Source organism: Sesamum indicum, linkage group LG11, assembly GCF_000512975.1.
Source record: "Sesamum indicum cultivar Zhongzhi No. 13 linkage group LG11, S_indicum_v1.0, whole genome shotgun sequence".
Taxonomy (NCBI): domain Eukaryota; kingdom Viridiplantae; phylum Streptophyta; class Magnoliopsida; order Lamiales; family Pedaliaceae; genus Sesamum; species Sesamum indicum.
The window spans coordinates 4,129,908-4,194,418 of record NC_026155.1 but is presented as its reverse complement, the minus strand read 5'-3'; the positions used below and the strand labels follow the sequence as shown (position 1 = coordinate 4,194,418).

Genomic DNA, 64,511 nt, shown 5'->3' with positions numbered 1-64,511 from the left:
TAACAATAACTATAAGTTAGTATGAAAGATAAACAAACTTTCTTTAATAAAAATGTGTAAAACAGCCAGAACTTGAACGTTCTCATTAACCAAAAGTAGACCTAAAGCCCTTGCATTCGTATGGAAATTTTCTAAGCGTAATAATAACTAAATGTTATTATGAAAGACAATCAAACTTTCTTGAATAAAAACACGTAAAACCTCAAAAATTGAACTATCACAAAATTCCACGAAACTTGAATCAAAAGTAGGCCAAAACACTTGCATTTGTATGGTAAATTTTCTAAATTTTATAATAACTACAAGTTAGTATGAAAGGGAAACAAACTTTCTTGAATAAAACTGCATAAAATAGCTAAAATTTGAACGTTCTAAAAATTCCACGAAACTTTAACCAAAATTAGGCCTAACCCTTGCATTTTTATGGTAAATTTTCTAAGCGTAATAATAACAACAAGTTGGTACAAAAGGAAACAAACTCATTTTAATATAAATGCGTAAAACAGCTAAAATTAGAACTTTCTCAAAATTCCACGAAACTTGAACCAAAAGTAGGCCTAAACCCTTGCATTTCTATGGTAAATTTTCTAAACGTAACAATAACTACAAGTTAGTATGAAAGGGAAATAAACTTTCTTTAATAAAACCGCGTAAAACAACTAAATTTTGAACGTTCTAAAAATATTACGAAACTTGAACCAAAAGTAGGCCTAAAGCCTTGCATTTGTATGGAAATTTTTCTACCTGTAATAGTAATGATATGTTAGTATGAAAGAAAAATAAACTTTCTTTAATAAAATTGCGTCAAACAGCTAAAATTTGAACGTTTTTAGAATTCCACGAAACTTCAACCAAATGTAGCCCTAAACCATTGCATTTCTAAGGTAAATTTTCTAACCGTTATAATAACTACAAGATAGTATGAAAGGGAAACAACTTTCATTAATAAATACGCGTAAAACAGCTGAAATTTGATCGATCTCAGAATTTCACGAAACTTGAACCAAAAGTAGGACTAAAACCCTTGCATTTGTATGGTAAATTTTCTAAGTGTAATAACAGCTACAAATTAGTATGAAAGGGAAATAAACTTTCTTTAATGAACCGCATAAAGTAGCTAAAACTTGAACGTCGTAACAATTTCTCGAAACTTGAACCAAAATTAGGTCTAAAACCTTGCATTAGTATGGTAAATTTTCTAAGCGTAATAATAGCGACAATTTAGTATGAAAGGAAGACAAATTTTCTTTAACAGAACTGCGTAAAAGAACTAAAATTTGAACGTACTCATAATTCCACGAAACTTGAATCAAAAGTATGCCTAAACCTTTGTATTTGTATGGTAAATTTTCTAAACGTAATAATAACTAAAAGTTAGTATGAAAATGAAACAAACTTTCTTTAATTAAACCTCGTAAAATAGCTAAAATTGGAACGTTTTCAGAATTTTATGAAATATGAACGAAAAGCAGGCCTAAAACTTGCTTTTGTAAGGTAAATTTTCAACGCATGATAACAACAACAATTGAGTATGAAAGGGAAACAAACTTTCTTTAATAAAAATCGTATAAAACAACTAAAATTTGAACTATGTCAGAATTTCACGAAATTTGAACCAAAAGTAGACCTAAACCCCTATATTTGTATGGTAAATTTTTTAAGGGTAACAATAACTATAAGTTAGTATGAAAGATAAACAAACTTTCTTTAATAAAAATTCGTAAAACAGGCAGAACTTGAATGTTCTCATTAACCAAAAGTAGACCTAAACCCCTTGCATTCGTATGGAAATTTTCTAAGCGTAATAATAACTAAATGTTATTATAAAAGGCAATCAAACTTTCTTGACTAAAAACACATAAAACATCAAAAATTGAACTATCACAAAATTCCACGAAACATGAATCAAAAGTAGGCCTAAACACTTGCATTTGTATGGTAAATTTTCTAAATATTATAATAACTACAAGTTAGTATAAAAGGGAAACACACTTTATTTAATAAAACTGCATAAAATAGCTAAAATTTGAACGTCCTCAAAATTCCACGAAACTTTAACCAAAAGTAGGCCTAACCCTTGCATTTTTTTGGTAAATTTTCTAAGCGTAATAATAACAACAAGTTAGTACAAAAGGAAACAAACTCATTTTAATATAAATGCGTAAAACAGCTAAAATTTGAACTTTTTCAGAATTCCACGAAACTTGAACCAAAAGTAGGCCTAAACCCTTGCATTTGTATGGTAAATTTTCTAAACGTAACAATAATTACAAGTTATTATGAAAGGGAAATAAACTTTCTTTAATAAAACCGCGTAAAACAACTAAATTTTGAACGTTCTAAAAATTCCACGAAACTTGAACCAAAAGTAGGCCTAAAGCCTTGCATTTGTATGGAAATTTTTCTGCCTGTAATATTAATGATATGTTAGTATGAAAAAAAAATAAACTTTCTTTAATAAAAATTGCGTCAAACAGCTAAAATTTGAATGTTTTTAGAATTCCACGAAACTTGAACCAAATGTAGCCCTGAACCATTGCATTTCTATAGTAAATTTTCTAAGCGTAATAATAACTACAACATAGTATGAAAGGGAAACAAACTTTCATTAATAAATACGCGTAACACAGCTGAAATTTGATCGATCTCAGAATTTCACGAAACTTGAACCAAATGTAGCCCTAAACCATTGCATTTCTATGGTAAATTTTCTAAGCGTAATAATAACTACAAGATAGTATGAAAGGGAAACAAACTTTCATTAATAAATACGCGTAAAACAGCTGAAATTTGATCGATCTCAGAATTTCACGAAACTTGAACCAAAAGTAGGCCTAAAACCCTTGAATTTGTATGGTAAATTTTCTAAGTGTAATAACAGCTACAAATTAGTATGAGAGGGAAACAAACTTTCTTTAATGAACCGCATAAAATAGCTAAAACTTGAACGTCGTAACAATTTCTCGAAACTTGGACCAAAATTAGGTCTAAACCCTTGCATTAGTATGGTAAATTTTCCAAGCATAATAATAGCGACAAGTTAGTATGAAAGGAAGACAAATTTTCTTTAAAAGAACTGCGTAAAACAACTAAAATTTGAACGTACTCAGAATTCCACGAAACTTGAATCAAAAGTAGGCCTAAACCTTTGTATTTGAATGGTAAATTTTCTAAGCGTAATAATAACTAAGAGTTAGTATGAAAATGAAACAAAGTTTCTTTAATTAAACCGCGTAAAATAGCTAAAACTGGAACGTTTTCAGAATTTTTCGAAATATGAACCAATAGCAGGCCTAAACCTTGCTTTTGTATGGTAAATTTTTAACGCATGATAACAACAACAGTTGAGTATGAAAGAGAAACAAACTTTCTTTAATAAAAACCGCGTAAAACAGCTAAAATTTCAACTATCTCAGAATTTCACGAAATTTGAACCAAAAGTAGACCTAAACCCATATATTTGTATGGTAAATTTTTTACGGGTAATAATAACTATAAGTTAGTATGAAAGATAAACAAACTTTCTTTAATAAAATACGTAAAACAGCCAGAATTTGAACGTTCTCATGAACCAAAAGTAGACCTAAACCCATTGCATTCGTATGGATATTTTCTAAGCGTAATAATAACTAAATGTTATTATGAAAGGCAATCATTACTTTCTTGAATAAAAACATGTAAAACATCAAAAGTTGAACTATCACAAAATTCCATGAAACATGAATCTAAAGTACGCCTAAACACTTGCATTTCTATGGTAAATTTTCTAAATATTATAATAATTTATGCATTCTGTCCCAACAATGAACTCTTTCTTGATTTATTAAACATTCTTTTAAGGTGTGATTTTTTTTGGACAAAATGTGTAAAACACCCCTATATTTTAAGAAATCAGCTAAAAATATTCTTTCTATTTTAAAAATAGGCTAAACCCCTCCTGTGTTTTGTAAAACTCAGCTCAATTGCTCCCTCTCCGTTAAATCCAACTAACGGTGTTAATTATTTGCAAAATGATTGTTATACCCCTACTTAACATATGTCATTTCTTATTTTAATGAACGTTGGATCTTTTCTGATCGAATATTGATCGTTAGATCTAATCGATTAATCTCAATCGTTAGATTTTTAAAAAATAAAAGGTCTAAATTCAATAAATTATTTACCTTGTATTATATATACATAATTTAAAATTAAAAAAATATATTATTATTATATAAAAAAAACTAACTACCTCGCCCCACCTCCTTACCCCCCACCATCTCCGTCGTGGTAGCACGAATTCTTAAAACCATCGTATCTCCGCAAGTGCTTTACCAAAATGAGTGAGGCTGGTCTAGTTAGAATTTAAAGAGACGAGTCTAATGATTGTGGTCTGAGACTCAGATTTGATCGAATGGTGATGAATCGACGGCAAACATGTTCAACAATCGTGGCTTGAGCCCAATCTTTTCGATTGATGAAAACTCAAACTAAAGGTATAAAAATGTTCTTCTTGAAGAGAGGATTCAAATCGTCGGAAACTCGTCTGGACGGAGCCGAAAACTTAGAAACAAGTTTTCGGCGAAAAAGGGGCGAAAATCTCGTTCAATTTTTTCTTTTTTTTTTAATTAATTTAATTATATCAATTAAAATATATTATAATTAATTAAGAAGATTTTAAATAATTATAATAATTAAATATTTTAGCTAATTAAGAATAATTATGATAATAATTATTATAATTAAATATATATTTTAATTGATTAAAAATAATTTTATATTTAACAATTAATAATTATAAAATTATTTGGGTTTAAATATAATTTAAATTATAAAAAAATATAAAAAAATAAAAGTAAAAATAGCATTTTAGTAAAAAAAAATCTAAGAAAATGTCAAAAATAATTAAAAAATATCGCCACATGCACAAAGAGCGCGTGTAATGCACCTTCCGTTAATTACTAATGAAATGGGTGTTTGTTGCTGAGTTTTACAAAATATAGGGAGGGCTTTTAGCCTATTTTTAAATCAAAAAGAAATTTTTAGCCGACGTTTTATAACATAGGGGGTTTTATACCCTTACTTAATATATATTATATTTTATTTTAATAACCGTTGGATTTTTTTTAATCAAATATTGATCGTTAGATCTAATCAATTAATCTCAACCTTTAAATTTAAAAAAATGAAAAGTTTAGATTCAACAAATTATTTAAGTTATATTATATATAAATAATTTAAAAATAAAAAAATATATTATTATTATATATATGAAAAAAAAAAAAACTACCCACCCCACCCCCAATCCCACCACTATCTCCGTTGCGTTAGAATTGACGGCAACTTCTTCAAATTATCGGATCTCTACAAAAACTTAAATAAGTGAAGTGACATCAATCTCGTTAGAATCGTTTTGAAGAGAGGAGTCTGATAGTAGTGGTTTGCGGTCGAGATTTGACTTAACAAAAACGAATCGACAGTAAACATGTTCGGTAGTCGTGGCTTGAGTCCAGTTTCTCCAATTGACGAAAATTCAAATTGAAGGTATAAAAATATTCCTCTTGAAAAAAGGATCCGAATGGTACTACTGGCGGCCAGAAACTCGTATGGATGGCGCTGAAAATTTAGAGACAAGTTTCCTGCGCCGCAAACTCCTAACTTTTTTCTTTTTTTTTAAGTTTTTAATTAATTTTAATTATATAAATTAAAATATATTTTAGTTACTTAAGAATATTTTAAATTTAGCTAATTAAAAGTAATTATAATAATAATTATTGTAATTAAAAATATATATTTTAAATAATTGAAAATAATATAATTTAATTTAATATTTATATATTAAATAAATTAAATATAATTTAATATTGCAGTTTAAATTATAAAAAAATACAAAAACAAAACAAAAGACAAAAAAAGGCATTTTGGTAAAAGACACCTAAGAAAAGTGCAAGTAAAACAATTAAAAAATAACTCCACATCCACAAATAGCACATGTAATGCACCTTCCGTTAATTACTAAAGGAAATGGTGTTTGTTCTTGAACTTTACAAAGCTTTTAGCGTATTTTTAAAATAGAAATGAATTTTTAAACGACTTTTTGAAACAAATGGAGGTTTTATGCATTTTGGCCCAACAATAAACTCTTTCTTGATTTATTAAACATTTTTTAAGGTACATATTTTTCTAAAAACACTTGCAATAAGCACATTTACTAGTATAATAAATGTATGAAAATAGAAGACTACTTGGACAATCTTCATTGTGAACTTTCATCCCGTAGATGAAACAACATGTCCCTTTACGATCACCACCTGCTCACGCATTAGTTCTCTCTATTTCTCCCTTGAGATCCAAAATACATTCGAGCTCAAAGTACATGTGTGAGCAATTTCAAACAAGCCCTAAAGCAGATGATAAGCGATATTGCAAAATGTATGTAACGTCAGAAATCTGCATAGTGCAAGAGTGGACAGAAAGTTTAGCATAACTTCCAAACTGGACATCGGAACATCGCATAGCGAATGTACAACACATAAGTCACAAGAAGAGCCAAAAGTAGTACATAGCTGACACAATTCTCTCCAACGAGGAACAATTTGCAATCTATGTTTACGAATGGTTAAATGTTTCACAGACTCAACGAATGGTTTTACACTTTTCTGAATTTACATAATGGATGAAATGGTGGCGAAATGGATAACAGTGGGTCAAAGTAATGCAAGAACCTTTTCCTATCCCTGCACCATAGAACTAACAGCCAAGAATGAATTGCCTGACAAAAGCCAAGTCAGAGGAAGTTACCTGGCTTCTTGGTAAGATAGGTCGGCAAAGCCAGCCTATAACTGAACACGAGCATATCACTCGCAAACATCATGGAGGGGCAGTGGCGACTTATCACCCACCACAAAGGAGTAGCTTCTCATTTTCTGAAGGAAGGCCCCTGTGGGGCGGTGCTCACCAGTGAGGTCCGGTTATCCTCACTAAAGTGGTCATTTTCCAGGTCTCTTCTAGTGGAGTCTGCATAATACAATGCCAGACCATTGCCGTGGCTGAATCCATTTGGGAGATTCTGTTTCTTATGTGTTCCTTGAATCGTAGATGCCCCATTACCTTGTTGATTAGATATATTATTACGGTTGTAAGACAAATGTGCAGAAGCAGGAGACGAAGATTGTGTGTGAGTAATTTCCCCAGATTTCGGTTGCTCCCCGGATGTAGAGTTTTTGCCAGAACCATCAAGCTTTTTCGTATTAAGGAAACGGCCACCAGAGCCTCTTGCTCTTCTTATAGCATGTTGGTGCCGAGATTCATGCAGATAAGGCTGCATTGTCCAATTCACAAAGAACATAAGCAGGATATCTGAAGGAAAAGCTAAAGTAATGCCGATAAAATCTTCATGGATACTTATTGTAGGCTTCAGGAAGGTAAAGAGTCACAGTAGTCCTAGCAGTCACATGAATGTAACAAATAAGGAACTAAGCCAATAAATTAGGTACAGAACGGACAAAAAGAAGCCAATTCCAACCAGCAGCTGTTCACAAGAAAGAGCAACCACAGTTTAATCCGACAATCCACACAAGAAACTTTATCCATCGATGAAAAGCAAAACGTGTTCAGCTTCTATGCATTCACCTACGGTTGACTTTCTTACTAACATTCTAAGAATCTTCAGTATAACATATGAAAACAAAATGATGGTAGATAGAGAGGGAAAATTATATATAAGCATTCAACACTTATGTCAACATATAATGTGACTTGTACAAAAACCACGAGTTAACATCATGTCCCATTTTTCAGATACTTGTTAACTAGATTTCAACTGGCACACTCCAGGAACAGAGCCCAGGATTATAATTTAAACTAAGGCATCCACTATGCCTTGTGACAGAAAGAATTAGTTGAAACTTTTGTCCAAGAATTGTTACTTCCAAATGTTTCAATTTTCCAATTTAGAAGAGGGATATGAGGTGCACCAGCTATTTCACTCCACAAAAGGGTGATTATGCAAACAAAACGTAAAATATGGGAGAGGTATATGCTTCAAAGATATGGAGATGCCCATAGAATTCAGGGGAGACATTCTATTACCTTCCGGTTTTTTACCAATTTCTTGTCCAATTCAGCTCTTGCTCGCATTTGTCTTCGCCTTAAAATTCCACGGTACTGTTTTGCATTCACATAAACAGGTTCTTCTTCCATTTCCAGTGGCAAAGGCATTCTTGCTGGATGGTATCCAAGCAAGTGGTGTACCTGGAACCAACCCAGAAATATTTTAAAGTGTACATCCAAACAAAAGTGAGAATACTTCCCAAGACGCCGAATAAAGCCACCAAGTAAAACACAGTATGTTTGAGGATACAACATAGCTGTAATAATAGTCTAAGCCAATTTAACAATGATCCGGAAACTGAATTTCTTCCTATTCTAAACATTCAAAAGACACATGGATCAATTGAAGTGTTTCTAAAAGTAGACATCCCATGTGAGTAGATGGCATGATGGTGTGAATTCAGCAGAAATGCATAAAGCTTATCTGCAAACTGAATAAGACCATGGCTCAGAGAGGATTAAGTTAGAGGCACCCCTCAAGTGTGAAGTTGAGACATGTCAAACTGAGGAGTCAGGAAGCATCATCTTTTCTCTAAGTGCAAATAAAGAAACCCCCCACCCCTTTCTGGACCAGAAAATGGAAAAAGAATGGGAAAGTCAATCGAATTTAACTTGAACACAGATGAGAAGAAAACGAGATTCTGAAAAAACAGACAGAAAATATATGATGATGAAACAAGATTTGGATGGATTTCCTGAGCAAGGGAAGTGGAGACACACATGGACTTGGGGTCTAACTAGCTGCCTCCCAATTGCAGCTTACAATCTTTGGTAGTAGTTATAGCTTAAACGAAACAACAGCTTATGGAATTTGTTTTAAGTCCTCATTCATACAGCTTTAGATGTTCATACAAATAATATAATATATAAAGTGGAAATATTTGTTCCAAACGCAATGATCTTTGCCATTTCATCAATTGAGGCGAAAATTATCAGTCTCTTCATTGATTGACTCAGCCCATAGCAATTGCAAGCCATGAGAAACATACTATTTGTTCTAACTATAATAATCTTGTCTACAAATGCATAAATAGACACACAAGAAATATGCACATTATGTTTAGATATGCAGTTATGCATGCATGTGATCACGAGCGCATATGTGCTGATGACAACTTTTGTACATTAGAGAAGATAGATATATAGTTAGTGCCATAAAACGGCACATTCGAATATGCACACCGAAATATGACAGATTTTCTCTCTTCAGTCTGTATTCCAAATAAAACGCACATTCGCATTCCAATGATCTTAAGAGATAGATTTCAGGCGTTTATTTTCTTTCCCCATTCTGGAGGGTCAGAGCCAGAATTTGTTCTTACTGTTGCTCCATAAGTCAACCTTCCCCCATACTGTGGGTCTTCATATGGATAAGGCGTCAACATCTGTAAATAGAGAAGTAAATAATTAATGGAATCTCATCTAATCAAACATACAGATAGAGAATCCACAAAGTTTATCATTGCAACTGTAACGTTCAGATACTCGATCAGCAAATCAACAGCATTTTCATATAACCTAGCCACGCACCAAACCGGGAGAGGGGCGCACGGTTGGGTGGCAGCTCAGACACAGAACAAGCGAGAGAGAGAGTCTTACAATTGAATGACCCACAAGTTCCATTTGTGAATTTGCATCAAGGTGTTGCTTTTCTTGCCCATTATTGCTTCCATTTAATCCTGGAAAAGAATAAATAGATCTTAATTAGTTGAAACATGAATGCATATAGACATAGAACACAGATGATTAGAGAGGTTTTGTACATTGGCCCGGGAGACACATTCGAAAAGTATGTTAAAGAGTTACTTAAAGGAAATGCAATTAGTAAACAAAATTTTCAAGCAGATGCAGGCACCAATTAGCAAGTCCTTATGCAAGAGCAATAAGTCCCACCACAGAGGAGGGTTTATTGTGCATTGAACGGAATATCTTGTCTTTGGTTCGCAATCCTATAAAGCAAGCAACTTTACGTAGCTCTGATAGAAACAAGATTTATGTCAATTGAATATGCAATCAATCGAGTAGTTCTTTTTTATTACCACAACTCACATCATAAGGTCAAGAAATTATTTAAAACTTGAAGGATGAAAATCATATTACACTGAGTATGAGGGAGAATGCTCGGCAGTAATAAAAAAAAAAGTTGAAAAATTGCGGACACCATAGGACCATTTTCAGCTTTCCTATATATTTATCATTTCCCTCTAAACCAATGTCACAAATATGAACATAAATACAATTAACCATCATTTCAGGCCCTCGAAACGCCAAAATGGAGCATGAAATATAGCATGACCAGCAAAGATTGCAACAAGAAGATAACTAACGTTTTTTCATCAGTAGTAAAGTATGTATCTAGAATTTACACGTAGCATAAAAAAGTGAAATGTGTGGTGAAGCACAGAAGGCTACCAGATCGAAGGGCTGCATTGATTTCTGGATCCTTGGAGGCCCCTTCACCAGTGCCTTGAGGTTGCAGAGTTGCAGGGCCTACGGGTCCATCTTCCTGCTGCCCTCCAGAAGGCATGCCATTGTGTCCAAGACCCTGCCACCAGGGTTGACTGTAGAATGTCGAGTTTGGGATACTACGGAGACCTGTCTCCAACTGTTGATCACTACTTTTAGCAAGTGCAGGCATTATTGGTGACTCTCCCCCAAACAACTAATGACCTAATCATAATCTGACAAGACCGAACAATTCCTTAGAAACCAAACTCTACATAAGAAGTAAGAAAATCTATGAAGTCAAGGAAAATATTTGCGCATTATAAAGAATCAAGCTACTTTAAATATGTTAAAGCTTCTAAAGGAAGCAATTTTATCCTACACTGTACAAATAATATCAAAGGATACAGTCTTCTCTGTCACAAACCAAAACACAGTAAAACAAAATAGCTAAACAGCAGCTGTAGCACTGAAAATCAGCAGAATACATTCATACCTTGCATGGACATTCAGCAAGAGATAATGGAACTTCAACTGTAAGTAAATCTATAGTAGAACCCTAATAGCTTCCAGTAGAACAATTGAAGTCATCTCCCTTTTAAGTTCCCAGTACAAGTAGAAGAATAAAAAAGTAGATCATCAGAGCTCAACCCTCTATCCAATTTCCCTATTTTAGTATCAAGATATATACATACTGAATGATTCACAAAACCCATACAACCATCAAATTGTTAAGACTTCCAACCATACAAATTTTTGCAATAACCAAAATATTCAGTATTTACTAACTGAAACACTAAGATAGACAACAGAACTCCTTCCATATCCAAAAGTGACATCAATTACAATTCCTCTTCTTATTCCAATTCTATAACATCCCTCAGTTCAAATAAATTTGGAAAAGAATTTCATGATTAACCATAACAAACTTATTCAAATCCAATACCTAGTCCACAATAATCCCAGAACTCAAAAAAAAATAATAATATCTCTAGATACAAAAGGATCGATAGTTAATCACTTTTAACTTTTAAATTTAACTTCTCCCCTTTTCTTCCCTTAAATGAAGAACGAATTCTGAAAATCAAATATTAAACAGACAACAATAAATCTGATTGAGAGACCGAATAACTCCAGCAAATACATAAAAGAAACCGAGAAAAGAAAAAAAAAGTTACCCTTAATCCTATACGATGTGGAAAAAGCTCTGACTGAAACCCAAACCTATCAGAAGATCATTTATTTATTTACTCTTGTGCAAAGCTCGAAAACCGATTGGCCGATCAAGAAACAAAATCAAATCATGGAATATCTATCAAATATACTTATATATATACAGAATAAAAATTAAATTTAGAGAGATAATATTTTTTTTCTTGGATATTTTTCGATTTGTGAAAATTAATTTAGAAACTGTTGTCCCAAATTTTCAATTTTCATGCCAATGTCGCGAGTAAAACATTTTAGAGCTTGTTTGATTGTGTTTTTTTCAATGAGATTTTTTCTACTTTTTACTATTTGGGTAGGTGGAAATTTGTTTGGTCAAGCCATTTTTAGTGAAAATGCATATCTATTTTAATTCTCAATTTCTTGAAATTATAGGTGAGCTTGTCATAGTTGTCTTTTCTTGTTAGCATGTACTTGCTTGTTTCCCATCAATTAAAATTGTTTTCTCTCCCAACCATTCCTTTCAATGGAACCTCAAACAAAACCAGCTCTCCTCCTCCTTCCTCTTCCCCGGAAACTCGCCCGTCGATCCATCCTTTTTTTACGACCGTCGAGTCCTGTGGTTGGAACAATGACATCATTTGTCGGAAGAGAAAGCGCGGCGCTCGAAATAAAGTGAGCTCGATGCGGACAAATTTTTTGGCTCATCATGATATGATTTTTGTCCCATTACTACTGTCACAAAGAAGATGAAAGCAGCTGCCTAAGTTGCAAAACCATGTTTTTCGTCCAAAATTTCTGTTTTGATTTAAGATATGTGTTATTCTTAACTGGACTATGAAGTGTGGAAACTGGTTTGGGTAAGAGTAATATATATATGTATGTATATGTATATATATCTTATAAATTCTCAAACATCATATGAAAGCTCACCCATAAATCCTTCAACTATTTTTTTTTTAGTGAATAATAATTATATTAAAATATTTGGTTTAGAAATTATATTTAGTTTAAATTGGGTTTCGGTCGAACAAGATTTATTTATAATGAATATATTACACTTATATGATTTGGTTATAGTTTAAATAGACTCATCCATAAATTACATCAATATTTGCAAATTGCAATTTAACTAATTTAATGTGGCTAAATCTAATTAGAATAAACAATTTAATTGGTTCTAGTTTAACGTCTAGATCATTAGCATACTCGATGTTAAGGATATTTATTCAATAAATTAAATCAAATTAAATTTTGATAAATCAAAATGTGATAGGTCAAAATGATATATAAAATACTAAACCAAATTAATCGATTTAGTTTTAGTATTTACTGAATTTCTTTTGCTAATACGAATGGTTTGTATTAATAATTGAAAAAATAATAAAAGTATTAAAAATGATAAAAAAAAATTTGCAAAGTAAACATACAAAAATAGTTACATTAAGATAATTGACAAATACATATATACATAAAAAAAATACAAAGTTATGAGTTATGATTATGATTTATCCAATACTGAATAAAAGTAGAGGAAAATAGAGCACTCAATCTGGTTGATTTACTCTGTGTATACCGGCTGATGTTTTTTGGTTGATTACTTGAAGACATAGCTGTTTTCGGTTTCTAATTCCATCTAATAGGTGATTGAATTGCAATTTTGTATTCTGCATAACTAGATAAAGATGTTTTCCATCTTGAAATTCTTGTGAATAAATGCTATATAGTCTACATTTGTTGTTGCTTGTTTTCGATTATTTGCTGATTACTCTATTAATACTTTAGATGTTTTAGTAACATACATTGTGACTTTAACATGGTAGATGAGTCGAAAGCGGAAGGAGGCATGTGGTACGTCTTTGGAGCCAAAGTCACGGGCTGACGATGCTTGGTGGGATATGCCACAGGTGTCTTTGCTCATTGAATTGATGTGCTTGGTGGGATATGCCACAGGTGTCTTTGCTCATTGAATTGATGTATGAGCATTACAAGAAAGGACACCTTATCTCATCAACATTTAGTGAGCAAATTTGGCATGAAATCGTGGTTGAATTGTACGAACGTAATAAAACACAATACACTGTGGCTCAACTTAAAGGTAAGGCTAACAGGCTTCGAATGCTTTGGCGTAAGTTTTATGATTTGGTATACAAACGGACTGATTTTGGTTGGGACCCAACAACGTGCACTGTGACTGCCAGTGAGGATCGTTGGGCTGAATGGATCCCAGTAATTGTATTACATGTCTCATTTTATTTTCTTACATATATTCTTTTTTTTTTGGTAAATGTAAATTTCATTAATAAAGAGTAATGGTACAGTACAACATTTGGTCAACAAATTTCTTACATATATTCATCATTTCTTGTCATACGTCAATTAAGTGCGACTGATTACGTAGGCTAATCCGAGAGAGTCTGGCTTGAAAAAGAAGGGTCTTCCTCATTTCGATTTATGTACTGAGATGTTCTCATCTTCTGTAGCCACCGGCAGTAATGCCCGCTCCTCTGCCATGCCTCCTGTCTCCAACAATGACGATGATGAAGTTGGTGTAAGCTATCCTGCAATGGATAGTAGTAATCCACTCTCATCCGGGACCGAGAACATTCAAAGAGCAACAAGAGGCGTGCAGCGAATAGGGGGGCAAAATGATCAGTGGAATCGAATTGATGCCTGCATTGATGCCATAACCACTTGCAGTGAAGCCAAAACTCGGAAGCTGGCCAAAATTTCCAATGATGATATTGAAGAGTGCATGGCTGCGCTGTGTAAAATGGAGGGACTACTGCAGGATTTATTCTTTGCAGCAAGATCAATTTGTGTTGAAGGTGAGGCGTCAAATGTTTGATTTTCAACTCACCTTAGTTTAATCCTTCCAATGGGTGATTTTTAATATAACCCTTATTAAGCATTTTATTTTGTTACAAAGAAATTATTTAAAACTTTTAAGCTCTCATTTTAAATTTGCAATTTGTTTCCCCCACATTCAAATTTAGAAAAATATAATATTTTTAATAGAAAATTTATCATTGAATAATTATTTAAAATATAATTGATAAATAATATATAAGTATAATTATTTTGGCTTTAATAAACTCGAATTCTTTAAATAAAAGAGCACTTGAATAAATAATTTAGAGAATAAAAGTTTAAATGAAAATATTGGAGAAATATTTAAATAAAACAATTTTGAAGTTAGAACATAAATAACAAAATGAATATGTTAATTAAAATGTTGAAAGATAGGGTGTGGTTTCGAAAGCTTTTTAGTTAAAAGAATTTTACTCTATTTTTATCTATTTTTTTTCTCCGACTTTATTCAAGTGTTTTATTATTTTAAAATTACAAAAAATTCATTATATTCATAAAAGTTATGCTTACATTTAAGTAATTTCCTAATTATAAATAATTCTAATTAAAAAGGGTTATATTTTCTAAAAAAATTAATTATATGGAAGGGACAAAATTGCAATTGAAAATAAAAAGTGAGAAATTTAAATTATTTTTTATAAAAAAATTAAAAAAACATATAGAAAAATCACTCATAAAAATGACTAATTTAAATTGAATTAAAAAAAATTTTATCACTAAACTTATATATGATGAAATAAAGTGAATTTTAAACACCCCCTACCCCCTACCCCAACATCATCCTCAGTGTCTTCCGTTAAAGAAAATTACAGTTGTGTGGCACGTCGTTCTTATGTCTTCTAATTTTTGTTGGGTGGACTCGTGTGCTCTTATGATTTTATTTTCTCCCTCCTCGTTTTTAGCATTGGAATAATAAGGTTTGCTATGTTCCTCCTAATGTACTCCCACAACTTTTGATTGGGGTTTCTTATTCAATTATAATGAGAGGAGTATAGGACATTTTTGGTGAGGTTTTTATTTTAAGCAAGTCCATGGAGACCACAGAGAAGGAAGCCCAAGAGAACGCGACCCATGGAGATATCACAAGGCCCATCTATATGTTGATGAGTAATATTACTTTGTAATAGTATAGGGCCATCTTAGCCAAACCACAGACTCACTGCGGGCTCAGTGAGTCTCATAGGTTGGGCTCGTGATCATCCAACAGGTATGCTAGGTTTTATTGCATGCGAAGCATTTATTTAAATACTTTAAATATTTGATATTTATGCATGCAATATTTTATATGTGATGAGGTCTCGGTCAAACAACTCATAATTAACTCTCACTTGGTTGGACCAAGTTGAAGGGTTAGGGGACCAAAATGGACTTGGATCAAAATGGTTTAATCTGTCTAAGGTTTCCATCAATAATAATATGGTGAGAAAGCTGCCACTACCTAAGTATGGTCTCACGAGTCGTGGCAAATTTGGACTAGAGGCAAGCTGCACCATTATTGTGAACAAAGGAACACGCTCAATATTTTTCTATCTCACGAGTTGTGGGGGGCAACAATTAAGGTGTGATTTGATCGATGGGTTGAGCCCAATACTAAATAAATATTAAGCCCATAAATAGACTTGGATCAAAATGGCATTTCGATCTGTCCATGCCTTCCATCCATAGCAATATCACGAGGAAGCTACCGCTATCCAAATTTGGTCTCACGAGTCGTGGCACATTAGGAATAGTAGACAATCTATATTATTGTAATGAACAAAGGAAAACGCTCGTTGTTTCCCTGTCTCACGAGTCAGTGCAAGGGTTTAGCCCTACTTTTCGTTTAAGTTTCGTGGAATTCTGAGATAGTTCAAATTTTAGCTATTTTACGTGGTTTTACTAAAGAAAGTTTGATTCCCTTTTATACTAACTTGTAGTTATATTAAGCATAGAAAATTTACAATATAAATGCAAGGGTTTAGGTCTACTTTTGGTTCAAATTTCGAGGAATTCTGAGAACACTCAAATATTAGTTGTATTACGCGGTATATTGAAGAAAGTTTGTTTTACTTTCATACAAACTTTTAGTTATTATTACGCTTAGAAAATTCACCATACAAATACAAAGGTTTACGCCTACTTTTGGTTCCAGCTTCGTAGAATTTTGAGATTGTTCAAATTTTAGCTGTTTTACGCGGTTTATTAAAGAAAGTTTGTTTTACTTTCATACAAACTTATAGTTATTATTACGCTTAGTAAATTCATCATACAAATACAAGGGTTTAGGCCTACTTTTGATTCAAGTTTCGTGGAATTCTGAGTACGTTCAAATTTTAGTTGTTTTACGCAATTCTATTAAAGAAAATTTATCTGCCTTTCATACTAATTTGTCGCTATTATTACGCTTAGAAAATTTGCCATACTAATGCAAGGGTTTAGACCTAAATTTGGTTCAAGTTTCGAGAAATTGTTACGACGTTCAAGTTTTAGCTATTTTATGCAGTTCATTAAAGAAAGTTTGTTTCCCTTTGATACTAATTTGTAGGTGTTATTACACTTAAAAAAATTTACCATACAAATGCAAGGGTTTTAGGCCTACTTTTGGTTCAAGTTTCGTGAAATTCTGAGATCGATCAAATTTCAGTTGTTTTACGCGTATTTATTAATGAAAGTTTATTTCCCTTTCATACAATCTTGTAGTTATTATTACACTTAGAAAATTTACCATAGAAATGCAATGGTTTAGGGCTACATTTGGTTCAAGTTTCGTGGAATTCTAAGAACATTCAAATTTTAACTGTTTGACGCAATTTTATTAAAGAAAGTTTATTTTTCTTCCATACTAACATATCATTACTATTACAGGTAGAAAAATTTCCATACAAATGCAAGGCTTTAGGCCTACTTTTGGTTCAAGTTTCATGAAATTTTTAGTACGTTCAAAATTTAGTTGTTTTACGCGGTTTCATTAAAGAAAGTTTATTTACCTTTCATACTAACTTGTAGTTGTTGTTACACTTAGAAAATTTACCATACAAATGCAAGGGTTTAAGCCTACTTTTGGTTCAAGTTTCGTGGAATTCTAAGAAAGTTCAAATTTTAGCTGTTTTACGCGTTTATATTAAAATGAGTTTGTTTCATTTCGTACTAACTTGTTTTTATTATTACGCTTACAAAATTTACCATAAAAATGCAAGGGATAGCCCTACTTTTGGTTAAAGTTTCGTGGAATTTTGAGGACGTTCAAATTTTAGCTATTTTATGCAGTTTTATTAAAGAATGTTTGTTTCCCTTTCATACTAACTTGTAGTTATTATAACATTTAGAAAATTTACCATACAAATGCAAGTGTTTAGGCCTACTTTTGATTCAAGTTTCGTGGAATTTTTGATAGTTCAATTTTTGATGTTTTACGTGTTTTTATTCAAGAAAGTTTGATTGCCTTTCATAATAACATTTAGTTATTATTACGCTTAGAAAATATCCATACGAATGCCAGGGGTTTAAATCTACTTTTGGTTCATGAGAACGTTCAAATTCTTGCTGTTTTATGCATTTTTATTAAAGAAAGTTTGTTTATCTTTCATACTAACTTATAGTTATTGTTACCCTTAGAAAATTTACCATACAAATACAGGGGTTTAGGTTTACTTTTGGTTCAAATTTCGTGAAATTCTGAAATAGTTCAAATTTTAGCTGTTTTACGCGGTTTTTATTAAAGAAAGTTTGTTTTTCTTTCATACTCAATTGTTGTTGTTATCATGCGTTGAAAATTTACCATACAAAAGCAAGGTTTAGGCCTGCCAATTGTTGTTGTTATCATGCGTTGAAAATTTACCATACAAAAGCAAGGTTTAGGCCTGCTTTTGGTTCATGTTTCGTAGAATTCTGAAAACGTTCCAGTTTTAGCTGTTTTACGCGGTTTAATTAAAGAAAGTTTGTTTCATTTTCATACTAACTTTTAGTTATTATTACGCTTAGAAAATTTATCGTACAAATACAAAGGTTTAGGCCTGCTTTTGATTCAAGTTTCGTGGAATTCTGAGAAAGTTCAAATTTTAGCTGTTTTACGCGTTTATATTAAAATGAGTTTGTTTCCTTTCGTACTAACTTGTTGTTATTATTACGCTTAGAAAATTTACCTTAAAAATGCAAGGGTTAGGCCTACTTTTTGTTAAAGTTTCGTGGAATTTTTAGGACGTTCAAATTTTAGCTATTTTATGCAGTTTTATTAAAGAAAGTTTGTTTCCCTATCATACTAACTTGTAGTTATTATATATTTAGAAAATTTACCGTACAAATGCAAATGTTTTGGCCTACTTTTGATTCATGTTTCGTGGAATTTTGTGACAGTTCAATATTTGATGTTTTACGTGTTTTTATTCAAGAAAGTTTAATTGCCTTTCATAATAAGATTTAGTTATTATTACGCTTAGAAAATTTCCATACAAATGCAAGGGGTTTAGGTCTACTTTTGGTTTATGAGAACATTCAAATTCTGGCTATCTTACGCATTTTTATTAAAGAAAGTTTGTTTATCTTTCATACTAACTTATAGTTATTGTTACCCATAGAAAATTTACCATACAAATGTAGGGGTTTGGGTCTTCTTTTGGTTCAAATTTCGTGAAATTCTGAGATAGTTCAAATTTTAGCTGTTTTACACGATTTTTACTAAAGAAAGTTTGTTTCCCTTTCATACTCAATTGTTGTTGTTATCATGCGTTGAAAATTTACCATACAAAAGCAAGGTTTAGGCCTGCTTTTGGTTTATATTTCGTAAAATTCTGAAAATGTTCCAGTTTTAGCTGTTTTACGCGGTTTAATTAAAGAAAGTTTGTTTCATTTTCATACTAACTTTTAATTATTATTATGTTTAGAAAATTCATCATACAAATACCAATGTTTAGGCCTACTTTTGATTCTAATTTCGTAAAATTATGAGTACGTTCAAATTTTAGTTATTTTACGCAGTTCTGTTAAATAAAATTTGTCTTCCTTTCATACTAACTTGTCGCTATTATTACGCTTAAAAAATTTACCATACTAATGTAAGGGTTTAGACCTAATTTTGGTTCATGTTTCGAGAAATTGTTACGACGTTCAAGTTTTAGCTATTTTATGCGGCTCATTAAAGAAAGTTTGTTTCCCTTTCATACTAATTTGTAGCTGTTATTACACTTAGAAAATTTACCATACAAATGCAAGGGTTTTAGGCCTACTTTTGGTTCAAGTTTCGTGAAATTCTGAGATCGATCAAATTTCAGCTGTTTTACGCATATTTGTTAATGAAAGTTTGTTTCCTTTTCATACTATCTTGTAGTTATTATTACACTTACAAAATTTACCATAGAAATGAAATGGTTTAGGGCTACATTTGGTTCAAGTTTTGTGTAATTCTAAGAACGTTCCAATTTTAGCTGTCTGACGCAGTTGTATTAAAGAAAGTTTATTTTTCTTTCATACTAACATACCATTACTATTGCAGGTAGAAAAATTTCCTTACAAATGCAAGGCTTTAGGCCTATTTTTCGTTCAAATTTTGTGGAATTTTTAGAACGTTCAAAATTAGTTGTTTTACGCGGTTTTATTAAAGAAAGTTTATTTCCATTTCATACTAACTTGTAGTTGTTGTTATGCTAAGAAAATATACCATACTAATGCAAGGGTTTATACCTAATTTTGGTTCAAGTTTCGAGAAATTGTTACGACGTTCAAGGTTTAGCAATTTTATGCGGTTCATTAAAGAAAGTTTGTTTCTCTTTCATACTAATTTGTAGCTGTTATTACATTTAGAAAATTTACCATACAAATGCAAGGGTTTAGGCCTATTTTTGGTTCAAGTTTCTTGGAATTCTGAGAAAGTTCAAATTTTAGCTGTTTTACGCGTTTATATTAAAATGAGTTGGTTTTCTTTCGTACTAACTTGTTGTTATTATTACGCTTAGAAAATTTATCATAAAAATACAAGGGTTAGGCCTAATTTTGGTTAAAGTTTCGTGGAATTTTGAGGACGTTCAAATTTTAGCTATTTTATGCAGTTTTATTAAAGAAAGTTTGTTTCTCTTTCATACTAACTTGTAGTTATTATATATTTAGAAAATGTACCATACAAATGCAAATGTTTTGGCCTACTTTTGATTCAAGTTTCGTGGAATTTTGTCATAGTTCAATATTTGATGTTTTACGTGTTTTTATTCAAGAAAGTTTGATTGCATTTCATAATAAGATTTAGTTATTATTACGCTTAGAAAATTTCCATACGAATGCAAGGGGTTTAGGTCTACTTTTCGTTAATGAGAACATTCAAGTTCTGGCTGTTTTACGCTTTTTTATTAAAGAAAGTTTGTTTATCTTTCATACTAACTTATAGATATTGTTACCCTTAGAAAATTTACCATACAAATATAGGGGTTTAGGTCCACTCTTGGTTCAAATTTCGTGAAATTCTGAGCTAGTTCAAATTTTAGCTGTTTTACGCGGTTTTTATTAAAGGAAGTTTGTTTCTCTTTCATACTCAATTGTTGTTGTTATCATGCGTTGAAAATTTACCATACAAAAGCAAGGTGTAGGCCTGCTTTTCGTTCATATTTCGTAAAATTCTGAAAACGTTCCACTTTTAGCTGTTTTACACGGTTTAATTAAAGAAAGTTTGTTTCATTTTCAGACTAACTTTTAGTTATTACTACACTTAGAAAATGTACCATACAAATACAAAGGTTTAGGCCTACTTTTGATTCAAGTTTCATGGAATTCTGAGTACGTTCAAATTTTTGTTGTTTTACACAGTTCTGTTAAAGAAAATTTGTCTTCTTTTCATACTAAATTGTCGCTATTATTACACTTAGAAAATTTACCATACTAATGCAAGGGTTTATACCTAATTTTGGTTCAAGTTTCGAGAAATTGTTACGACGTTCAAGTTTTAGCAATTTTATGCGGTTCATTAAAGAAAGTTTGTTTCTCTTTCATACTAATTTGTAGCTGTTATTACATTCAGAAAATTTACCATACAAATGCAAGGGTTTTAGACCTACTTTTGGTTCAAATTTCGTGAAATTCTGAGATCGATCAAATTCAGTTGTTCTATGCGTATTTATTAATGAAAGTTTGCTTCCCTTTCATACTATCTTGAAGTTATTATTACGCTTAGAAATTTTACCATAGAAATGCAATGGTTTAGGGCTACATTTGGTTCAAGTTTAATGGAATTCTAAGAACGTTCCAATTTTAGCTGTCTGACGCAGTTGTATTAAAGAAAGTTTATTTTTCTTTCATACTAACATATCATTACTATTACAGGTAGAAAAATTTCCATAAAAATTCAAGTCTTTAGGCCTACTTTTGGTTCATGTTTCGTGAAATTTTTAGAACCTTCAAAATTTAGTTATTTTACGCGGTTTTATTAAAGAAAGTTTATTTTCCTTTCATACTAACTTGTAATTATTGTTACGCTTAGAAAATTTACCATACAAATTCAAGGGTTTAGGCCGATTTTTGGTTCAAGTTTCGTGGAATTCTGAAAAAGTTCAAATTTTAGCTGTTTTACGCGTTTATATTAAAATGAGTTGGTTTCCTTTCGTACTAACTTGTTGTTATTATTACGCTTAGAAAATTTATCATAAAAATTAAAGGGTTAGGCCTAATTTTGGTTAAAGTTTCGTGGAATTTTGAGGACGTTCAAATTTTAGCTATTTTATGCAGTTTTATTAAAGAAAGTTTGTTTCTCTTTCATACTAACTTCTAGTTATTATATATTTAGAAAATGTACCATACAAATGCAAATGTTTTGGCCTACTTTTGATTCAAGTTTCGTGGAATTTTGTCATAGTTCAATATTTGATGTTTTACGTGTTTTTATTCAAGAAAGTTTGATTGCATTTCATAATAAGATTTAGTTATTATTACGCTTAGAAAATTTCCATACGAATGCAAGGGGTTTAGGTCTACTTTTCGTTAATGAGAACATTCAAGTTCTGGCTGTTTTACGCTTTTTTATTAAAGAAAGTTTGTTTATCTTTCATACTAACTTATAGATATTGTTACCCTTAGAAAATTTACCATACAAATATAGGGGTTTAGGTCCACTCTTGGTTCAAATTTCGTGAAATTCTGAGCTAGTTCAAATTTTAGCTGTTTTACGCGGTTTTTATTAAAGGAAGTTTGTTTCTCTTTCATACTCAATTGTTGTTGTTATCATGCGTTGAAAATTTACCATACAAAAGCAAGGTGTAGGCCTGCTTTTCGTTCATATTTCGTAAAATTCTGAAAACGTTCCACTTTTAGCTGTTTTACACGGTTTAATTAAAGAAAGTTTGTTTCATTTTCAGACTAACTTTTAGTTATTACTACACTTAGAAAATGTACCATACAAATACAAAGGTTTAGGCCTACTTTTGATTCAAGTTTCATGGAATTCTGAGTACGTTCAAATTTTTGTTGTTTTACACAGTTCTGTTAAAGAAAATTTGTCTTCTTTTCATACTAAATTGTCGCTATTATTACACTTAGAAAATTTACCATACTAATGCAAGGGTTTATACCTAATTTTGGTTCAAGTTTCGAGAAATTGTTACGACGTTCAAGTTTTAGCAATTTTATGCGGTTCATTAAAGAAAGTTTGTTTCTCTTTCATACTAACTTCTAGTTATTATATATTTAGAAAATGTACCATACAAATGCAAATGTTTTGGCCTACTTTTGATTCAAGTTTCGTGGAATTTTGTCATAGTTCAATATTTGATGTTTTACGTGTTTTTATTCAAGAAAGTTTGATTGCATTTCATAATAAGATTTAGTTATTATTACGCTTAGAAAATTTCCATACGAATGCAAGGGGTTTAGGTCTACTTTTCGTTAATGAGAACATTCAAGTTCTGGCTGTTTTACGCTTTTTTATTAAAGAAAGTTTGTTTATCTTTCATACTAACTTATAGATATTGTTACCCTTAGAAAATTTACCATACAAATATAGGGGTTTAGGTCCACTCTTGGTTCAAATTTCGTGAAATTCTGAGCTAGTTCAAATTTTAGCTGTTTTACGCGGTTTTTATTAAAGGAAGTTTGTTTCTCTTTCATACTCAATTGTTGTTGTTATCATGCGTTGAAAATTTACCATACAAAAGCAAGGTGTAGGCCTGCTTTTCGTTCATATTTCGTAAAATTCTGAAAACGTTCCACTTTTAGCTGTTTTACACGGTTTAATTAAAGAAAGTTTGTTTCATTTTCAGACTAACTTTTAGTTATTACTACACTTAGAAAATGTACCATACAAATACAAAGGTTTAGGCCTACTTTTGATTCAAGTTTCATGGAATTCTGAGTACGTTCAAATTTTTGTTGTTTTACACAGTTCTGTTAAAGAAAATTTGTCTTCTTTTCATACTAAATTGTCGCTATTATTACACTTAGAAAATTTACCATACTAATGCAAGGGTTTATACCTAATTTTGGTTCAAGTTTCGAGAAATTGTTACGACGTTCAAGTTTTAGCAATTTTATGCGGTTCATTAAAGAAAGTTTGTTTCTCTTTCATACTAACTTCTAGTTATTATATATTTAGAAAATGTACCATACAAATGCAAATGTTTTGGCCTACTTTTGATTCAAGTTTCGTGGAATTTTGTCATAGTTCAATATTTGATGTTTTACGTGTTTTTATTCAAGAAAGTTTGATTGCATTTCATAATAAGATTTAGTTATTATTACGCTTAGAAAATTTCCATACGAATGCAAGGGGTTTAGGTCTACTTTTCGTTAATGAGAACATTCAAGTTCTGGCTGTTTTACGCTTTTTTATTAAAGAAAGTTTGTTTATCTTTCATACTAACTTATAGATATTGTTACCCTTAGAAAATTTACCATACAAATATAGGGGTTTAGGTCCACTCTTGGTTCAAATTTCGTGAAATTCTGAGCTAGTTCAAATTTTAGCTGTTTTACGCGGTTTTTATTAAAGGAAGTTTGTTTCTCTTTCATACTCAATTGTTGTTGTTATCATGCGTTGAAAATTTACCATACAAAAGCAAGGTGTAGGCCTGCTTTTCGTTCATATTTCGTAAAATTCTGAAAACGTTCCACTTTTAGCTGTTTTACACGGTTTAATTAAAGAAAGTTTGTTTCATTTTCAGACTAACTTTTAGTTATTACTACACTTAGAAAATGTACCATACAAATACAAAGGTTTAGGCCTACTTTTGATTCAAGTTTCATGGAATTCTGAGTACGTTCAAATTTTTGTTGTTTTACACAGTTCTGTTAAAGAAAATTTGTCTTCTTTTCATACTAAATTGTCGCTATTATTACACTTAGAAAATTTACCATACTAATGCAAGGGTTTATACCTAATTTTGGTTCAAGTTTCGAGAAATTGTTACGACGTTCAAGTTTTAGCAATTTTATGCGGTTCATTAAAGAAAGTTTGTTTCTCTTTCATACTAACTTCTAGTTATTATATATTTAGAAAATGTACCATACAAATGCAAATGTTTTGGCCTACTTTTGATTCAAGTTTCGTGGAATTTTGTCATAGTTCAATATTTGATGTTTTACGTGTTTTTATTCAAGAAAGTTTGATTGCATTTCATAATAAGATTTAGTTATTATTACGCTTAGAAAATTTCCATACGAATGCAAGGGGTTTAGGTCTACTTTTCGTTAATGAGAACATTCAAGTTCTGGCTGTTTTACGCTTTTTTATTAAAGAAAGTTTGTTTATCTTTCATACTAACTTATAGATATTGTTACCCTTAGAAAATTTACCATACAAATATAGGGGTTTAGGTCCACTCTTGGTTCAAATTTCGTGAAATTCTGAGCTAGTTCAAATTTTAGCTGTTTTACGCGGTTTTTATTAAAGGAAGTTTGTTTCTCTTTCATACTCAATTGTTGTTGTTATCATGCGTTGAAAATTTACCATACAAAAGCAAGGTGTAGGCCTGCTTTTCGTTCATATTTCGTAAAATTCTGAAAACGTTCCACTTTTAGCTGTTTTACACGGTTTAATTAAAGAAAGTTTGTTTCATTTTCAGACTAACTTTTAGTTATTACTACACTTAGAAAATGTACCATACAAATACAAAGGTTTAGGCCTACTTTTGATTCAAGTTTCATGGAATTCTGAGTACGTTCAAATTTTTGTTGTTTTACACAGTTCTGTTAAAGAAAATTTGTCTTCTTTTCATACTAAATTGTCGCTATTATTACACTTAGAAAATTTACCATACTAATGCAAGGGTTTATACCTAATTTTGGTTCAAGTTTCGAGAAATTGTTACGACGTTCAAGTTTTAGCAATTTTATGCGGTTCATTAAAGAAAGTTTGTTTCTCTTTCATACTAACTTCTAGTTATTATATATTTAGAAAATGTACCATACAAATGCAAATGTTTTGGCCTACTTTTGATTCAAGTTTCGTGGAATTTTGTCATAGTTCAATATTTGATGTTTTACGTGTTTTTATTCAAGAAAGTTTGATTGCATTTCATAATAAGATTTAGTTATTATTACGCTTAGAAAATTTCCATACGAATGCAAGGGGTTTAGGATACCCCTCGCAAGTAACGGCGGAAGGGTTATGGCCGTTGGGCGGTTTCCTTGAAGCCATTAGGTTGGCTTCGGAAACCGCCGGAACGGTTGCCGTTTCAACCACCATCGGAAGGTAGATGAGAGAAGAGAGAAGAGAAGAGTCGGCGGAGAGTATTGAGAAGTGAGAGAGGGAAAATATCAGATTAGGGTTTAGGAATTAGTATATAAGAGAGTTGACCGGGTCGGGTAGCTGTTTGGGTCGGGTAGCCGGGTAGGGCCTCCAAGTGGTTGGTGGGCCTTTAGGTATTGGGCTTCGATTTTGGGCCATATATTCTTAACATACCCCACCGTGGACCAAATACCCAATGGGCAGGTCAGGGGTGTTGGATCTGGTATTTTCATTATTGCCAAAAATAAGTCCTCCATTGGTGTACCTGCAAAATAGAACTATAGACAAAAACATTCAGTCAGGATTAAGGTGGAGTAATATTAAACACTTACGGAATTTCTCAGATGGTAGGCTTTTCGTACCCATATCTGCAGGATTTTCTTCAGAACTAATCTTTTCCAATTTTATGACATCTCTCCCTACGATATCTCTGATGAAATGATACCTAACGTCTATATGTTTTGTCCTATCGTGGAATACGGGGTTTTTACACAGTTGAATAGAGGATTGACTATCAGAGAAGATTATAAGTTTTTCTTTTGAAAACCCAATTTCTTTTATGAGCCCGTCAAGCCACAAGGCTTCTGTAGTTGCTATATATTCAGCTTCAGTGGTTGATAATGCAACAATATGTTGTAATTGAGACTTCCATCTAATGCAAGAACCACACAAAGTAAAAATGTATGAAGATGTAGATTTTCTACTATCTCTATGCATTCGCATAATTTGAGTCTACATAACCAATAAGACGAGTATCATCAGAATATCTAGAAAAGGAAATACCAACGTTATCAGACCCACGTAAGTATCTAAGTAAGTATTTAAGTGCTTCCCAATGAGGGGAACCAGGGTTGGACATGAACCGACTAAGACAGCTAATAGAATAAGCAACATCAGGTCTAGTACAAACCATTAGAAACATAACAGAGCCAATCAAATTTGAATAAGGAATTTTCTCCATTTTTTGTTTTTCAGAAATAGTTTTGGGTGATTGCTCTTTGCTGAGTTGAAAATGAGCTGCTAGAGGTACAGTGGTGGGTTTAGCATTTTCCATTGAGAATTTTCTAAGCACATTTAACAGGTATGATTTTTGATTTAGAAAAATGGAAAACTGTTTTCTATCCCTATCAATACACATACCAAGAATTTGTTTGGCATTTCCAAGGTCTTTCATTTCAAAAGCTTTGCACAAATCTTTTTGTAAAGTAGATATAAGAAGTGAGCTAGGACTAGCAATTAACATATCATCCACATATAGGACTAAGAAAATTGGGGAATCATTCACATATTTAAAGTAAAGACAATGATCATATTGACTTCTAATGAAGTTTAAAGATAACATGAACTCATCGAATTTTTTTTTCCATTGACGAGGAGATTGTTTCAATCCATAGAGAGATTTTTTCAATAGACACACATAGTCAGGTTTAGAAAAATCAATAAAACCAAGTGGTTGATTCATGTAAATGCTTTCTTCTAAGTCACCATGCAAAAAAGTAGTTTTAACATCCATTTGTTTTAATTCCCAGTCAAAATGAGCAGTGAGGGCAAGTATTATGCGGACTGTAGTGTACTTAACTACCGGTGAGAAGATTTCATTATAATCTATACCTTCTTTTTGTGTAAAACCCTTAGCAACTAATCTGGCCTTGTATTTGATGGGGTTTTCTTGTTTTATCTTGAATAGCCATTTGCAGTCAACAATAGAAGCATCTTTTGGTTTAGGGACAAGAATCCATGTTTTGTTATCTTTTAAGGATTTCATTTCCTCTTTCATAGCACTAAGCCACTTATCCGATTTTAAGGCTTCTTCTACACTAGAGGGTTCTACAGATTTTATGTTAAAACTTGTATGAAAATCCCTAAGTTTACTAGGTATTCTAGGTTGCCTTCTATCTCTATCTCTAGTGAGTTGATAGTTGTCTAAAGGATTCTGAGTTTCTGGGGTTACTATTTCTTGATTGTTCCCTAATTCTTTATTATTATCTAATTGTGCCTCATTGTCTCCTAATTCCTCCCCTTCTTGGTTATCCCCTACTTCTATTTTATTAAAGGTTGAGTCTTTTCCTAGGGGTTGAGTTCTTTCTAAACATGGCATTTCGTTCTCATTAAAGGTAACATTTCTGCTTATTAGGACTTTAAATCCTGGTTTACTCCTAACCCAAAGTCTATATCCTTTAATGCCCTCAGGATAACCAATAAAAACACATTTAACAGATTTTGGATCAAGTTTATCAGATTCCTGGAGAACAAACGCAGCACAACCAAACACACGTAAGGATGACATATCAGGTAATTTTTCATACCACATAAAATCAGGAGTTTTCCCAAGTAGAGGCACAGAAGGGGATAAATTTATAAGATGAGCAGCAGTTAAAACAGCTTCCCCCCAAAAAGTTTTAGATAACCCAGAGCTAATCAGTAAACATCTAACTTTATCAAGAAGTGTACGATTCATACGTTCAGCAATTCCATTTTGTTGGGGGGTATAGGGATTTGTCTTGTGCCTTTTAATACCAAATTCCTCACACATATCAGAGAAACTTTTGTTGCAAAATTCTAATCCATTATCAGTCCTAAGTGATTTTAACCTTTTTCCCGTTTGATTTTCAACAAGAATTTTCCATTTCTTGAATTTTTCAAAAACTTCAGATTTATGTTTCATCAAAAAAACAAATACTTTTCGAGAAAAATTATCAATGATAGAAAGGAAGTAACGATTTCCACCGTGGGTGGGTGTATTACTAGGATCCCAAACATCAGCATGCACATAATCTAAGACACATGGAGACATAGATGGATTTGGGGATGGGGATGTAGGAAACTGAACCCTATGTTGTTTGCCCATGACACACATTCATCAAAAATCTATTTTGTCAATTCTATCATTTAGAATACCATCTCTTTTTAGAAAATCAAGGCCTTTTTGGCTAATATGGCCTAATCGTTTATGCCACAAAGTAGTGAAATCACAGTTAGACACTGATGCAGCAAAATTATATGATGCAGTACATATGTAAAGATTTCGTTTTCTTTCAGCCTTGAAGACAACTAATGAACCTTTCATAATTTTCATGAGGCCTTTGCCCCATCTGCCTTCTAAACCAATTTCTTCGAATGCAGCACATGATATGAGATTATGACTTAAGTCAGGAACGAATCTGACATTTTTCAAAATCATTTGATAACCATCAAAACAAAGTGGGATGTCACCAAGACCCTTAATCTCACATTTTTTCTCATTTGCCATGAAAACAAAACCAATGTGCTCATATTTCAGATTTGTGAAAATTTCTTTGAAAGGACTCATGTGAAATGTGCAACCAGAGTCTATAAGCCACTCATGCATGTCAAATGTATTCACAGAATTCACTTCATAAACAACAAATACTTCACCATTAGACTCAATAGACACATTATTGGTTTGTTCTTTATCATCATAGTTTCTATTCTCACGTCTAGGTTTTCTACAATCTTTAATATAGTGACCTTTAGTGCCACAGTTATAACAGCGTCTATCTTTGACTTTATTATCCCTAAGGTTTGTTTCTCTTGGTTTTGACTTACTTCTATAATTTTTATTTTTACTTCTGCTTCTGCTATTATATCGAGAATTCGGATTTCTAAACTTAGGTCTACCCCTAACAGAATTAATCTCATATTGATTCTGGCTTGGTTTATTAATCTTAAGGTCTAGTTCTTTACTCTTTAGACCATTTACCACAGTTTCTATGTTAATACTGTCCCTACCGTATTTTATGGCAGCCTTAACATCAGAGTATGATTCAGGGATAGCATTTAACAGCACAATGGGGGAATATTCATCAATGTACTTATCACCTGTAAGTTTAATATCCTGAATTAGCTTAGTAAAATCATCAAGATTTTCATCGATATTTTTGGACAGATCAAATTTATATCTAAAGAATTTTTCTAATAAAAACAGTTTATTAGGAAGAGAAATTTCAGTATATAATTCTTCAAGTTTATCCCACAAAGCTTTTGAAGAATCTAATGTTCCAACTTTTCGTAAAACAGTGTCGGACAAATTTAAAACGATAGAGGAATATGCAAACTCATCATTTTCTTGTTTCTTCTCTTCAGAAATATTTTCCACATATTTGCCATCAATGGCTTTGAAAACTTTTTGTTGAATGAGAATGCCTTTCATCTTTTGTTGCCATATAGAAAAATCGGATTTTCCATCAAAGGGTTGTAGACTGTAACCAGCCATTTTAAAAGAAGTTTTAACCAAAAAATGTCCGAGTTTAAAAAACAAACAAAGAGAATTCCAGACCAGTAAATATGAACAGTTACCACTAGATACTTAAACAACAAAGTTACAGAAGCGATGTAAATTTCGGAAAGGAATACACTAATCCCAGATATCACAGAAATATAACAGTAGCAAGATTATTCACACAGACAATACACTGATTATAAAAACAGAGAAATAGGCCACAAACAGATATCACCAATATTCAAGAAAAATAAACCGAGAAATAACAGAGAAAAACAGCAGTTAATATGGCAGGAAAAACAGAACCGAGGCTCACCAGCCTAAGTCCCATCTAGATACCCGACGACCTCAAGGGTCCGGCCAAGAGGGATATTAGGGGGTTATACCACGGTAAACAGGAATATAAGCAGTAATTATAGAGGCAGTAATATGAACGGAAATATTAAACGGAACAGAGAACCAGAGGAGGGGTTTTCAGGAAGTTACCACCACCACGGATCTGTGCGGACCAGATTGTAGGCTCTGATACAACTGTAGGGTATAACCCTCCAGTGGTACTCTTCTTTCTCAACAAATCCTACCAACTATTACAACCAGATTGGAGTATAAACTCCTTAGAAGTTACAACCCGAAGAATATTGCAGAAATGAAATAATACAACAAAAGTCAAAGAAAAAGATATTTGTTTGAAAATGGCTCAGGTATTTAGCCAGATCTAAGTATAAAGGGACTCGGTCACCAAAGTACCGTTCCCAACCAGAAGGCCCTCACAACCACGGTTGCACCTCTCCGAAACCTACCCGAGAAAGGACTCAAATCACACAGATACGAAGAGACACCAGTCACCCAAACACTCACAACAGTATCACAGAGATTTATCGGACGAGTGTGAAGAAGAAAACAGATTTCTTAAGCAGCGTCCCCGAAGGAGGGATGAAGAATACCCCTCGCAAGTAACGGCGGAAGGGTTATGGCCGTTGGGCGGTTTCCTTGAAGCCATTAGGTTGGCTTCGGAAACCGCCGGAACGGTTGCCGTTTCAACCACCATCGGAAGGTAGATGAGAGAAGAGAGAAGAGAAGAGTCGGCGGAGAGTATTGAGAAGTGAGAGAGGGAAAATATCAGATTAGGGTTTAGGAATTAGTATATAAGAGAGTTGACCGGGTCGGGTAGCTGTTTGGGTCGGGTAGCCGGGTAGGGCCTCCAAGTGGTTGGTGGGCCTTTAGGTATTGGGCTTCGGTTTTGGGCCATATATTCTTAACAGTTTGATTGCCTTTCATAATAAGATTTAGTTATTATTACGCTTAGAAAATTTCCATACGAATGCAAGGGGTTTAGGTCTACTTTTCGTTAATGAGAACATTCAAGTTCTGGCTGTTTTACGCTTTTTTATTAAAGAAAGTTTGTTTATCTTTCATACTAACTTATAGATATTGTTACCCTTAGAAAATTTACCATACAAATATAGGGGTTTAGGTCCACTCTTGGTTCAAATTTCGTGAAATTCTGAGATAGTTCAAATTTTAGCTGTTTTACGCGGTTTTTATTAAAGGAAGTTTGTTTCTCTTTCATACTCAATTGTTGTTGTTATCATGCGTTGAAAATTTACCATACAAAAGCAAGGTGTAGGCCTGCTTTTCGTTCATATTTCGTAAAATTCTGAAAACGTTCCACTTTTAGCTGTTTTACACGGTTTAATTAAAGAAAGTTTGTTTCATTTTCAGACTAACTTTTAGTTATTACTACACTTAGAAAATGTACCATACAAATACAAAGGTTTAGGCCTACTTTTGATTCAAGTTTCATGGAATTCTGAGTACGTTCAAATTTTTGTTGTTTTACACAGTTCTGTTAAAGAAAATTTGTCTTCTTTTCATACTAAATTGTCGCTATTATTACACTTAGAAAATTTACCATACTAATGCAAGGGTTTATACCTAATTTTGGTTCAAGTTTCGAGAAATTGTTACGACGTTCAAGTTTTAGCAATTTTATGCGGTTCATTAAAGAAAGTTTGTTTCTCTTTCATACTAATTTGTAGCTGTTATTACATTTAGAAAATTTACCATACAAATGCAAGGGTTTTAGGCCTACTTTTGGTTCAAATTTCGTGAAATTCTGAGATCGATCAAATTTCAGTTGTTCTACGCGTATTTATTAATGAAAGTTTGCTTCCCTTTCATACTATCTTGAAGTTATTATTACGCTTAGAAATTTTACCATAGAAATGCAATGGTTTAGGGCTACATTTGGTTCAAGTTTCGTGGAATTCTAAGAACGTTCCAACTTTAGCTGTCTGACGCAGTTGTATTAAACAAAGTTTATTTTTCTTTCATACTATCATATCATTACTATTACAGGTAGAAAAATTTCCATAAAAATGCAAGGCTTTAGGCCTACTTTTGGTTCAAGCTTCGTGAAATTTTTGGAACGTTCAAAATTTAGTTGTTTTACGCGGTTTTTTTAAAGAAAGTTTATTTCCCTTTCATACTAACTTGTAGTTATTGTTATGCTTAGAAAATTTACCATACAAATGCAAGGGTTTAGGCCTATTTTTGGTTCAAGTTTCGTGGAATTCTGAGAAAGTTCAAATTTTAGCTGTTTTACTCGTTTATATTAAAATGAGTTTGTTTCCTTTCGTACTAACTTGTTGTTATTATTACGCTTAGAAAATTTACCATAAAAATTCAAAGGTTAGGCCTACTTTTGGTTAAAGTTTCGTGGAATTTTGAGGACGTTCAAATTTTAGCTATTTAATGCGGTTCATTAAAGAAAGTTTGTTTTCCTTTCATACTATCTTGTAGTTATTATTTCTCTTAAAAAATTTACCATAGAAATGCAATGGTTTAGGGCTACATTTGGTTCATGTTTCGTGGAATTGTAAGAACGTTTGAATTTTAGCTGTTTGACGCAATTTTATTAAAGAAAGTTTATTTTTCTTTCATACTAACATATCATTACTATTACAGGTATAAAAATTTCCATACAAATGCAAGGCTTTAGGCCTACTTTTGGTTCAAGTTTCGTGGAATTTTTAGAACGTTCAAAATTTTTCTTTTTTCATGCTAACTTGTAGTTGTTGTTACGCTTATAAAATTTACCATACAAATGCAAGGGTTTAGGCCTACTTTTGGTTCAAGTTTCGTGGAATTTTGAGAAAATTCAAATTTTAGCTGTTTTACGCGTTTATATTAAAATGAGTTTGTTTCCTTTCGTACTAACTTGTTGTTATTATTACGCTTTGAAAAATTACCATAAAAATGCAAGGCTTACGCCTACTTTTGGTTAATGTTTCGGGGAATTTTGAGGACATTCAAGTTTTAGCTATTTTATGTAGTTTTATTAATGAAAGTTTGTTTCCCTTTCATACTAACTTGTAATTATTATAATATTTAGAAAATTTACCATACAAATGCAAGTGTTTAGGCCTAGTTTTGATTCATGTTCCGTGGAATTTTGTGATAGTTCAATTTTTTATGTTTTACGTGTTTTTATTCAAGAAAGTTTGATTGCATATCATAATAACATTTAGTTATTATTACGCTTAGAAAATTTCCATACGAATGCGAGGGGTTTAGGTCTACTTTTGGTTAATGAGAACGTTCAAGTTCTGGCAGTTTTACGCATTTTATTAAAGAAAGTTCGTTTATCTTTCATACTAACTTACAGTTATTGTTACCCTTAGAAAATTTACCATACAAATATAGGGGTTTAGGTCTACTTTTGGTTCAAATTTCGTGAAATTCTGAGATAGTTCAAATTTTAGCTGTTTTGCGCGGTTTTCTTAAAGAAAGTTTGTTTCTCTTTCATACTCAATTGTTGTTGTTATCATGCGTTGAAAATTTACCATACAAAAGCAAGGTTTATGCCTGCTTTTCGTTTATATTTCGTAAAATTTTGAAAACGTTCCAGTTTTAGCTGTTTTACGCGGTTTAATTAAAGAAAGTTTGTTTCATTTTCATACTAACTTTTAGTTATTATTACGTTTGGAAAATTTACCATACAAATACAAAGGTTTAGGCCTACTTTTGATTCAAGTTTCGTGGAATTCTGAGTACGTTCAAATTTGTCTTATACAGTTTAGATGTTTTATGCAGTTCCGTTAAAGAAAATTTGTCTTCCTTTCATACTAAATTGTCGCTATTATTACGCTTAGAAAATTTACCATACTAATGCACGGGTTTAGACCTAATTTTTGTTCAAGTATCGAGAAATTGTTACGACTTTCAAGTTTTAGCTATTTTATGCGGTTCATTAAAGAAAGTTTGTTTTCCTTTCATACTAGTTTGTAGCTGTTATTACACTTAGAAAATTACCATACAAATGCAAGGGTTTTAGGCCTACTTTTGCTTCACGTTTCGTGAAATTCTGAGATCGATCAAATTTCAGCTGTTTTACGCGTATTTATTAATGAAAGTTGTTTTCCTTTCATACTATCTTGTAGTTATTATAACGGTTTGAAAATTTACCTTAGAAATGCAATGGTTTAGGGCTACATTTGGTTCAAGTTTCGTGGAATTCTAAAAATGTTCAAATTTTAGCTGTTTGACGCAATTTTAATTAAGAAAGTTTATTTTTCTTTCATACGAACATATCATTACTATTACAGGTAGAAAAATTTCCATACAAATGCAAGGCTTTAGGCCTAGTTTTGGTTCAAGTTTTGTGGAATTTTTAGAACGTTCAAAATTTGGTTGTTTTACGCGGTTTTATTAAAGAACGTTTATTTTCCTTTCATACTAACTTGTAGTTATTGTTACGCTTTGAATAATTTACCATACAAATGCAAGGGTTTACGCCTTCTTTTGGTTCAAGTTTCGTGAAATTCTACGAAAGTTCAAATTTTAGCTGTTTTACGCGTTTATATTAAAATGAGTTTGTGTGCTTTCGTACTAACTTGTTGTTATTATTACGCTTAGAAAATTTACCATAAAAATTCAAGGGTTAGGCCTACTTTTGGTTAAAGTTTCGTGGAATTTTGAGGACGTTCAAATTTTAGCTATTTTATGCAGTTTTATTAAAGAAAGTTTATTTTCCTTTCATACTAACTTGTAGTTATTATATATTTAGAAAATTTACCATACAAATGCAAATGTTTTGGCCTATTTTTCATTCAAGTTTCGTGGAATTTTGTGATAGTTCAGTATTTGATGTTTTACGTGTTTTTATTCAAGAAAGTTTGATTGCCTTTCATAATAAGATTTAGTTATTATTACGCTTAGAAAATTTCCGTACGAATGCAAGGGGTTTAGGTCTACTTTCGTTAATGAGAACATTCAAGTTCTGGCTGATTTACGCTTTTTTATTAAAGAAAGTTTGTTTATCTTTCATACTAACTTATAGTTATTGTTACCCTTAGAAAATTTACCATACAAATATAGGGGTTTAGGTCTAATTTTGGTTCAAGTTTCGTGAAATTCTGAGATCGATCAAATTTCAGTTGTTTTACGCGTATTTATTAATGAAAGTTTGTTTCCCTTTCATACTATCTTGTAGTTATTATTTCTCTTAAAAAATTTACCATAGAAATGCAATGGTTTAGGGCTACATTTGGTTCAAGTTTCGTGGAATTGTAAGAACGTTTGAGCCAACTTGATATTTTGGTATTATCACCACAAAGAAGAGCTTTCGGATTTTTTTTCCCCCCTTCCTTTTCCAAAAATTTTTACGAATACGCTTTTTTGATGCAGAAGTACGTCTGTACTCCGCTACAAAATTTATTTTGTACACGGCGGGGGGTTCTGTTTTTCTTTAACTTGTTGTTATTATTATGCTTTGAAAATTTACCATAAAAATGCAAGGGTTAGGCCTACTTTTGGTTAAAGTTTCGTGGAATTTTGAGGACGTTCAAATTTTAGCTATTTTATGCAGTTTTATTAAAGAAAGTTTGTTTCAGTTTCATACTAACTTATAGTTATTACAATATTTAGAAAATTTACCATACAAATGCAAGTGTTTAGGCCTACTTTTGATTCAAGTTTCGTGGAATTTTGTGATAGTTCAATTTTTTATGTTTTACGTGTTTTTATTCAAGAAAGTTCGATTGCCTTTCATAATAACATTTAGTTATTATTACGCTTAGAAAATTTCCATACGAATGCAAGGGGTTTAGGTCTACTTTTCGTTAATGAGAACGTCCAAGTTCTGGTTGTTTTACGCATTTTTATTAAAGAAAGTTTGTTTATCTTACATACTAACTTATAGTTATTGTTACCCTTAGAAAATTTACCATACAAGTATAGGGGTTTAGGTCTACTTTTGGTTCAAATTTTGTGAAATCTGAGATTGTTCAAATTTTAGCTGTTTTACGAGGTTTTTATTAAAGAAAGTTTGTTTCCCTTTCATACTCAATTGTTGTTGTTATCATGTGTTGAAAATTTACCATACAAAAGCAAGGTGTAGGCCTGCTTTTCGTTCATATTTCGTTAAATTCTGGAAACGTTCCAGTTTTAGCTGTTTTACGTGGTTTAATTAAAGAAAGTTTGTTTCATTTTCAGACTAACTTTTAGTTATTACTACGCTTAGAAAATTTTCCATACAAATACAAAGGTTTAGGCCTACTTTTGATTCAAGTTTCGTGGAATTCTGAGGACGTTCAAATTTTAGTTGTTTTACGCAGTTCTGTTAAAGAAAATTTGTCTTCCTTTCATACTAAATTGTCGCTATTAATACGCTTAGAAAATTTACCATACTAATGCAAGGGTTTAGACCTAATTTTGGTTCATGTTTCGAGAAATTGTTACGACGTTCAAGTTTTAACTATTTTATGCGGTTCATTAAAGAAAGTTTGTTTCCCTTTCATACTAATTTGTAGCTGTTATTACACTTAGAAAATTTACCATACAAATGCAAGGGTTTTAGGCCTACTTTTGCTTCAAGTTTCGTGAAATTCTGAGATCGATCAAATTTCAGCTATTTTAAGTGTATTTATTAATGAAAGTTTGTTTCTCTTTCATACTATCTTGTAGTTATTATAACGTTTAGAAAATTTACCTTAGAAATGCAATGGTTTAAGGCTACATTTGGTTCAAGTTTCGTGGAATTCTAAAAACGTTCAAATTTTAGCTGTTTGACGCAATTTTAATAAAGAAAGTTTATTTTTCTTTCATACTAACATATCATTACTATTACAGGTAGAAAATTTTCCATACAAATGCAAGGCTTTAGGCCTACTTTTGGTTCAAGTTTTGTGGAATTTTTAAAACGTTCAAAATTTAGTTGTTTTACGCAGTTTTATTAAAGAAAGTTTATTTCCCTTTCAGACTAACTTATTGTTATTGTTACGCTTTGAAAAATTTACCATACAAATGCAAGGGTTTACGCCTACTTTTGGTTCAAGTTTCGTGGAATTCTGAGAACGTTCAAATTTTAGCTGTTTTACGCGTTTATATTAAAATGAGTTTGTTTCTTTTCGTACTAACTTGTTGTTATTATTACGCTTAGAAAATTTATCATAAAAATGCAAGGGTTAGGCCTACTTTTGGTTGAAGTTTCGTGGAATTTTGAGAACGTTCAAATTTTAGCTATTTTATGCAGTTTTATTAAAGAAAGTTTGTTTCACTTTCATACTAACTTATAGTTATTATAATATTTAGAAAATTTACCATACAAATGCAAGTGTTTAGGCGTACTTGTGATTCATGTTTCATGGAATTTTGTGATAGTTCAACTTTAGATGTTTTACGTGTTTTTATTCAAGAAAGTTTGATTGCCTTTCATAATAACATTTAGTTATTATTACACTTAGAAAATTCCCATATGAATGCAATGGGTTTAGGTCTACTTTTGGTTCATGAGAACGTTCGAATTCTGACTGTTTTACGCATTTTTATTAAAGAAAGTTTGTTTATCTTTCATACTAACTTATAGTTATTGTTACCCATAAAAAATTTACCATACAAATATAGGGGTTTACGTCTACTTTTCGTGAAATTCTAAGATAGTTAAAATTTTAGCTGTTTTACGCGGTTTTATTAAAGAAAATTTGTTTCTCTTTCATACTCAATTGTTGTTGTTATCATGCGTTGAAAATTTACCATACAAAAGCAAGGTTTAGGCCTGCTTTTGGTTCATATTTCGAAAAATTCTGAAAATGTTCCAGTTTTAGCTGTTTTACGCGGTTTAATTAAACAAAGTTTGTTTAATTTTCATACTAACTTTTAGTTATTATTACACTTAGAAAATTTACCATACAAATACAAAGGTTTAGGCCTACTTTTGATTCAAGTTTCGTGGAATTCTGGGCTCCTCCATCCGATGGATTCCTCTCATTAATAAGTAATCCAATTACTTATGGAATTAGTTCCCAATTAATTGCTCGTCCTTTCTCGGTGATTTGTGTGTGATTCTTTAGGTTCACCTTTTAGCTACAATTGAGTTAGTGTCAAACACTATTATTAATTAAATTATTAATCAAATCTAATTTAATTAATAATTCTCAATCAACCCTTTGATCAAGAAAGCCCGTTACCATGGATGGTCGTCTAGCAACAGTCCGTGGCACTAGAGACTAGGCGAATATCCATGTGAATTTTTAGGCTCTCGAGTTCATATGGGTACGGTCCCTCCATTTACCGTCTCTTAGTCTTAGTCTAGGGCATGAAATTGGGTGTCGGCTACCATCCTGGACTAGACGTCTATGCTTAATACTTGAGATCGTGTTACATCAAATTGCTCGACATAGGAACCTCTTTTCCTATTCGACGAATGACTGCGGCAATAGGTTTAGATAGAGCGTTAATGCATCTCCAAGTGCATAGGAGATACCTCTGTCACATTTTGATAGGTGACAGATCCTCTTCTTAGAACTCATCGTCCTCGCTACATACTCCGGCTGCACTGAATAAGGCTTATGATGATCATGTGCGTGACATAGTCACCTCTCACACAAACCTAAGATACAGTTATCGTATGCACGTGATTGTCATGATTCCTCAAGTCTAAAGACTACTCCTTACTATCGAAGCCGAGGATTTGAGTTATACTAATAAAGCCTCCAAGGCTTCCATATGATGATTTCCGCGAGTCAGTTCAGTCGATTCGACACCTAGGTAATCGGCCTACTAAGATTGCACAAATGTCCTACGTCTGTCGCCGATGAAACACGGTACTCATCAAATGAATGCGACTCCTAAAGTAAGTCTCTATAGGACATTCGATGCCTATTCTCAAGGTTCTCCACTTGGAACATTTTAGACCCAACCCTTGGCAATTGATTTATGACCGCCATCCAATGCGCAATCCAATTGTTGCGCGGTTGTTAAAGTGGTCTGTAGGCATTTGTCATAATTTTGTAAGCATAACAGATATATGTGCCAAATATGAATACTTACCATATTCGTTAGGACAATATTGCTTGAATGATTCTCAGAACCGCCAATATAATTGATTTTGGTCACCTATTCCAACAATTTCCCACTTGACCTTAAAGCCAATTACTCATGTTTTCAGATTAATCTGATTCTAAGCAATCTGTGATACCAGCTAGGTCTTATGGGTTTACTTTCGTTTCCACTGATGTCCTGTGGTCCAACCAAATGTTGCATCTTCCTATCTAAAGAAGATGATGGTGTCTAAGATTTTTTCTTGGACCTGTGATGAGATCTCGGGCTTATGAAGTGCCATAGCCCAGTTGTCATCCTCCAAGGTGACTACTGGCGTGGCTATGCTAGGTAGCACACCCAAAAATTGGGCATTGTTTTTCGGTCCTAACCGTTTTCCCAATATTACTTTTAAAATTATCATACATTCAATTTTTCATGATAGGGTTCCTTGTGGTATTCTACTTGGAACCTTTCCAATATTACCACATTATTATAAACATGCACATAAAAATGCTAAGGTTTAGAATTACCTTTGGGTCAAGTTTCATGAAATTATGAGATACTCCAAATTTTAGCAATTCTGGCCTTTTTATTCAAGCAAATTTATTTCTACTTTGTGTATGGTGTGTGTAATTGTATTTTAGTAAGGTGTTCGTAATTAAGTGTATTTTAGCAGAATGTGTTGTGTAATGCTTTTGGTGAATGTATCTATGAAAGACAAGCCCTTCATTAGTTGCAACATTTCACCATACCGATAATTGCATTTTCAATTACACATACACAAGTTTCTGCATTTTCAATTACACATACAATACTTTCTACATTTTCAAACCTGTAATGAAACCTGTAATTGCATTTTCAATTTCTGCACAATATACATTGTTGTGGAACATCTAATTGCAACATTTCCAAACTGAACATCTAATTGCAACATTTCCAAACTGTACATATAATTGCATTTCCAAACTAGACATGTAATGGCATTTCCAAACTCTAACTGAAACTATAAAAAGTTTGTGCGAAAAGATTACAATTTGAGAAATAAAAAAATATTACTACTTTCTGCGAAAACATTGCTGTAAAAAAGAATACAAGTCTCTGCCAAAATATTACTAGTTTCTGCCAATGCATTACAAGTTTTAGGCCTGCTACTTACCTTTGTGCAGTTCACTTATAGCATTGCTAAGATTTGACAAAGTGACAATTTTTTTTCCTCCTTTGAAAATGGATGGGGTTGATCCTGAACTTCGTTGCTCATCCACTGACTTTCTACCCACTTCAGCATCAACAAAAGAACCTGGCTCCTTAATTTCACTCCTTTCTGGCACTGTTAAAATTCATCAAACATACTTGGTGCAGTTGCAGATGGCTTTGGAGCTTTTCTATACCTGCATATTTTCTGGTTGTTCTATTGGAGGGACCTGGCTAGAAGCATTAGGGATAACTCATTTGATGCAGTTTTGGTAACACTAAAAGCAACAAGAATGCGAGTGGGTCGGTCCGAGAATGCGCAAGTGGAAGCGGAAGCTGAAGAATAAAAATAAGTAAATTAAAACCGAAACGTAATAAAACCATGATTCCAAGGGGTGTACCCTTAGAGTCCCCAAACGTTTGATGTAGTTAATTATAACAACAATAAACCTAAACAGGGCTTATGGAAAAATAAAAATGGGAGGTACAAAAATCATAAATCAAGAATTACCTCTTTGCTTGATTTACTTCGAACCTCCTTCGTTTAATCTGTTCACGCGAAACTTCAACGTAGAAGTCCTCTAAAGACGCGTACACACCACACCGAAATATGGAACCCCTCAATTCTCTTTGCTAGAAGAAAATTAAGGAGAAAGAACACATCAAGTGTGCTTGTGAGAGGGGCGGCTGAATTATGAGCTTCTCGGCAACAAACGTGGGATGTCTATGCGATTTTAGTAGGTCAATTGGATATATGTCGAATCGACTAAACTGACTCATGAGGATCATCATATGGAAGCCTTAGAGGCTTGGTCCGTATGACTTGAGTCCCCAGCTCCAATAATACGGGAGTAGACCTCAAACATGAGGAATCATGACAGTCACATGCATGCAATGACTATATCTTGGATTCGTGTGAGAAGTAATCGTGTCTCAGATATGATTATTATAAGCCTTATCTAGTGCAGTCAAAGCATATAGCAACGATGGTGAGTTCCAAGAAGATGATCCGTCACCTGTCAAAACGTGACAGAGGTATCTCCTATGCACTTGGAGATGCATTTACGCTCCATAAACCTGTGGCCACAGTCATTGGTCAAATAGGAAAAGAGGTTCCTATGTTGAGCAATTTGGCCTAACACAATTTCAAGTATTCAGCATAGACGCCTAGTCCAGGATGGGAGCCAACACTCAATTTTATGTATTAAACTAAGGCCAGGATACGCTAGACGAAAGGATTGTACCCATATGGACTCGAGAGCCCAAAAGTTCACATTGATATTCGCCTAGTCTCTAGTGTCATGGACTGTTGCTAGATAACCACTTATGGTGACGGGCTTTCTCAATCATCGGTTGATCGAGAATTATTAATTAAATTAGATTTAATTAATAATAGTATTTGACACTAACCTAAGTCTAGCTGAAAGGTGAACATAAAAAGTCACACACAAATCACCGAGATGAGATGAGGATATAATAGAAAATTAATTCCATAAGTAATTGGATTACTTATAAATGAGAGGGATCCATTAGATAGAGGAGCCCAAGAATAAATTAATAGGATTAATTTATCTTGGCCTTGCCCTTATTTAATAAGTTGGACTTATTATTTAATAAAAGGCTTATTGGGTTCATTTATTTAATTGGATTAAATATATGATGGACCTAATCAAGTGGGATTTAATTAATTGGCCTGGTATTTTAATTAATTAAAGTCGGCTAAAGCCCATTAATTAAGTTGGTGAAAATGATTGAAAAAGGAAATTATTGACTAACAAAATTACTTTTGGAAAGTGCCATGTTAGTCATTCTTTATTTGGATTAAAGGATTTTATTACCTTATGGATGCCTAAATGAACCTAGACATGTTTTAATGCATCCATTCAAGGTATATATATATGTGGGTGTGTGTGTGCGTATATTAGTTATTTGGAATAACTAATGAATATATAACAAAGCAAGAAAATAATTTCCTACTCCCCTTATCATTCCACTCGGCCGAACCTCCCTCTTGTGCACACTTGGTGTGTTCTTCTTCTTAATTATTTTCTAGCAAATTGAATTGAGAAATTCCAAATTCCGGTGTGGGGTAGCGCAACTTTAGAGGGTTTCTACATTGAAGCCTTGGGTGAACGAATCAATGAAGGTGGTTCGAAATAAATCAAGAAAAGATAATTCTTGATTTACGATTTTTGTTCCTCTCATTTTACATTCAACCATTTGCCCAGTTAATTTCATTATAGTTTATTTTATTAACTACATCGAATGCCCGGGAACTCCAACGGTACACCCCTTGAAACTATGGTTTTATTGCGTTTTCATCTAAATTTATGCACTTCATTTTAACCGCTTCCGCTTACGCATTCCAGGGCCGATCCACTCGCACCTCAGTGCCTTTCACCCGCTGGCCAGTGATGGCCGGCAGGACAACAACGGCCGTACTGCTTTAATTTTCAATTTTTTTTTTGAATTTCTGCAATTAAAAACTAAAAGAAAATCATGCATTTACAAAAAATTCAATTTTAAAAAATGCATAGATATCCATAATTTAAAAGCAAAATTAATACATACTTTTTAAACATATAACCATGTTACAAAGCCATAAAGCATGCTTTCTAAAAGCAAATTAAATATGGTGTTCATGCTCAACACAGAATAACATGTTAATCCTAAAGCCACAACACCGAACCGAGCTCTGATACCACTGAAATAATCGGTATGGCCTGGGAATGCGGCGAAAATGTGAAATAAAAAAATTAAAATGATTCAAAGGGGTGTTCCCTTTGAAATTTTTGGGTGTTCGGTATTTGTCAAAAACATAATAATCAACATATAAACATGTTAGACAAGTGGCTAGAGGATGAAACAAAAGCATAGAAACAAAACACGAAACTTTACCTTTTTATTTCTATATTTGAGCAGCAATGTGCATTGTTCCCTTTACGTTCTCCCTTTCCGTTCACTTGAGAATTCAAACTAGAATTCCTTTAAGTTGTCCACATCATAAAATGGAATAGATATAGTTCTTTTTCTATTGCTAGACAGAACAAATAACAAGAAAAAAAATAACTTTAAACTAACACTATTGTTTAGTGCTTTTGGATTGTTTTATATTCTAACTTGAATCCAATTCAATATAGAACTTGGACAGTGGCACTCCAAAGAAGAACTCCACTGAGTGAGTTCCATTCTCGTCAGATACTTCAAGAATCCCCACTAAATACACACTACCTTGATCCAATCGAAGGATTTAATTTTGCAATCAATTTGGTTCTCCACTTCAAGTCTAATTCTCTGAACCTTCCAAAGGTCCTTAGATTTGTGAACCCCCTTCTGGCTCTGTGTATTCGATGACTCATAGATATTTAATTGGATTCAATCTAATAGACCATTGGCAAGCACACTTTGTCCTACAAAGTGCTTCTTGATCCTCATTTTGCTCAGGAAGGACTTGCAAACTTGTAGATTCAACTTGTCTATTTTTAGACTCGTTGAATTCACCAACTTTCTTATTCTAACTAGAAAAAATGTGACCTACCTTCGCATGCCAGATCTGTGAGTTTATCTTGATTATCCATTTTACCATTTATTTTGAGCACTCATAATCCAATTAGAAGATAGTATTGAAATAATTACGTGAACAACCTAGCAGACAAGAATAACCATTCTTTGCCAAATGAAATAACCATCATTGATCAAAATCATCTAATCAAAATTCTCCAACAATGAAAAAACATAATTTGATCATGCTAAGTTACATAATTATATCCTATCAACTTTATCCAAACATGATCACTAATAGCTAAGTCAATCTAGTCCTTTAACCACAGTAGTAACAACCCCGCCATTCTAAGTTTTAGGACCGTTTGTCTCAGCCTTCTACTCCTTTTCACCACCTGCAAACCATTTGCAGATATGAGCTTTACGGCTGGTATCTAATACTCAAGAAGTGTAGTAGTAGTCATATTAAGACTCAATAACAAATTATACCTTGATTATAGAGGACTTTCGGACACCCCCTCTTTTATTGTCACTTTTCACGGCAATTAATGCAAACATCTTTTGGAATTCATGATTGTTGAACCGCCTTTCTCTTCTCTCTACCCATGCCCAAATGGACAACAGGAGCACTCTGAACGCAGTAGCTGATTCTTTCTCACCGTTCTTCCTCTTCCAGGGTCTGACCCCTTTGCCTTTCGCTTCTGAGGTCAAAGCCTCCCCTACCGATACCGACGGCGCAGACTTTTCAATCATTGCCCTCGTAATGGACCAACATGTTTATCAACTCATGAAGGTCTTTGTCAAGCCCATTCATGTTATAGTCCACAATAAACGGGTCAAAGAAAGGAGGAAGAGATTGAAGGATCAAGTTGATGTACGTTTCTTTTTCGAGATCAGTCTTGAGGTCCTTGAGCTTTTTTTCCACAAGGGATAGCATCTTAACCCCATGCTCCTATACAGAAGACCCTTCAATCATCTTGGCAGCAAAAAATGCTTTAATGACAGCATATTTAATATGCCGGTCCAGAACCGCATAAACATGGCTTATGCGGAGCATTATGGATTGGATCTTATCATGCCTATCATGCTGTTTCTAGATGTCATTGATCATTGATGCCAGTACGATACTGCGAACCTTCCGGTTGTCCTCATACCACTTCTCGAATGTCAAACGTTCTTCACATGTGGACCCTTTCGGCAAGGCCCGAGAAAAGAGACCTATCCAGAACGTGGTTCTCAAAATCTAGGACAATTCTAAGATTTTGCAGCCAATCATTGTAGTTTGTTCCGTTAAATTTATTAGTACCAAGAATTGCAGTGAGTGGATTCTTAGACGTCTACATCAAATGCAAAGAGAAATTTAATAGATATTGTAATATTATATATCAAGTTTAAAACTTGGTCTTCAGTCATTAACACGTCGACTATTTCTTCAAAAAGCCCACCACTCTCAAGTGGGACTTTTGGGAAACTATTTTCTAGTGGGCTTGGAGTCCACAAATGCAATTCTCCATACCCCTCTTTTACGATGCACACGGAAAAAGGCTTTATGAGAGGTAACATGTACCATTCGCATCCAATGAGAATTCACAAGTTATTTTGCCTCGCCTCTTCACGTGATTTTGAGGACTCCAAGTGAATCACGCTACTCAGTGTTAGGCCCGACCCATCAACCAAATAAATATCTTAACTGTCGCCCCCACGACTCGTGAGACAGGAAAATAAGAGTATATTCCATTTGTTCACAACAATAGTGTAACTTTCTTCCATTTCAAACGTGCTACGACTCTTGAGATCACGAAGGGGTGAAAGTAGCATCCACACCACATTGTTGTGGATGGAAGGCTTGGATCTAATCAAACCTTTTGAATTTCAATCCACTATGGGCCTAATATTTAACTTGAACCATCCAAGTGAGAGTTAAGTTTGTTGTAACTGAGACCTCATCATTATAAGATTTTGCATGTATCAGTTTTAATCATTGAGAATAAATGGATGCATTCCAAACAAATCGTACTCCAAATATTAAAACATACACCACATGCAAAAACAAGCCTAGCACGCCCCTATTAGATGATCACAAGCCCAATCCTAAATGACCTACTTAGCCCGCAGTGAGTCTATGGTCAATCTAGGGTCTGGCCTAACTATTACAGAATAGTAACTCTTTATTATTCTAATAGACCTTCCTCTTTGTTCTTCTTCAGTCGTCAGCTCCGTCCAACGGGCCGAGGACTTCATCTCCTTGAAAGCTTACATTTATTCAAAATGAATGAAACCTCACAATCCTAACTATGTTCATTACAACTGAAATTGAAAACCCCAATCAAAAGTTAAGGGGAGTACAAAAGAAGGGAGAAAAAAAATCTTATTATTTCACGGCTAAAAATGAAAGAATGAATTAAAATAAAGAGGCATGCAGGCCTAACCCAACATAAAATTAAACCATACATTCGACCAATGTGCTTTGTCATCATCCCCATTATTTATCCAATAAACAATAATTAACACATTTATATCAAATACAAACATGTCAAAAGATAAATACAACTCATGTATTTAACAATAGATATCCAATATCACATACAAGAAACCTATTTATAGTCGGGTCAAAAACAGTACAGTACTTAGGGATGAAAAGTTAACCGTAATCGAGGGGAAGATCGCCATTGAGGGATGGGTCTCTCATCACCACCATTTTAGCATCAAAAACCTTTAGGGCCGATCTTCTTCTCACAAGAACAGGGTCGAATCGATTTAGAGGGGAGAGAAATTAGGGCTGAAAATTTTGGATAGCTTCTTCTCATTCTTTTCGCTGAGAAGAATCACGTGCAAAGCATGTGACTTCTAATTTCCCACCACTAGGTCCACGTCATTGTTTATGTGGAAATACATGTGGCTCTATTGGCCATTTTATACACCATGGCCTAACCAAGTTAACAGTTTTCGGTGGAAATGTCCAAATTAGCCAGAAAATTGGCAATAAAACCCTAATTCTCACATGATTGACCCATTTCTATAAATTAGTTGTCAAAATATGATAACAATGAAAGTTAGTATATTAAAATTAATCATAGTCAAAGTTAATGAAAAAAAAAAAAATTCCCCCAAGTTAGGGGCTTGAAACAAAACCAATTGGTGATTTAGGCTTTAGTTAATTTCCAACAGGTGAAATAATGGGTGAACCCATAAGAAATACAATATTTTTCTTTTACTAACTTTCCAATTTAATACCTTTAATTTAAAACTTGTTCATATTTTCTCTTTTACATAAAATTTACATAATTTTTTTAAACTTTTTTCTATGTGTTAATTTAAATATTTACAACTCTATTCAAAAGTTTATGGGCTACAACGAATTAATTAAAAAAAATACAATTAAAAAAATGTAATGATTTAAAGTGTCGAAAGTTGAAAGTGCTGAAATTAAATTATTTTACTTGTTTATTTTTTATAAAATGAAGTACTATTTCTTTTAATACTATGTAATTCTATTAAAATATCGTTAAGTAAATTATAATATTGATGTAAAATAGATTAGACCATCATAATTAGTTTAGAATTTCCTTCAAATATATTATTCAAAATTAAACCCAAAAAGAAAACAAATATAAAAATGAATTAACACACATTTTAATCATGTTAAGAAGATTATTTTTTTTTTATTTTGTATTTTCTTCAAAATTAAAAGGGTAAATTACTATTACATGCATAATTACAAATACCTCCTTAATATTTAAAAATTTATAAGTACCACCTGATTTGACGTCCGTCTAATAACAAGTTCATTTTATTAGCCTCCATTAGGTCTCCATTTAATTTTTATAGTGAACTAACTAAAACGTCCCTTTGAATTATGAATTATAATTATATCTATATTTAGAATTTTTTAAAATATTTTTATGGACTAATATCCCCTTTAGATTGTTTATTTTACCCTCTTTTAATTTTTTTATATTGTTTAAATATTTTTTTATTTTTTTTAAAAAATCAATAAGAATAAAATAGTATATCCACTTCACCGTCCAGAAAATATATAATTATTTTTAATTTAAAAGAGATATTACTAATTTTTCAATAATGAGAGAGTGTTGATGATTATGTTAAATTTCGTTGGGGTAGTTGTAATTTACCTAAACTAAAATTAAGTGGGTAAACGACTAAAAGGAAAGTGAAGAGGGGTCAAATGTAATTTCATTTTTTAGGTGGGGAGAAAGTGAAAATTAAGAATTAATTAAAGGACAGGAAACACATACATGATACACCCTCTCGTACTTCTGAATCAACTGCTGCAGCAGTGACAGATACTGGCGCACATTCGGATCCCATAACCCTCCTTCCAACGGTAACAACTACCGGGTCCGGATTGTGAAAGAGGGGTGGTGGTGGAAGCACTGTCAGAAAACGGGTCGGATCCGTGTCGATCCTGTTGCCCGGGTTCCCAGTATGGATGCGTTGCAGGAATCGGGTTGGGAGGAGCTCCGGAAAGAAGCTCGGAAAATTGAAGGCGATCTCGATGTCAAGCTATCTTCTTACGCTAAGCTCGGGGCGCGTTTCAACCAAGGAGGTATGGACTTTCCCCGCCCACCGTAAATCTGCTGGGAATTTGTTGTTGTTTTCTTGTTGACTATTGGATTTTGTGATATGCGATTTTCGCCATTTGCTGGCAATGAAAGGTTATACTACATTTTTTATGTACATTTGGGAAAATCATTTCATAAATCGAAGAATTTGTAGTGCAGCAGACGTATGACGTACTGGGTTTCCAAAATTATGGTGCAGGAAGGAGGGGGGCGGGGCCGGGGGGGGCGGTATGATCTGTATTCTAGATCATTCCCAGTTTTGAATCCAGTAATAATCATAGCTGCTTGCAGCCGCCACTGCATGTACTAATTGGTCTTACCTTTTGGGGACTTGTGATCATTAGTACTCGAACTTATTTCGGACTACTTCTTGTTATGCGCTTTGTTTATAATCATTAGTACTTGAACTTATGTGGAATCTCATTGTTTTCCAATATTCCAAGGGTTTTTAATATTGGTGTTTTTTGGTGTGAGGGTGTACTCTGGAATTTTGAATCCTTAAAGTGTTTATGTTAGAGGCTTAGAGCTAATTTGCTTGGAATTTTGGACAAATGTCTTAGATGTAGTTAATCGATTGGTTAAATTAGGGACTTCAAGGTGTGGCTTTTAAGTAATGTAAACTAGATAATGTAGGTTGAGGGAATACAATGGCTTGAAACTCTAAATTATAATTGACCAGCCAAGAGACATTTTATAAATAATTTGGCATCTATTATTATCAAAATTTGTAGCATGTGAAGCAATACCTATGCACTGTTACATATGAGGTGTAATTGTAATTGGTCTTTTGATATCTCATGGTTATAGATGCATATTGCTATCAGGGCAGTAGCTCAATCTGGTATAATTTTGCATTTCCCCTCTATAATGACTAGAATTTTGGACATTCTTCTGCTTCTGAAACTTGATGCATTAGTTATTTAACTCAAAAAGATATTTGCTGAAAATCTCATGGGTCCATGACTCCATGTCTACTTCCTCGTGCCTCACAAAGCGAGTTACAGGCAACCCAACATGCTCAAGTTTAGTCTGCATTAACCAAATCCTCGATATCAATTGATCTCAGTCTTGGTAAGTATGTTCGGAGCGAGCTATTGGGTTTGTTTCCACTACAAGTAAATTTTACATGTTTATGTATATACGTGTTTCTCTTATTTACTTATCTTGGAATCTAGACAGATGTTTAAGTTGTTCAGTATGATAATATTTTGAGTAAATATTTAATATCAAGGATCTCAATTCCTGAATGGTTGGACATTGTGCCTGTGGTAATGAGTAATGTTTTTGCCTTTTGAGATTTCTCGCAAAATAAACTCAAAACATTTTTTAGCATACTCTTGATGCCAGAAGCCTTTTTCATTATTGGAGGTACAAATTGGCCAGAAGATTGTGGTTCTGATGGTTTTATGGGTTTCAGGTCATGTGGATGCTGGTTCACCAACTCTTGGGTCCAGCAGGTCATGGAAATCCATGGAGATGGAGATTCAGTCATTGCTGGAGAAGCTACTGGATATAAATGATTCAATGAGTCGATGTGCTGCATCTGCAGCACCTGCTACTTCAGTGAATCAAAAGCTCGCTAGACACAGGGACATTCTGCATGAGTTTACCCAGGTTACTTACTATCATGTGTGCTCTTTTCATTTTTCATTAGTCTAGGTACTTCTGAATTCTGATATCATGATATGTTATATATTCATCCAGACAAGAATAATGAAAATAAGGGCAATGGTTTTCTGCTTCCGTTGCTTTTCTACTCAAGACAATGTTGAGATCCAGACTAGCTGTTATAGTAGTTGATATAGCTCATTCCTTGTGCTTACCCTTTTGTTCTTTTCAATCTATTCTTTACAACATCAATTGCAGAAGGACGAGAACAACTAAGAGATAATTTCCTTCAAAATGCTTTATTCCTGTACTATCACCATAGCTAGAATGTATCAATGCAAGGGATCAACCCTTATCTTGCCTGCCATAAATTTTGCTTTATCGCTTCTGTCTTTCCTCTCTTCCCATTTTGAGTTCTTCCTTGCACACAATCAGGGGTAAACTTCTTGGAGCTTTTGACCATACATGGGAGGCATAATTAACCCAACCTTTATGCATCTATGGGAAGCCTAAACTAATGACTGGCTGACAAGGAAAATACAAGGCTTAGACTACTGCCATCTTGGTGAATTATATAATTGTTCTATCCTGAATTTGAAGAAATAAAAGCGACTAAAACACACATTTGCTATTTCTGTGTAAGAGCTGTCAGTTGCAGCTTGCTTTGAATGTTCTCCATAATTAATTGGATGTACTTGCAATTGAAATATCAATTGGTTTAAATTTGACTGATTGATGCGTGATGTTGTCAATGCGCTTACTTAAGCATTGGATTTCATGATCATGAATGATTGCAGAAATTTTGTCGGGTGATGAACTCAAGTCTCATCAACCTTGCTACATCAACATTTTCTAGAATTTTCTGTTGTCTCATTTCCTTCTAATATAGCAGAAAATGCATGCTTTTTAGTGAGTCCAATGAGTATGTGAGATCCACTACTTGCCTGAATCTCATGGTTTTTATACCTTGAAATAGATCAGAAGCTATTTGCTCATGTTGGTGAAATTTTATGACTCATACAGTTCGGATCTTGATTTTGCCTGTTGTTCGTGCAACTTTCCAATGCTTTTCTGCCAATGTTTCAAGGGGCTTTTCTTGTATGATTCTCTTCAAGCCACAATGTCAATCAAGTATCCTGGTGAAATTAACTTTGGTTATTTCTGTAGGAATTTAGGCGTATCAAGGGAAATATTAACTCAATGAAGGAACATGCAGAACTTCTTAGTTCTGTACGAGACGATATCAGTGAGTACAAGGTGAGAGCATTTAATAACTATGAGCATAAACCAATTGGTTCCTGATGCTGTTTAAGCTAAAAGTGAATATATGCAGGGGCAGGCCTCTGGGAATGTGTCTCCAAAAATGCAATTACTACGGGAGAGAGCTGCCATACATGGAAGCATATCTCATGTAAGATTCTTATAAGCTGCTTCCTATTTACTGTCTTATCTGGTAAAGTTTGCAGAAAAATATGTTTCTTTGCTGCTGTTGTGAGATGGTGTTTTTTGAGAATGGATTTATTGCACTAGGGTAGAAGCTCTTTATTGTTTGAATCAATGACCCTTTGGAAACTAATAGACAACCATTTACATAAATAAGCTTTAATAGAAAGACAATTTACCAAATTCCAGATGCAGCCATGGGCAGTCCAGCATGCAAGCCTGAATCCTCTCTCTCAACTTTCTATGAATGAAAATTGAAAAGTTCTTGGGTTTGGGCCCCTAATCGATCAATAAGTCAATGGAATGAGGAGAAGACAAGAGTGGCATTTCTGATTTTTCAGAATTTGCAAGGAAATGTTGAATATTTGGCCCAGTGATGATCATGAAAAGTAAATGAATTACTTGAAGATCAAAGAATTAAGAATTCTATCTAGTTAATTATTTTCTTTCGCATTTTTTTGCTTGGTGACCATTGTGATCATATGACCATTCTACCCATATGATAGTAGGATTTCTTCACATTAATGTATGAAATATTGTTCTTGTTGTCTTTGCTGTGGTTTCACCTGTTGGTTTACATGAAAGCTTTACAGCCTCTGTAAGGTTATGCATTTTTAATCATCAGCACTTCGCTCAACTTGTAGATTGATGATGTGATTAGTCAAGCTCAGGCAACTAGAGCCGTCTTGGGCTCTCAAAGAGCATTGTTTGGAGATGTTCAAGGAAAAGTCAAGATACTGGGTGACAAATTTCCAGTCATTCGTGGTCTAATTGGTACTTTCCTGAGGAACATTTCTGTTATACTTTTTAATATAAAATTCCATACTTATTATCTTGTTCTCCTGATTTCGCAGGTTCAATCAGAAGAAAAAGATCGAGAGACACTCTCATCTTATCTGCAGTTATTGCTGCTTGTACGCTTTTTCTTATCATCTATTGGCTCTCAAAGTGAACATTATACCTAATTTGTGTCAAAACTAAGAGGAAAGAGGTTTTCCAATGAATTTTCCATGCATAGTTATTTAGAACAAATTCTTTTCAAGGTTATGGTTTCTAACCCTGATGGCACGTTTTTTTCCTATTCATAGCTCTACTATTTATATCTGTATAGAAGGAACCTGCATTTTGGTTATTTCACTGCACAAAACATAGAAGACGACACCTTGATTTTTGTGTTTTTTTAGACTATACCTTGCATCATTATTTTGCCTTTAGGGGTGTCCTTTTAGTGCCAAACTACCGACTTCCTGTAGCTCAACCTAAGATTTTGAACTCCGCTGGGGATTCGTTTTGCCATTTTTTCTATAGTAATCAAACATATGAACTTTCTAGCAGTATTTGAACTGCACTTTGGATAGAAACCTGGATTTGAGGGAAGGATTTAGAGTTTAAGATGTCAAATGGCCCCCAGTAGTATAATGATCTTAAATCTATCATAATCATGAAAAATATTCCTCAAGATGGTTGCTGAACGATTAGAAATCCATAATAGTTGAAGGTTGTTTTTGGACTCAGTGATTTGAATTTAAGGAGAAGGCTTGGAGCCAAGGGTTTTAAGTGTCTCAACGATTAGGAAGAACGCGAAAACTTTCACTAATAATTGAAAGAATTGCTCAAAATGAATGCTAAAGCAATTGAAATCCATAGCAATTCAACATTGCCCGAACTTAATAGATTTTCTATTATAGACTTAAAATCCACAGTTCCCACTCCCAGCATCTTCAATTCACACACACCCCAGAATTTTTCAAATAACACCGTGAATTATGGATTTGAAATTCCTAGCTCTCAGATTGTCAATTCAAAGACACTCCTTTTGTTTTCTTGTCTTAATTTTATTGTTTATGGAAGTTGTGGTCTGATAACTTCTTGTACTTGTATTCAACTAGAATTAAGTTTGACTGGTTCCATTTGAGGAAGTTTGTGGATTTCCATCTTTATACGGTGAAGTCTTGGAGGGGTTCCATATTATTCTGGCTTCCTTTTTCACCATCAAGCTGCTGAAGGAAGAGTATTACTACAACTGTAAACCAAGTGGTGGGGCTGGCTCTGAATGCCAGAGTGAGCATTTTTGTTATGGCTTACTACTGCGGGAGTTGGGGAACCCTTTATATGGTATGACTAATAATTGCTAGTTACTGTTTGTAAGCAGACACAGCGACAAGTTCTTGGTGGCATTTTAATGCATGTAGGCTAAAGCTTAATCAACTTCACATCGAGCAGTTCCCACCACTCATAACAGCCAATCTTCAACAATATGTATGAATAAGCAGGTTTGCATATTCCATTTAAGGATGAACATCCCTTTTGAGTTTCTTTCCTGCACTGTATTGGTGGACGTGGACCGTTAGATCGCCTATTGTTCTCAGATTCTGGTGAAAAATCCTTCAGGCATTTTAAGAACTTAGTAAAGGTAGTGTGGGAATAGCTTGTTGGGGGGTGGAAGATAAGAGTACGTCGGGTTATTCTTGGGACACATACTAATAATTATTTGATCGCCTTAGTGATAGTGACCCGTTAGTATAATTACCGATTACGCCCATTCCGTCAAATTACAGAAACATTTCCTCTAAATTCCTTTCAATACAGAGAACCTTACACTTACCTCCCATCTGGAATTACTTACAGAATATTTCATCCTTAGCAGTTTCTGTAGAAGAGCATTACATCATTCTATCATAGTTTAAGGCATTTCATCTGCTCAAACAGAATGGGTGACATGTGAACGTTATGAACTTAGAATAAAATTCTCATGAAAAGAAGGGCATAATGTCATGAGTAATTGCCCTAATTTCCATGAGAAAGTGGATCCCATTTGATTTAATGGTTATGGGAGACAAATAGGGTTGGACTTGCCAAGACTTCTATAATCTTCCTATTTGGTATAAGGGGTGAAAAAGGTTTGCTCTATATGAGCTCTGGGAAGTGATTAAGCTGCTACTGTAATTGGTAGAAGTAGAATTAGGTCCTCAGCTAGAACCTTTTGCCCACCTTTACAAAGAATCGACTTTTTCTTCTTTCATTTTCGTGAACATCAGAGCATGGAGATGCATATATAGTACCTGGAATTGATGTCACAGCTGAAACTGTGTCACTTTTTTTTTTGTGGGCATCTGTACATATAGTCCTACGACTCCTGCATGGAAAACAAGCCCCCAACACATGCTTTCTCACCATAGGCCTACACACACACATGTGTATATGTGTGTATATTGGGGTCTATATTTATACGTTTTTTACAAATCGAAAGGATTCTCTTGGATGTCATGAATTCCAACCTTACTGAAAAGTAGAGTTCGTCATTTCATAGGGTTGTTATGGGTTGGTAGTAATTGGTTTGTTTGATCCATTGGACTTAATATATCTAGTGTCTCGGTGCACTTAAGGGGACTAAATTAGATGATGTTTAAAACAAATTTTGACGAAAAAACTATTTTGTACTCTGTTAAGTTTCCTTTACTGGGATAGCTATAATGGATTCAACCAATCAAGCATTTTCTTGGCTTCAACATGGAGATCAAGTATGACGTTATCGTGCTATTTAAATACTGAATATTTAAATACCGAGTATTTAAATAATATTGCATACTCATTTTAAAAAATATATGAAAAAAAATATGCGTCAATTATTCATGTACACACAAAAAATTCATTGGATGCAGTATGGATTTAACTAGACAAGCCCTAAGGCATGCTTTAGCAGCGTAGGCCCCACAAACACACACACACATCTTATATATCTATACATTTTGACAAAACTGAACGGTTTTGTCTAGTTATATAGGCTGGTAGATAGCCATCCCATCACCTACAATATGCGTCGTACGTACTATATGCATGTATGTGTATAAACACAGAAAAGACAGCCCTACCTCTTGTGCTTGAGATTCTAAAATCATGCATCACCGCTCTTACCTCATTAATTGTGGCTATCCTCTTCCATCTTCATCGATTTTCTCACAATTGACACTTCACTATGTGTTTTCCTCAATAAAGTTTTAGAGAGTTCCACAACACCAGAACACTGAGATAATCATTACTTTTCATGCATGAGATTTAAGGTTTAAATACATTTTTTGGGTTTCGTAACATTGATTATTTGGTGGGTTTTTTTTTTTAACTTTATAAAGTACTATTTTGGTTCTGAATTTTTTTTTAAATTTTTGTAATTTTAGTGTTTTTTTTTTATTCGAATTCACTTTTTTCGTCAGAAAAATATATGTGCTTCTCATGTGACATTTTAAAATTGGGGCTTTCGATCCATTTTTATTTGTAAAATTTCAGTCATTTTCCGTCAGAATTTTCCTTCTCGTCGGCAGAGGTGAAATTCAATGAAAAAAAAAAAAAAATTATAACAACTAAAGAAATGTACGATCAAAACACTACCATAAAAAGTGAAAAAACGAAAATGTCAAATGTATTCCACATCCAGAGCGTAGTCTCTTGTAGGACTTTGCTTTCGGTTAGGTACATACATTATGGACATGAATATCTATGAATCTATGTAGTACATATAGGAGAAGGGCATGGGATTTTTCAAAGCCGAAAGGACGTGTGCAAATTAAATAGAAAAGAAATTCACTTAATACTTATATAATTATCCGAAATTTTGTATATTAAATGTAATTTTTAGTTATAAATATCATATTATGAGTTTTTTAAATTAAATAAATAATATGGTAATTATCATAAATTCAATAATATATTTACAAAAGAATTCTGAAATTTAGGAGATAAAATGTACAAGAGAAACAAAAAACAAAGATGAGAGAAGGAGAAAAAACGGGAAATAATTTACTCATAATTTTATTTTTTACTAGGAAGCATAACGTACGATGTATACAAATATATTTTACAGGTAAATATACATACTATTTTAATTAGTTATGAAATATATTGATTTTATGATATTATTTATGTTTTTGTCATTGAAAAATTAGTATTATACAATTATATTTCAGAATAAATTGATAATAATTATTTTAATTAATAAGAAAACTTACTTCAAAATTAATTGGTATTACTAAATAAAAAATATTTTCCAAAATTAAAATTTGGTGTTTGATATTCACTTATGGTTATATTTTATTGTCTTGTATCAAGTCAATTAATATGAAAATAAAAATAAGTACAAATTCAATATAGTAAAATAAAAATAATTAGTCAAACCTCCTTAGTTTGGATTGTTTTTATAAGAAATTCTATTTAATAAAAAATTAAAAATATAACCCAATAAGAGTACAATATGAAAATATACTCCAATAAGGGTATAAATATTTTTTTAATAGTAGGAATAAACACTCAAAAGAGTCTGACTATTTTATATTTAATCATAAATTACACTTATTAGTATTCTCGAAATAATATGTCCATTGTATTATGAAAAAGTTTATAATCTAAAAATAATTATTTAATATTAATATTAAAATATTAATATTTTCAACATACTTTAATTTAATAAAATATTATGGAAATCAATTGATTTAAAATTTTCAGTATACCTTAATTTAATAAAATTGTGGATATTTATTCTATATTATATTTTTTTTTGAAGTTTGGATTAATATTTACATGTTACTCATATGCTATTCATTGTAAATTTGATGATATCTTAGTAATTCATTTTTTTTATAAATATTTAATATCTTTTCTAGCAAATTAAGCATGTTAAAATATTATTTGTCTATTTATATCATTCATCTTATAAGTAGTTTAGAGGAATTAGAAATACCATATATTTTTCTTCTTTGTTAAAATTAAATATTATAGTTGATTCCTTATGTTTTCATTTCATGACGATAACATCCTTAAATTTTAACTAATTGATCAGCCCTCTGACCATATTATAATTGCGGGTACATTGATCAATTTAGATTTTTTTTTCTCACTTTAGTCCCTAAATTTCGTAAGTTGTCAACTTGGAATAAAGAGTGCCACTACAAAGAGGAAAAATTAGATTCAAAGAATGATGATTTGTTCACATTTATGAACTCAAAATTTGTATATATGTACAATATAAATTTTTTATTTGAATCAGGTTCGGTTAAAGTACAACAAATCGTACAATAAATATAATACATTTGACATATAATGGATACTCTTCTTAAATTATACATCAATACATGACAAATATATGATATTTACTGTGTAATTGGTTCATATTTGATCAAACTCGATTTAAATTAAAATTTTGGAATGTACAACACTAGGCCTCGTGTTGCATTGTAATAGGGATATATAAAACCTTGTAATGTATCTTCCAAGGGCAACATGACTTCATATTATGTTTTTTATTTTATTTTTTGTTGACTGGTTTTGTTATATTTTTATTTTGGATTATTTGTTTTCTTAATGAGAAGTTGAAAACTAATGAGTAAAATTTTATAATGATTGTAAATATGTATTATGTGAAATGGTAGTATGACACGATATTGATGCAATTATATGATCACTAATATATATATACATATATAGCGGATAGATCAACATCCAAAAGAATATCCCATTAAGGATACGAGTGTGTTCTCACAATAAGAATAAATGCTCAAAAGATTCGCACTATTATATATTTAATGATAAGTTGTACTTATCAGTATTATTTTACCTCTAGTATATTGTGAGAAAAATCAAAAGTACGTGAATTAAAAGTACAATCTCAAAATAATTTTTTACTATTCATGTATATTAAAATAAAATCAAGGAAATATATCTTCGAGATTTTTTTAATTTGATCCCATTTGTTACGATTTTCTAAAAAATTTGCATCTCATAAATTGAAAATTATCTCAATATTAGTTCTCAATATATATATAGAGTAATTTAGTAATACACAAAATGCACATCAAGCTATTAATTACTCTATGCTCTTCAGCCTTAATAATACGGTATAGATAGATAAAGTATAATAATACAGTATAGATAGATAAAGTATAATAATACGGTATAGATAGATAAAGTAGAACAAGCGTACGTATGCTTGAATTTCTCTATTATTAATTAGCACGTATTTGTGGAGGGAAAACTTTAGTTCAGATTAAATGTGATCAGATCTAAATCAGTCACGTAACAAATATTATTTTATTTAAACTATATAATAGTTATATGATAAGTGTAATTTGAACAAAAACATGTTACCCAATGAAAAAAAACAGTTGCATGAATATTTTCTAAGCTGATGTTTCTTTGTTATAGCAATACATTAATTCAACCAATACATCAATATAATTAAAAATAATGACAAATTATATGAATTCAATCAACACTTCGATATGACTACAAATAATAACAAATTATAATAATTCATACAAACGAGACAAATACTCATATAAAATAAGATAAATTAATATTTATACATCTAATGAACTCAAACTTGTTTTTGAAAATTTTATTAGGTGGACGTTGGAAAATCACAATCATCAATTGTACGGAAATTTGTACATGGAACCCACAATTCGACTCCACGCAAAATCAGTAAGTACACAACCATAAGAATTTCACAAGTTGATGCTCTTAGGATTGTCTTACGGGGCTTTATGAGAAAATCACAACCGTTCATCACATTTCACGTGGGTACATGCCCAGGATATATATGCATGCATGTACGGGTACTTAGTATCTTTTTTCAAACATTATATATCATTCTTTTTTGTTTAACAAACAACAAAATATATTACAGTATGGAAAAAATATTATTTTACTCCTATAAATTTAGGGTGGGAATTTTGGTCCTAGTGAAATTAAAATTTAACTCTAAAAATTGTGACAACTTTAGTTATTTTAGGGCAATTTGGCCGAAAAAATCCATATATATGATCGGTCATGTTAACATCTAAGTTTGAGCTTTTGGCAAATTTTATGGCTTGACAGTCCTTTTTTTTTTTTAAATAACTTAGCAAAAAAGAAAATTACAACTTGTAGATATGGCTGATAGTGTGGAAAGTTCAGACCAAATTAGTTGGAAAGGACTAAAATTATAATAATTTTAGAGTTATTGGACCAAATTGTGAATTTTAATATGAATAGGACCAAAATTATCAACGCTTTAACTTATAGGACTACAATTACAATTCTTCTTTATATTACTGCAACCAAACACTATAATAAAACGACTCAATAGCTATGAAAAAAATCAGCAGATGGGACCACCGTTCCAAAGCCCGTTCTATATTGACTTTTAAGGAACGAAAATTGGTCAATGACATCATAATCCTCATTTTTTATGTTTTGTGGTTTTGGAACTGCCAAGCCGTTACCAAAGGCGTTCCAACATAAGTGTTATAATTAGTGTTCTTAAACCCGGTCCAAACTTGTAACGGTAAATAATTGGAACTCATTTTGGAACACATTGTTAAGTCTGAGACGATCTTGAGGAGACCATTCCTATATATGAAACAATTCGTGTCTAAAAAATAATAGCTGGTAAAATCATTCAAAAATGAGGTACAATTTGGGATGCTTTTAGTACGTAGTTGGTAAAATATTATAAAACTCTTTCCTAAGTATGAGTTTTATTTAAAACAAAATGTGTTACAAGGATTGTGTCTAAATTTATTACAAGTTGGAACAATTTTCATATATCATTAATATTATATTACTATACCCATTTTGAAGATAGTACAACAGCTGTAATTTAAGGGATATAAAACCGCCCCTATATGTGGTCCTAAGACCATAACAGATTACATATTAACGGCTAATCTTTAACGGTTATTTTCGTATGCCAGGAACCGTTACAAAGACCATTTTAAATTTTCCTATATATATATATATATGTTCTTCTCTTTCTCTTTAATCTCACTATCTTCTGCCATTCTTTTTACATTCTCTCTATTTCCTCAATGTCCCTTGAAAAATTTCTTGATTTCTCAGTATCCCACTAATATTTTTATACTCTCGTTCGTCAAATTCTCTCGAATTTTTGTTGATATTTGAAGTTATTTTGACCATGTAGCAACTTTAACCCTTATTTGTCAATTAATTATATTTGTTGTACTTTTGTCAATTAAATTTAATGTTATAATATATATATATATATATATCTGTGTATGTGTGTGTGTAGAACTCATCATATTAAGACAATTGAGGAGACACTACAAAAAAGGCAGAATTTGACATGGACGGGGCACCCGTTCCTAAGCGCGTTCCATCTTGGAACGGTCTTTGGAACACTTAAGGAACAAATATTAGAAGAATATGTCAGGTGGAATATATTTTTTGGATTATAAATTTGGGACGATCCAACCGTCCCAAGTTGAGTTCCAAAAGAACAATTACTAAACCCGTTCCACATTCCGTGCCAAAATAGTAATAAAAAATCGTTGGAACTCAGTTTGGAATACTATATTAGATTTAGGAATGGACACAGTGTAATCGTTCCTATATTCGGTGCAAAGTATGTCCTAAAATTGACAGATCGAAAATGTATTCCTATTGAGGTACAATTTGGAATGGTCACGGGTACACTGTTAGAAAAAAAATGCCAAAAGCTGTTCCAAAATATAAGTTTTGTTTAAGAAGCAACGTTTTTCTAAAATCGTTCTAAAATATGGTACAAATTGGAACGGTTCCTTCAAATTATTTTTTATGTGTTACTGAGTCCGTTCCAACTGATCTTCAACGGCTATATTTCAACGGTCGAATATACCATTCCAAAAACCATGTGAATGACTGTTTCTGAAGTAGGAATTAACAGCTATTTATGTGTTCCTATGCCCGTTCCTAAGACTGTTTCAATTTTTTATATATACATGTGTTCCCCTCTTTCCATTTAATCTCACCCTCTTCTTCAATTCTTCTTATTAAGAGAAAATTAAGTTTGAAAGTTATACTTCTATAACTTTGAAAATTAAGTTTGAACTTGCACTATCGACATAATTTTTTTCTGCAAGTCTTGATGATCTCTTACATAATTTCTTCTCGACCATTGTTAATACCTCATCAACCCCGACCATTGTCCCGTTTCCAATAATATTGTTTACGAAAATAATCTGGAATATTTTTTAATATTTACATTTTTTTTTTCAGATTTTGTTGAAAAACAATTTCGGGAATTTAAGGAAAAGTTTTCTGTAAATTTTTTTGAATTTTTGTAATTTTTGGTAATTATAAAATTTTTTCTGTAAATTTTTTGTATTTCTTAAAATTTATGTGTAATTTTCAGAAAATATTTTCTGAAAATATTTTTAGAAGATATTTACAGAAAATATTTTCTGTAAATATTTTTGAAATTTTTTTATAATTTTTGGTATTTTTAAAAAATTTTCTGTATTTTTTGTATTTTTTGAAACTTATGTGTAATTTTCTTAAACAAATTTCTAAAAAAAAATTCAAAATATATTTTCTATTTTCAGAAAATTACTTTTGAAATTTTTGTAATTTTTGGTATTTTTTAAAATATTTCTGTAAATATTTTTGTATTTTTAAAATTTATGTGTAATTTATACTATTTATGTGTAATTTATGCAATTCATTTATAATTTATGCTATTTATTTGTAATTTATGACATACATGTTTAATTCATGCAATTTATGTGTTATTACACAATTTTCTGTAATTTATGCAATTTAATAAAATTTTACATAATAATCACATTAATAAAGAATTCTGGAACAATTTAATGCAATATTAATAATAATACATTAATAAATTTAAATTGGAACATTATTCACATTAATAAATTTTTACATAATAATAAAAAATTAAAAAGAAATTGGAACAATATTCCCAACATTTTTACATAATAATGTACATAACCAGAAAATTAATTTAGACCAATTTCTCCAATATTAGCACTTTTACATATTAATCAAAGTAACTAAAATAAATTACAATAATATTCCGATAGCATTTTTACATAATAATGTCAATAATCACAAAATTAATTTAGATCAATTTCACAAATATTAATATTTTTACTTATCAATCAAAAAATTTAAAATAAATTAGAATAATATGCACAATATATACTAACATTTTTACATAATAATTTAAATAATCAAAAAATTAATTTAGACCAATTTCTTTAATATTAATATTTTTACATAATAATTAAAAAAATTAGTATATTCTTTTTTATTAACATATTAATGTCCACAATTCAAAAATTTAGACTAATACGTTTATATAATTGGTGTAGATAATCTCTAGTGGTACGCCGCTTCTACCGCGTGGTCGAGGGAGTGGTCGTGGTTGTGGCCTACCACTGCCACCAGTACCATAAGATGCTTCCTAGGTTGGGGAAGCATCCCTTCGACCACCTACACCAACGCCATACAGCAGCCTGCTACACTGATGGCTGCTCCACCACCACCCCCATCAGTCACCCCACCATCAGCGAGACAGTACATCAGCCTCGATGACGCGAGGTAAGTTGGTTTACCTATTATTAATTATTTTATTCTGAAAATATTAATTAATTATTTAATATCAATTTAATTTAAAGTCTGATCGGCAGTTCCAAGAGCGGATCAATGCGGTCGTGCGAGGACATTTCCCCCAAATGCGGTCGTGTCTAAGGTAGGTGCCGTCAGAGCACCAGCATTTCTGGCTCGAGAGCATGAATGTAATTAGTTTTAAATTAATTTATTTTTATCTAATACATAATCTATTTGTTTAATTTATTTTACTAATATTTTGTTTAATCTTATTACGGCAAATAACCTACTAGTGGGACTGTGATGATGAGTTTATGTTTGGACCTTCCATATGTGGGCCGAAAAATACACTCAAAAGACCTTCTCCGTCACTTGATCCAGTTTGGTCAGACCACTATGGTTAGCCAACAAGGTCTAGCTCCAGCTCTAGGTGTACTGGGCCAGCAAAGACTTCCAGCAGGAGTCCTCCAAGGATAAGGCGAACCAGGCGGCGACCCCACGGCATCCTCGACTATGTACCGGGGAGGGTCTTCCTCAGTCGGCATGCACAAGAGAAAATTGGTAAGTAAATAATAATTTCAGTCTGTTAGATCATTCTTTTTAAATATGATTTTTAATTAACTATTTTTTCCTTATATAGGAGACAATGTTCAGAAGACCGTCCAAATAAATGGAGTTATTCGAGCGCTGCTGTAAGAAGAAAGAAGGACGGGGGTTGGAGCAAGCCGAGGACGGTGGAGGTGGCGGTTAGTAGCTAATGTATTGATATTGTTTTTTTAATAATTAGGGCCCGTCTGGTTGTGTTTTCAATGGGATTTTTTCCACTTTTCACTGTTTGAGAAGGTGGGAATTTGTTTGTTTTGTGCCATTTTTAGTGAGAATGCATTCCCAATTCAATTCTCAATTTCAAATTTTAATAGGTCAAATAGGCTTGTCATAGTTGTCGTTTCTTGTCAGCCACTATTTGCTTCTTTCCCATCAATTAAAATTGCTTTTCTCTCTC

The 64,511-nt window shown here is 32.5% G+C and overlaps 3 protein-coding genes across 5 annotated transcripts; 2 read left to right on the top strand and 1 right to left on the bottom strand.

Annotated features, from left to right (window-relative positions):
- LOC105173321 (nuclear transcription factor Y subunit A-1-like) lies at window positions 6,446-11,868 on the bottom strand. Of its 2 annotated transcripts, none has more exons than XM_011095021.2 (6): window positions 11,715-11,868; window positions 10,504-10,772; window positions 9,691-9,770; window positions 9,414-9,476; window positions 8,071-8,232; window positions 6,446-7,300 (listed from the first exon to the last, which is right to left on the bottom strand). In XM_011095021.2, the coding sequence occupies exons 2-6, from the start codon at window positions 10,727-10,729 to the stop codon at window positions 6,899-6,901; spliced, it is 933 nt and encodes a 310-aa protein (XP_011093323.1). In that variant the 5' UTR covers window positions 10,730-10,772; window positions 11,715-11,868; the 3' UTR covers window positions 6,446-6,898. The 2 variants fall into 2 exon arrangements, with proteins under 2 accessions (XP_011093323.1, XP_011093324.1); XM_011095022.2 differs by lacking the exon at window positions 11,715-11,868 and adding an exon at window positions 11,033-11,671.
- Window positions 13,527-14,551, top strand: LOC105173339 (L10-interacting MYB domain-containing protein-like). Its single transcript, XM_011095042.1, has 3 exons — window positions 13,527-13,610; window positions 13,657-13,932; window positions 14,105-14,551. The coding sequence occupies exons 1-3, from the start codon at window positions 13,527-13,529 to the stop codon at window positions 14,549-14,551; spliced, it is 807 nt and encodes a 268-aa protein (XP_011093344.1).
- LOC105173320 (Golgi SNAP receptor complex member 1-2) lies at window positions 48,760-53,243 on the top strand. 2 transcript variants are annotated; one of them, XM_011095019.2, is made up of 6 exons: window positions 48,760-49,068; window positions 50,502-50,698; window positions 51,860-51,949; window positions 52,032-52,103; window positions 52,780-52,909; window positions 52,990-53,243. In XM_011095019.2, the coding sequence occupies exons 1-6, from the start codon at window positions 48,948-48,950 to the stop codon at window positions 53,085-53,087; spliced, it is 708 nt and encodes a 235-aa protein (XP_011093321.1). In that variant the 5' UTR covers window positions 48,760-48,947; the 3' UTR covers window positions 53,088-53,243. The 2 variants fall into 2 exon arrangements, with proteins under 2 accessions (XP_011093321.1, XP_020553282.1); XM_020697623.1 differs by having other exon boundaries at window positions 48,761-49,068; window positions 52,026-52,103.

Excerpts from the sequence above, each read along its gene's own strand:
- LOC105173320 (XM_020697623.1), top strand. The coding sequence starts at position 48,948 with ATGGATGCGTTGCAGGAATCGGGTTGGGAGGAGCTCCGGAAAGAAGCT. Across the intron at positions 51,950-52,025 it reads ACGATATCAGTGAGTACAAG|GGGCAGGCCTCTGGGAATGT; the intron begins GTGAGAGCATTT and ends GAATATATGCAG. Across the intron at positions 52,910-52,989 it reads AGTCATTCGTGGTCTAATTG|GTTCAATCAGAAGAAAAAGA; the intron begins GTACTTTCCTGA and ends CTGATTTCGCAG.
- LOC105173339 (XM_011095042.1), top strand. The coding sequence starts at position 13,527 with ATGAGTCGAAAGCGGAAGGAGGCATGTGGTACGTCTTTGGAGCCAAAG. Across the intron at positions 13,611-13,656 it reads CTTGGTGGGATATGCCACAG|GTGTCTTTGCTCATTGAATT; the intron begins GTGTCTTTGCTC and ends GATATGCCACAG. Across the intron at positions 13,933-14,104 it reads GTTGGGCTGAATGGATCCCA|GCTAATCCGAGAGAGTCTGG; the intron begins GTAATTGTATTA and ends CTGATTACGTAG.
- LOC105173321 (XM_011095021.2), bottom strand. The coding sequence starts at position 10,729 with ATGCCTGCACTTGCTAAAAGTAGTGATCAACAGTTGGAGACAGGTCTC. Across the intron at positions 9,771-10,503 it reads CAATGCAGCCCTTCGATCTG|GATTAAATGGAAGCAATAAT; the intron begins GTAGCCTTCTGT and ends ATTCTTTTCCAG. Across the intron at positions 8,233-9,413 it reads GGTTGACTTATGGAGCAACA|GTACACCACTTGCTTGGATA; the intron begins GTAAGAACAAAT and ends GGTTGGTTCCAG.